Source organism: Antennarius striatus, chromosome 12 (assembly GCF_040054535.1).
Source record: "Antennarius striatus isolate MH-2024 chromosome 12, ASM4005453v1, whole genome shotgun sequence".
NCBI classification, from domain to species: domain Eukaryota; kingdom Metazoa; phylum Chordata; class Actinopteri; order Lophiiformes; family Antennariidae; genus Antennarius; species Antennarius striatus.
This window is the reverse complement of record NC_090787.1, coordinates 13,820,770-13,892,858: the sequence shown is the minus strand read 5'-3', so window position 1 is coordinate 13,892,858 and position 72,089 is coordinate 13,820,770. Positions and strand designations below refer to the sequence as shown.

The 72,089-nt window shown below is 39.6% G+C and overlaps 2 protein-coding genes across 2 annotated transcripts; both read left to right on the top strand.

The window, feature by feature from the left end:
• The first annotated feature begins 52,941 nt into the window (after window positions 1–52,941).
• atp5mc3a (ATP synthase membrane subunit c locus 3a) lies at window positions 52,942–55,330 on the top strand. Its single transcript, XM_068329159.1, has 5 exons — window positions 52,942–52,978; window positions 53,175–53,270; window positions 54,031–54,105; window positions 54,482–54,672; window positions 54,786–55,330. The coding sequence occupies exons 2-5, from the start codon at window positions 53,232–53,234 to the stop codon at window positions 54,898–54,900; spliced, it is 420 nt and encodes a 139-aa protein (XP_068185260.1). The 5' UTR covers window positions 52,942–52,978; window positions 53,175–53,231; the 3' UTR covers window positions 54,901–55,330.
• A 531-nt stretch (window positions 55,331–55,861) lies between these two features.
• Window positions 55,862–71,538, top strand: atf2 (activating transcription factor 2). The gene is made up of 12 exons (XM_068328967.1): window positions 55,862–55,893; window positions 56,381–56,459; window positions 57,601–57,697; window positions 57,775–57,893; window positions 58,075–58,200; window positions 58,552–58,730; window positions 60,062–60,176; window positions 61,604–61,696; window positions 64,338–64,604; window positions 65,281–65,487; window positions 67,391–67,496; window positions 70,475–71,538. Exons 2-12 carry the CDS (start codon window positions 56,412–56,414, stop codon window positions 70,705–70,707), a joined length of 1,590 nt encoding a protein of 529 aa, XP_068185068.1. The 5' UTR covers window positions 55,862–55,893; window positions 56,381–56,411; the 3' UTR covers window positions 70,708–71,538.
• Window positions 71,539–72,089: the final 551 nt, after the last annotated feature.

The window sequence follows — 72,089 nt, the reverse complement described above, 5'->3', positions numbered from 1 at the left end:
AAGGTAATGGCTTTTTATTATCGTGAAGGGCAGCCCAGCGTGGGGTAGTCTTAAGGTTGCTCGTCCATCTCAGGTCTGAAGACACAAAGACAGACAGAGAGGGAAAGGAAGAGAGAAAGAGAGAGAGGGGGAGAGGAGTAGCTGGCTTAAAGTTTAAATGGACTGGGATGCTATTATGTGAAGCCTGAGGATGAGTGTGGATGTGTTATGTGTTTGACAGTGAACAGCAGGCAGCTTTTGTGTAGTGCTCCAGAGGAAGTGGTGATTTTCACGGACACATTATTGGATTAAATTAACCTTATTAACCAGCTGTGATGAATTCTATTGAGCTTGCTGCTTCACAGAGACCTCCAAAGAAATTGCGGGTGTGTGTGAAAGCACTGTATTTGTGAGTTAGTGTTTGATTGTGGAGCTCATCTCTCTGTGTCTGTGCGTGTCTGTGTTAGCTGATGGTTAGCTCTAACTGCCTCGGTTCATAGATGACAGGGCTTGAAATGCCATGATTGTGTACTGAAAGCTCAGGCAGCCGTACATGCTGCATGATGTCTTCAGAATACAGGTTTTTAGACAAAACAATATAAGAACAGAAGAGCATTTTGTCTAAAGTTCATTCATCAAAAAAGCTGCATATTTTGAAAAGGGTAAAAGCTCCACACAACCCTGTCAGGGAAGCGCAAAGGCTAGATAGTATAGATTACTTTAATCCCCTGCCAGATATAAAAAGGATAATTACATATTTGTGGTGGAGGCTGTGTGGTGCAAAAATCAATACAGCCTTTTTTTGTATGACACTTCATTAGTGTGAAAAAATCTTGGAGCTGAGAAGAACTGCACAGCAATTAAATGGTTCTGCTACCTTAGACTTTGTAATGGCTCTATATTATTATCCAGTTTATTTGAAATAGTGGTTGCACTCGTGGAGTAATTGGAAACCATTGATTATGTACTTTTATGTCTACACTCTTGCACATCATTATGGAGAGAAGCAATAGTTAGTTAGCCTCTCTAATGAAGCACTAATTGCACTAAGTATGTTAAGATGTTAGTCAAACTGCACTCAACTGAAATGACAACACAGAGACTTTCAATTAATCTGCATACACTGACTAACAGATGTTATGTGGACTGTGTATATTACTGATTTTACTTGCTTTGTGTCTATTAATAGGAGTTGTGTTTGTATCAGTCCATTGACAGCAGGTGAAATTGATTGTTAAGAAGGGAAATAAGGGACGGCAGGGAGGGGGGAAAAAAATCTAAGTTGATGGGATATAAAGTGGCTGCTTTTACTGCAGTTTTCAAAAGGAGGACTATTTGTAATGTGGCTTCCCTGCTGATAATGTCAGCGGTGTAACGCTGGCTGGTAATTGTACAGGAATGTCTGTTAACTCATACCACTGTGTTAACATTTATTCCAAGAGGTAAGGACCTTGCACTAAGTTTAGCCCCTGACATAACCCCGATGTAATGAATATAACACAGTAAAGAACACTAAGATTATGTGATTTATGTCATTTTATCTGTGGGAATAACAGAGTCACAAAACGGGGAGGTTAGACAGAGAGAAAGGAAGGATGAAGCACAACACAGGCCACAAGCCAGACCGGTAACCACAACATCTAAAAGCACATATTATGCCCCTAAAAGTCCACTGAACCATGCAAATAGTTTTTTCTTCACTATTAACCTCCAATGTTTGTTATAACCTATGTGGTGACTATTGTAGCCGTAGCCATTTGTGAATCATTCACACAATTACAACTTGCCTTTCCAATAAACTGCTTGTTAATTTATGTACAAATTAATTTTTCCCATTTATAATAATTTATATTAGATTTTGTACCTACCTTCAACTGAAGCGATTCAATTCAGGAGATGAATTAGTATGGCGTCTTGCTAAATTTCATTTATAGAAATTACAACATATTCCTATTGATTCCTTTTTGAAAATGCCCAATTATTCAGGAATGAGCTGAAAACTAAATAAGGTATCCATTCAGCTTGGTGCAGAAGTCATTGTCTGCAAAAATGTGATGGATTGTCCATTTGAGCTAATGAATTACCCTGTCTAGATATTAGTGTAGCACATTACCCAGAGAGGTCATTATGGGAGATGCAGGCTGCCACTGTCTCTGCAGAGCTGATGGTTCTAGTGAGGGGGGTGTGAGGTAGTGGGGGGGCGTTTGCGTACACTGGTCGAACACTGTCCCCCCTCATGGTCCTGGAAAGAGTGATGCTGACAGTACACTCCTGGCAATCAGTCAGCTCGCCACCCACCACTATGCGCTACCCGAGATGTGGAGAGCAGTGTCTGTGCTGGTTACAGCTTAAACCCAGCAGCAGCAGGAGGACTAGCCGTCTTTGATCTTTTCTCTTTCAAAGGGCTCAAATGCTCACGCTTTTGTACGCTTGAGAGACACTTCAGCCTTCACTAACCAGAAAGAAAAAAATGTAAAAGTGCCATCCGCTTGTTAAAGACAAGGGCCAATTCAAATTAAAAGTAAATGTCTAAATGGAGTTTCACATAATTGTTGATTGGTGTAATGAGAGCCATCTGTTGAGCAGGTTGAGCTGGGTAAGTTGGTGTAAACTAGTGCATTAAATGTGAGGTGGCGACCTCTATCAGGGCCTCTTATTAACAGAAGCGTGTTCTTGGTGGGATCTTCAGAAATCTCCTGGCTTTATATGGCTGTCTGGGGAGAGGTTCAGGCCCTGTAACCTGTCATTGCACATGAAAGGATTAATGTCATCTTATAAGAAGGAGGGGAAAGCCGTCTTATAGTTATTTATTCTGTTTCATTCACATTCTGCTGGCTCTGTAAAGAAAAAGGCTAATGTCTGGTCTAATTTGTAGCCCTTTAAATTCCAGACAGAGATTCTTTACATATCTCTGGAGCTCATGGCTCCTCTCGGCATAGCCCCTCTCCTTCTCTCCGTCTGGGATTCCTCTTAAACCCAACCAATTTACTATCTGAAGCAAAGTGAAGATTTACATGAGTTTGTACTTGAATGGCTCCAACTCTAGCTTCATGCACTAAACACCCCCACTGTAATTACCATTCGTGGATCCTGCTCTCTGATACCTCCCTCTCTCCTCCCTACCTAGGCCAATTGAAGGGGAGAGAAAAGGAAAATACTTATTCCCCAATGCTGATTCTTAGTGCTCCTTGTTCAGGATTTGTAATTGGATCTGTGTTTTCGACTCCCTGCTAATAAGCAGCTTACTTTGGCTCCCTCCAGACTTGACCCACCACATTTTGTTTTATGAATTTTACAAGGGGATTTTTATAGATGCTTTAGGCTATGCAAAACCAAAAACATTGGCTGAAGGGGAGGCGTAATGTGCTAGCCTTGACACAGACTACGCCTGAGTGGCTTCTTATCATTGCAGACAGGTCTCGTAACTTTCATTAAGATTGATGCTGGACAAAAGGGAATGCTGGGGAAGAGGGACATGGGAGAACATTAACCTGTGCTCCTATAACTAACTATAATTGTTTTGCATCCGATCTCTCCTCAGGCAGCTGCCTTCATTATCTTTACCTCTACATGACAGTGTAGCTTATTTTTGTAGCTAGGCTTGTTAGAGGAGATTGGAGGTCAGGGCAATCTGTAATCTACCTTTGGTTATTTTCATGGTAGAACCCAAAAGAGCCAAGGGCTGAAGTGGTTTATCAGTGCATTTTACAAACTTACACATGGTTTCCAGTCATTTTTCATCTGTGTAATTGTTAGAGAAATTGGCTGCTTGGTGCAGCTAGAAACTGCACAAGATTAAAAACAGTTTTTTTTTCTTCTTGAGATTATTGAGATTGTGTTTTTTAAGCAATTATTTGCTCATTTGATCTTGATTAAATCAAATGAAAAAATACCAATTCTGTCTTGCATGCCGACTTTGAGCTGAGCTGACAAAGGGAATGTGGATGTCTGTGGTCTCCACCTCTCTTTGTCATCCTCTGTTAGTCCAGTTCTCATTTAAAAAAATGGCAGAATCCCAGTGTCACCTGGATGGGGTCACTGAAATGAGAGAGATGAAAAATCTAAAGACAAGTGCTGACCCGTAACTTACCCACAATTTTTTTCTATCATTAAAATATCTCAGGAAACTGTGGATGATTCCATAATTCATTATAGCTAATACTGTCTAAGTGATTTTCCTTATAATGCCTCACTACATCTCTACATCCAGCCGGCTCATTTGTCTTAAAAAAGAATAGGAATTAAAGAACAATTCCAACTTTTCTCCAGATGAATGAGACAGGTGCAGTCATAGAGGTGAATATCCAGTGAAGATGGAGCTTTACTCAAAGGTACTAACTAAGACACTATAGGAACACTAATGACCAACACAATCACCTATCTTGACATGAATACCAAAGATAACAAGGAGAGGTGGGAATAGGTGTAATACACTCTCTTTCATCCTCTCTCTTCGCCTCCTTCTCTCTCTATGGGAATCTACCAAGCACGCTTTACTTCATCACAAAGCTAACACAGCATAGAACTTTTAAAACCAGCCTCAGCTTTTGTGTCTTCCTCGGCCCCCTTTCTCCTTCTCTCTTCATCTCTCTCCTCTCTCTCTTCTGGTTGGTAATTCTCCCATCTGGAGGATGTTTCAGAGAAACAAAGAAACAATAAGAGGAAGTTGGGAGAGGGGGTGTCAGGCTGTCAGTAATCTGACAGCTATGGTAACTACCCTCTAATCCAGACGGCTCCAGCCACGCTCCGGCCTGACACCCGCGCCTCTGACTGACAGCTGAAGACCGGGCACATTCCACAGGCAGAAGTGACATCCAGTCTATTAAGGCAGACAAGCACAAAGCAGAGATTTGCCCTGACTGCCTGGTACTGAAGCCTACTATGGGGGGTGATTGGAGAGGTCCTGGAGAAGGTGTCAGACTCAAGCTCAGATGATAACCATATTGTAATGATGCTGCTGGACAATGAAGTGCCATGATTGCCCGTGCTGACAGCAGAAGTTTATGTCTGGATGCCCCCACCCCCTATCAACACACACATACACACACACACACACACACACACACATGGACTTGGTCTGCATTCACAGGCAGCTCACAACACACAGTCTCCAGGTCCCAACTGCCAGTCAAAAGCCTGGCCGCAAACGGGTGCACTTCTTATTCCAGCACAAGAGTGCACCAAACAGTGATCTCTAATGGACTGACCCGAGGCATGCTGTGCTGACAGGGAGAGCAGTATAATTGTTGTTTATCTTCTTCCTCTTTAGATATCTCTCTGAGCATAAAGAGACTTCTCAGTGTTCATTTGTTGGTACAGAATAACCCAGAATCCTCCACTTAGTTTCTTTATCAGCAAAACATTCCTGGAGAAAGCTATACATGATTGCTTTTGGAGGCGTTTGCAATGGTTCCACTTAAGGTTAATTATTTGCACTGGCAGGTTGAATTGTTGTAAGGCGTTCATTAGAATACTCATCCAACACATGGAGCAAATGAGATGAGCTGGTTGTGCTTTATTTTAGGTTTTGCTGTAAAAGAGCCCCAAACCCAAACCTTAATGATAATCTCCAAGTAGACCACAGATCTGCAGTAGCATCGGACAGGCTTGACTGTTTGTGTTTGAATACTCCAGCTAATTATAAGTGTTAAAAAGTGGACTCAATATATTCTCTGCTTTGAATTCAGTCCCTTTCACCCCAGCTTTCCTGCATTGAATGCATTGAATTGCTTTATTTCTGTATGAATCCTTACAGGGTTTAGAACACAGATGATTCGATTCCCTCTGCTTGTGGCTTAGTTTGCAATGCCAATGCATGGTAGGAGATTTAAAAAGCGAAAAGATGAGCAAGAATAGGGATTTTCCTGTGAATGCTTCAAGCGGAAAAGTAAATCCCCCCAAACAGTCATACCCTAACATTTCTACAGTAGATATTATATTTAGTGTGTAAAAGACACATGTTCTGTATCCTCTCAACCTTAGCACAACATTCAAATATGTCTTAGTGATTTTTGGTTCTAGGCCAGTTTGCCTAAGGTGGCATTTCCCGTCCCCTTTCCAGCCAAAGCCTGCTTGTCTTCCATCTTACTTAGCTCATCTTGATGGAGTCTCAGGGTGCATGCTTTGCTAAGTGACAGGGAGTTAAGTATACATTCACACCATCCTGGGCTGCTGGTTAAGTTGACAGAGGGGCTTTACAACCAGACGATCAACATGAAGCTCATTCAAGTTCCAAATCAGACCAATGATAGTGAAAAGGGCTGTTTCAGGACCTGGTTGGTAATTTTGTATTTTAGTATTCTATATAACGATTTCAGCTGGGTTTTTTTGTTTTTTTTCTTTTACACTTCAGATAAGGAATTAGCATTATTCTAAAAACCTTAGCCACATATTCACATGGCTAAAATACATTACACATTGATGTGTGTGATCTATATGCTTGTAAATATAAAGAAAGTCAACTTTAGTAAAAAAATGGTGACTTGTTTTTGTTGCTCGTCTTTTTTCCCCCTCTCGACTCTTTGTACATGCAGGCCAACATAACCATTATGTGATAGATAATTGAGGATATTTTTATTCAATGGCTAGTTAATTGGTTGCCACCAGTGTCCTGGGGAAAGGTTAAATTCATGGTTACGTGTCACCAATTACAAACCCAGCTGGCTTTGTTCATCTGGAAATATTTATGGCAAAAAGTCAATGTTTTGGGGGACAAATGACAGGTTGGATGTGAACACATTGCAGAACCGTGAGCCGCATGTTGCTTTCTCTCACAGCACCTCGCAGTCGGGGCTGTGCATAATCTTTCATTTTTGAGCATAGAATCAATGTGTGCATAATCAAATTCCAATTGACAGCACTCATATCCTTCTCCCTGTGGCAGAAAAGAAGATCTTGAAGTGGGGAAGGATGAATGCATTAACATCTTTTCAGTCAGTCTAGCAGATAACAAAGCTCCCTGTCTTAGTGTTAACACTGCAGATTAGGTCAAGTTTTTTACTCCTCTGAGCTTCTCTCCTGTAAATGACGAGTTTTGATGTGAAACAAGCAACATGTCAAGTCGAGTTGAAAGATGTAGGCATTTTCTGCCATGTCACAGTGACAGGCCGCTGAATATTTGGGCCATTAGGGGCTTATTAGTGAATAAATGACCAGATGGTTCAGTGATGCACAAAGATGGACAGAACTGGATGCTACTAATCAGCAGTGTCTGTAGCTCGGTGTCAAATCACACGACATGGTAACCCATGGCAACGGAATAAAAGTTAACATTAGCAAGTCAATTTGAGATCTGTGTGGTGTAAACAGGGTGTCGAATAGCCCTGCATTGCTCGCTTCAAAACAGAGAATGTCTGTTTCCATCCACCTGAAACATGCTCTGGTTTCTGCTGGGACTTTTTTAATTCATAATTTAAAAAAAAAAAATGTTTTGATCCCTTTGAATCAGTGTTTCATAGTCACTCAATTGAACTACCATTAAATTTAAAATACTTCATGTTAGCATTATAACAGTTTTGACAATTTTGAAAGAATACAATAACAATTTTAGAGAAATCTCTACTGTGCTGAATTTTTAAATCCTGAAGAAAACCTTACTGTTTTTGACCCATTTTCACTACCCACATTAAAAAGACAAAGACAGTTGGGTTTCTCACATCTCGCATTTGTTTATTTCAACAGCACCTCACTTTTGTGATTGTCGATATATATTCATTCAAATTCTACTTCTGAGGTGCTTTGATTAGCTTGATTCTGAGATGCCCTACCACGCTCTTTACAGGAGGTAACCAACAAATTTGAAAACCGCCGTGTTTCTGTTTCAGTATAATTGGTGATGGGTTGTTTTGTGACAGATGTGAAAAATAAAAAAGTACTGTGGGCTGCATTACACAAAACACAATACAAGATGCTCCAAGTTGGAGCTGCATATGAATGTGTCTGTAAGCATGCGGGCTCTCTTTAATTGTATGGTTTTCTTCCAGACCCACAGCTGACACAAACAGGCAGCCTGTTTAATGGATGAGAAGAGCCGTTTGAAGACGATCTGTCACTTCTGATTGCTTTGCCTCTGTTCTAACCATATCACTTGTCTGCTAATACTCCCACATTTAACTTGAGTTCTTGTTGTCATTGACTTTAATAGATTTATTTACAGACTTTACAAAGTAGGGATACATTTAAAAATGCAAACAAAAAAGGTAAAGAAATTCTCATTTTTGTCCATTTTTTTCAGTGAGTTGTCTACAAATTGTTGGACTTTAAACTTACGTACAGCATAACCATACAGTATACACGCACACAACACTCTCAAGTTTAAAATTTTTTTTCCAAGTGTGAGAAAGTGTGAAAATTAACATCCGTTGTCATTAAGTATGATTAAACTACACCCGGTTTTTGTGCAGATTAAGCACTTTGACTTACTGATGTATTGTAATTGTGATATTTCTCGATGAACATATTAATTTGAATAATTTATGCACACACACTACATCCCACTCCATTATACCTTTGAACAACAGAGTGGGCAATAAAACATAGATACTGTGAGCTTTATGTAGGGTTGAAACAGTGGGATTCCATGTTATTATCCTACCCCCCATCACATTGAATGGGTGTGCATTGTTATTATTTGTCATCATATGCTAATTACACATCATTAATGTTAGACCTTAATGGCCCCAAGAGTGGGTAATAGGCTGTAAGGCAGAGCTTGCTGCTTGCAGGGAATCTGAGTCTGGGGGAAAGAACACATGCTAATGAAGCTGAGACCTTTTATCTTTGCAGATTAAAAGGGAAAAGATCACAACCCTCAAAATAAGCGTTTTGACATATGTAATTGGAAGAGACAACACGCTTTTCTTCTATTATAGGGAGCAGAAGGCATCAGGCTGTGGGTATAAATCTCTCCAGCAAGCTTTACTCCCTCAGTGCCTTCAGTCAGCTAGCCAAATGAAATCTCACTTCTGCTTTCATGCTTTTAGCTGCAGTTAGAAAGAAGATGGAGTGCTGCTGCTTCCAAAGTCTGTGGTTGTGGTGCATGCCTGCTTTAGCATGGTAGCTTAGACTTTTGAAATTAATGGATGCCCTTGTATACGGGACGGGAACACAGAACAGTGATCCTGACAATTATTAGGCAGAACAAAGGCACTGTGTTCAGTTTTTGTGCTGTTCTTTCAATAACCAAAGTTAGATTCTTTTGTGTGACGGTACTGATATCACTCCTGCAATGATCTAATAATGCCAAAGCACTGAGGTCAGATAGCGCTGCAAGCTGGAAGAGTGACTGAGTGTGCGCATCTGGTCGTCTCCAGCAGGCCCGGCTCAGAGCTTGGGCAAACAGCAACGCGACAGCTGGTCCAGCATGGCTCCATGTTTGACCCTCAACACTATGTGTAGTCTTGGGCGGCCAGTGGCACTCCATACCCTGCAGACATGTATGCCGTCCTGAACACCCTGTGGGAGGGAGCCCTGCTCAGAGCCTAGGGTCTAGCTGTGCTCACGCTGGGTTAGGGATAGTGTTTAGGTGGGAGCGGCTAGATTTCTGGGTCCATGACCCCCTGAGCCCTTGACACCTCAGCGACATTAAAGGTTCACAATGCAGGGGTCCTGCTGACTGCCCATTTGCTCTGTCTCTGAGGTCCAAACCCTGAGGTCCTGTCATCACAAAGCAGCTCAGCTGGAGGCCATAGGTGTTATGACCTACAACTATCTATACAGAACAATATGTATGGCATCATCAGTTTGCTTATGTGGCTTGACTTCCACCAACTGGATCTGATTTTCCCCCGCATAGCTTTTTACTCAGCTATCATGAATTTCTGAAAGATTTACTCTGTGTATAAGAAGTCTAACTTACAGAGATAAACTCTGCAAGATGTGTGACACCACAGCTGGAGGGACGCTGTTGAGAAATTGTCTTGCTGTAATTTATGAATTCCTGACTTTGATAGTCGGCATGACTTCCCTCCTTGTATCTGTTGGTGATGAATGTTTCATGCATGACAGCAGAAAATGTTGATCAGGGAAATTATATGGAATTTGTCTCCATTATGCATGCTTACCATAATCACGGTAAGATTATGCAGCAACAAAGCAGCAATGGTACAACAATAAGTCTCCTTGATAATGTCAAACTAAGAGATGAAATGATGGTACACTTAAGCAGTATGAGATCTTTCAGATTTTTCACAATTCATATCTTTGCCTCAAAATAATTTCACACACAAAGCTATGGCTTCATTCTGCTGTGCAATGCCAGAAGAGAAATACTCGGGAAATTATGGTGCAAAAATGTCAGTTTGTTTAATTATTGCTAGTTATCACAATTACCTTCTCTTTGACTTTAGTATGTATGTAATAAGAATGTTCCGGGATACCTCTGAGAAATGTGAAAGGTCAGATGTCAGTTTTAATATGACTAGAGCACCTCTAATGAAACACTGTTGCAATATGTGTTGAATACGAATGCATTAATTTCTTAAATGTCTCTCATATTTGCAGGCGCCTCAGCCTTTATAACTGGGATAATTTGACAGCAGCCCCCTGCCTCTCTCTGACAGCTCTGAGGTGCTGGGGCTCAGCACCTGCGTCCACCCAAGCATTAAACCTCAGATCTTGAACTCTCCTCACAAATGAACTGTCAGATCATTACTGCGCTTGATGCAATATAATCTGTCTCAGAATTAACATTTGGCCAAGTCCGCACAGGGTTTTTTTTTCTCCCCCTCCCATCTCTCTTCCGTACATCCAGACTCCTCAGAAGGCACTGGTTTGAATATGCATCTCTTCACATTTCCATGAGGGACCCACCGGGAGTAAAGGCAGAGAGCAGCTTTCAGCATTAGCATGTCAGGAGGGAAGGGTCCTTTTCGTTCAGGGTCCCACTGCAGATGCTATGCCTCACTTGTTCATTACAAGTGCATTTCATCAGCTTGATGATGTCCACATGTCAAATGAGTGTGAGGAATTTGCACACAAAGGAGCCTCTGGGAAAAGGACTTCGCTGGCTAATCAGCTGATTATCATACCTCAAATGGGGCTGTAGTACTCTGTTAGAAACGGCAGGCAGAGAGAATGAGGTGCAAGAGACAGGCGCATGATCGTCGAGCCCAAATAACAAGGCAGAGCATAAAGCTGATTAAAACAAGCTCGCTTATGAACCAACATGCAGGAATGCAAAGTAAACAAACTCACACAAGCCCATGCAGTAGACAAGAAAGGACATTGGAATGTTTGTGGTTATAATGATCTTTTCCTCAACTAGCCTTAAGAGGAGAAGCATTATACGACCATTGAAAATACAGTATACAAAAATAGTATCAACACAATGTGAAGAGGGATGTTTATTGATAGTGTAATAAATATTAGATAAACAATGTAGTGTCTTCTGCGTTCAGTGGATGGTTGCTGAGCCGGGTTGTCGTGTGAGGTGGTGGTCCAGACACAATCCAGTTAGCTGTAAGCTCGAGCTCCTCAGCGAACTACACAGCTACAGTTTAAGTTAACAAAGTAAACAGTATAGCAAGCAGTTGTTAGTTACATGGGTATTATGTTGCCCCCAAGTTGAGGTAAGCACAAAGTGATGATGGATTATATTATAGAGCATTACTGGGTCACGTTTGACTAATTAAGGCCGTCATAATTCTAAGTGTAATGATGGTGAACAATTTATCAACTACTGACAACTAACCAGTACTACTATTATGAAGCATCAAATCCATCTGAGGGCTTTGACAAGTCTATTATTGACATTCAATAGATACAGTATATAAGCTCTATAATACTTAAGTAAGTCAAACAACACAGTTTATTCCCCCAAAATGTTGGACCAAATCTGAGCTTTATTGTGTTACTTTTTTTTTCTATCGAATATTTTGTTTCTTTATTGCTTTGTTTGTTTGTTTTTAGATCTATTAAAATTCAAATATGAAAAAAAAAAACATGATTTCAAAGGCACATATAATTCTTCTTATTACAAGTATCAAGTCTGATTACTTTACTGCCCTGGAAAATAAATTCTGTTTGTAGTCTGTATCTTTATCTAATGTTTAGATTGTTTTAATGTTTTTGGACATATTTTGATTGTAAATTTTGCAGTGTGGAGGTGAAGTCGCAAGTGAACTGCACGCCCAATTATAAAGTCTGCAATCTCCATTGTTCTTGGAGCGAGAAAGAATCAATGTGCTGAAGGCATATCCCCATCAGAAGACCTAATGATGTCTTTCTGGACCACAGCCTTGCACACTGCATAGTAATCTTCTGCTAATTAGGTTTATAATGCCTAGGCAGGCCTCCGCATCAGCACAATTCCAGGGAGGACAGTGAAGTTATTTATTTATCTCAGTGTGGCTCGTTGTTATAGTGGTTATAATTAAAGTGAAATTATTAAGGTTATTTGCGAAATGGTTCATTCGAATTAGTGTTGCACATTGTAAGAAAACATCTGCGTTTTCAATCATGAGGTCACATTAGTTCACTTATTTTATAAGAAAGAAAGTTAACAGAAACACGTCTTTTAAACATAAGCTGGCTGCTTGTTAAATTCTGCTGAGCCCTTCAGAATTATGGACTCCCTGCTGGAGTGATTTACAGATAATTCATTCTGGTCGTGTCAAAAGATCAACACACTCACTACCGCAATGCAGGGCCTACTCTACATACAACCTAAAGACAATGAAAAGTAATTCCAGTTTGGAATTATCAGTAGATTTATCTTGTCTTTAAAATGCCAAAAATAACAGTGATATATAATAATTTGTACTGAAAATTGAACAAATGCTTGAGCAAATTTCTGATCATAGTATGTAATAAATACGGTTGACTGAAAGCCGGAGGAGGCTGTTGAACTTACCTGACATGGTCAAATTTCTTTACAGATGAGGTCAGAGGCAGCATAATGTATTATTTGTGGATGTATAGTTTTTAATTCACCTTTCATCCCTTACTTCTTTCAGTTACATGTATTAAATTATATCTAGCTTTCAGGGCATTTCAATATTTTTTCACACTTAAAATGTATGTATGAACTTATCTTTAAGTCTTTTGGACAGCAATGGTTCAATACCCAGCAGAATATTTCTAGGGTCCAGCAATTATTTTATACCTCATACAGTTTATTATAACATGGATCCTCACCCATAAACCCATTAATTCCACTTTAAAGATGATTGCATGTGTTTTTGGCTTTCCATGTAAGGCTTAGTATATTACATAATCAGATAATGGTTAAATGTCTGTGTCCCCTGTCAAGTTTGTGTATTATTTTTTGCTCCTGCAAAAGGGGGCAGTTAGAATTAAACTTATTTTTACGTACATTTACTTTTCAAATATGGTTCATGGCCATACCTTCAAAAGCTGCTTAACATGATTAAATGAAATTTCACATTTGCTTTGTAAGAACTCATAACTAGTTGCTTCTATCTTATCATTTTTTGTCACAGTGGTCTTTAAAAAGATAATGAGGCTGAAAAGCCCTAAGTTGATTTCACCTTTCAGCATCAACTGTTGAAGTTGTATTAACAGTAATGGATTGAAAGATTCCATTTAGAGCAATCCACCATTATACTGTTTCAGTTAATCAAGTACGTAAAGAAAAGCCTAATTTGACTTATAAGAGAAACAGCAGGGTATGCATCTTCTATTTTCTAGTTTGCTGCACAAACTGCTGAGAAACAAATTTGAACATCGTCTTCTTCATAGATCTTTCTTAACCTAATTTTGTTCTTTGTGCGATGGCCTTGCAGTTCACTATGTAGTTGACTACAAATAGCATCTGTACCAATAATGAGCTGAAAAAAGAAAAATTGTTTATTGTAGCCAGACTGTTACTGCTTGTCATATCAGACTTAAATATTGTGACTATTTAAACCATTTGAAAAAAATAGATCAAATAAGACCACTTATCCAGCTAACAGAATTCAATGTTTGAAATAACAAATGATAATTAATTGCATTTAGTTAGAGATTAAGAATCACTTCGGTAGTTAACAAAATTGTCAAAAATAAACATACTAGTAGTCGTCAAATGTAACTTGATTAAATGAAGACTTAGCTGGTATCTCTCAAAGAAATTTTTTGTCTTTAAAAATCTTCAAAAAGACATGTTAACCTTATGTTAACAAGTCGCCTATTCTCCAACAGGATACTTAGCTCTCTATCATCTGAAGTATACGCTCACCACAATATTTGTACTGAATGGATTAAAATATGTTTCTTACCTTTACTCATGTGACAATACTGGAAACACTTGAACGCTCTAAACTTTCTTGCCTATGCACTTACTGTTGGTCTTTGTTTTTTCTTGAACGGGTCAGTAGCTGTCCACCCTTTTTCTGGCAGACTGTTAACTGACAAGCGTCGAGCATTTGGCAAGATGTTATCTAGCGGTAGAACTCATCTACAGGTCTGACAGCCCACAGCACCTGCCAAAGGATCTTCTTAGCCCTACTATCTGCTGTGAGTGAGCAACACTCAACAGAGGAGACTGTTTCAGTCTCCCTCATGCTGGAATTTTTCAGCTTGTTCCTGTGTTTCCTTTCTCTTTGATTAGACAGAGGAAGCCGTGGAGATACTTTCATGGATAATGAGACACTGGACAGAGGTTTTATTGGTTCCAAACGTAAGGTCTCCATTGGTCTGTTGGCAGATGTGCTCGTATGAGTCTACAGTGGCCAGTGTACAGTCATTATCTTGTTTTCTTAATCATTAAATGCAGATTGGTACAGCAGTTAACGATATTGCGACCCTGTTCTTATTGTGGAGAACAAGGAGAACTTAAAGACTTCATGGCTTGATACCAGCATAACCCTCAAGGGTTTTTTTGTGTGACTGATGCAATCTGGACACAACTAAGAAAGAAAGATGAAAAGAATTTAAGGAGATGAAAGAATTTAATTTGTCCCTCTTTTTACCTCAGTCGGCGCACACTTTAGTCTTATTTCTAAACCGGTCATGACCGTAATAGATAAGCCTTCATGAAAGTATCAAAGCTAGCCTCAATGCTTCAAAGCTTAGCACTTCTTCCCTATCTAGAACTTAGGCAGCTGCGGGGATGACCCTGGTCTTGGCAACAGGACAGCTAGACATGAAAGTCTTCAAGAACCTCAGCGATTCCTGAAAGGAGCACGTGCCATAATTAGAGCTATAATGGCATCTGAACGCAGCACAGGTTAATGAAACTCTGTCTCTGCGAGGGAACTGGGGGCTTTTGGGTAAAGAAAACAGCAGGGCTCTGCCAGGAGCCCGATGATAGCAATTTGCAGAGTGAGTTATGTCCTATAACCTTGAAGCAGCGAGCACTTTGAGCATGTTTTGTTCTTAAATGGGGTATAGTTTTCCATTTCCCATCCATTAATATGCATAGAACAGCTAATGAGCCTGAACCAACTAAGATAATAAGATTCTGAGGCTACAGAACCACTGACTGCATTAATGGAGTATGACGTTGTCGTGAAGCATTTGTCTCCAGATGCCTTTGGACATAAGCACAAAATGGATACGGAAAGAAACGGTGTTGCACATGTATACAGTGAGGTTTTGATCTGCATTTTGCAGTTATTGCACAGTTGAAATGCTCCTCACAAGAGGGCCTTTATCCATCGGGATTACATTTTAATGAGTATTAAAAGGCAGTTTTTTTTTAGATTTCTGTTTGTGGATTGCTCTTGATTTGTACAAACGACAATCATATAACTGCCTTCTCATACAGAACATCAAGTGAAACGTGGAATTTATAGTTCTGAAACCACAATTTTGCAGCTCTTAGCTGCATATGTTTTTTTTAAACTGAACAACGTGGTAACAAAGAGCTCTTATGTCAAACTTTGTTGTTGTACTATTGCACATGACAGTTTAAATAGGTTTCTTTTATCTCATAAGTTAATGACCTTATTACCATTAAAACACACTTACTGCAGAAAGTGGAAGTAGCACAATGCTATCTGCTCTGTTTACTAACTTGTACTTTAAACTGCAGCGAGAGCAGCTATGGAGGTTGTCTAGAAGTGTATTGGCAGATTGCGAGAAGTGATTAAGCATAAATATAAATATGTTTTAAAAAGTGTACCGTCCTCCAGGAGGGGAAACCTATGATTTCTGCCCTCTTCCTGTCAGCAGTTTTCTGCAGCGGCATATTAGCTGTTGTCTCTTCAGTAAATAATGCGTCCTCATTCAGTCACAGTGAAGAGAAAGAGCATATGACTACAATGGGCTATTATTGGCTATAATAGGGATGAAGCAGACTCTCAGGAGAGACTGGGAGACTTGTGAACTGGAAATGTCTGCTGTTCATCACAGCGTTTTACAGCCAACATTTTCTCTGCAAGAGCAGCATCACTGCCCCAGGATAACTTACACTGATGCCTCACTTCATTTACACTGTGCAGTTTTGCTTCGGCTTGAATAGAAACCGCTGTTAGGTGTTGCAAAAAAAAATATAAATAAAAATAGAGCACTAGACCACCCCCCGTATAGATCCATATACACCATTGAACAGAAATGTTTCACCTCAACTCAAAACACCAGCACGAATAGTTGTGAATGACGTTGATCATCACTCTTCTACATTGACTGGACCCCCCCTCCTCCTCTTTCCGCTTTTAGTATGATATACGTGGAACATTATTCCACATTTCCACGTCACTCTTTAATCCTTTTTTCAACTGTTTTTGTCTTCTTACATCCATCTTTCACAACTGAGGCCTGTCGGATTTCATTACAGACTGTTTCACTTAAAACCGCATCCTGACACGACTCAACACTGCGTCCTCTTTAGCCGTCTCTTATCCCATCCTATATTTGAAAGGCCCACCCCAACCTCCCTCCTCTCTCCTTTTCTCTGCTCCCTCCCCCAGATACTGACCCTCCTCTCTCCATCCCCCACCCCCCACCCCACACCACCCCCCTTCTGGCTGGACCCCTTTCTCTGGTGCGGGGCCTGGCTGTCAGGCCCTCTCCTGTGAGTGCGGCTGCTGTGATTTCCTCTGGGCCATCAGGTGGGCTGCTGCTAACTAGCCAAGCCTGAGACAGGGTGACCTCAAGCCTCAACATGATGGGTCTGAATCAACAATGTGTTTGCCTAAACACGGAGGGAGAGACCAAACAACTTAGAGGGCTGTCTGCCAGTGAGTAAACCAACACTGCTGCATCTTATAGTCACATACCTGCAGAAAATCTGTTTTCAAGTAAGCATTTAATTCCTTTTCCTATCTTCCTTTTTTTTAAAAATGCTAAACTTTTCTCTCGGGGTGTGTTTGCTGCAGTGTTTGTCGCAGTGGTGCCTCACAGTAGGCGTATTGTAAATCAACTGGGTGCAGCTTGAACTGTCATTATAGTGATCATTAACACTCGTGATATCATCAGCGCATGGCAGACACTTAATTATCAGATCCCTTCTTCTGTTTCAGAGGCCCTGGTGTATTTTTTTTTCTTTTTCAGAACAATTTCTGATGTCTGCAAAATCTGTATAAGCCTGTCTGATTAGAACAAGCTCAATTTCAATTTAATGAGTTTCTTCTGCGCCACAGTTTCAGGTGGATCTCATTAAGGGTAATCATACTGTAGTGTGAGTTCTAAGGAGGACTTTATACACAAGCCAAGACTATCTAAATTGATTTTCCTTCTTGGCATTGAGTATTTAACAGGTGAGACTTATTTGTCAGAAGAAAATGTCATTCTGCTAATCATGAAAAGGCTGATCACGTCAGTGTTTCTGTCTAACTGTCCTCTGCAGAGCATTTACAAACATTTAGGCAATAATCAAAATTTAATGATGGTATTACTTGAGTAGCTGAGGTTTACTGTGGTAGTTCTTTTCTCTCCCGGGTCCTTCTTCTGCTTCTGAAAATGTTTCAAACTTTTTCTCTTCCACAATTCCCATGAGCTAGCCTCCCATCATATCTGAAATGCGCTTACAGCAGTGACCGTCTTTTGCTTGAGAGCTCTTTGCCTTATGCTTCCATCAGAGGAGACTGAGTCTCACAGATGCACTGCTTAACAATGCCATCCCCTGCTCCCATCAGAGGGGGGGAAGGTTGCGGAGCTGCGCCCCGCAGAATAAGGGGGGCAGGTCCCCTGTGATTGGCGAGAGCTGAACATCGATGCCAGCTTCCATCTGTCATGATAGCCTATCTCTGAACCTTCAATCTGTCAAAAGCTTGCTTCCTAGCTGAAGGCTCCAGGAGATTTAGCGTGCTAAACATATTTGACAACAGGCATTATCACTGTGAGGGGCCCGGCGAAAAACGGCATCAACGTGTTAATTGTGGCTGGAGATGTAAACTGTCACTCCTCATCTCATTTAACACTTGCTTTGCCAGTTTTTCTCACCTCATTTTCATTGCGTTTGAACATATGGGAATGTTTTGGCTGGAAGTCCTTGGATGACAATATCTGCTTTGTGACTTTCCCCCTTAAGTTTTTCCTAGGAGAACATCTTGAAAACGAAAGCTCACTTTTGTCCTTGAGTTCATCAAAAAGTGAACACAATGCTATAGTTTTTATTTATTTATTTATTTATTTTATCAAAGTTTCAATCACAAATTTTGAATGTGAGTTGATGTTACATTTAAAACCCAGTGTCTTGGTCTCATCTCAGCAAAAAGCGATACATCCTCTTTAACAGCTGGACAGCAATGTGGAAATGTCAGGGCAAATGTTTTATAAATCATTACAATGTGAGCACACTGGCAAAAATGTGGAGTTTAAAACTCATTCTGTATTTATCATAGCCCTATCATCACAATCTGTCACTTTAGTAATAAATGTCCTATAATTTAACAAAATTCTTTACATAATACGTATATCGTCTGTGAGTAGGTTAAAAGTCTAAATTCTATCATTTCTCTTGTTGTTCCCTTTAGGCATCTCCATAATGCACCTCATCCTATTATCACTAATTGATTATCCTCTATCAAAGCACCTTATTATTTGTGAGTTGTAGCGATCAGCCCTATTATTTGAGAGCTTTCCTCTGACAGGCTTTTAAGTTGATGGTTGGTTTAACCCCCAGGCCTTACTAATAGGATTTAGCAGCAGGTGACTGGTAACACAGACACACACACCCCTCTAACCCTTTCACCCCATGAGCATTAGGCCCTCCCACTGCCTGCTGACTGCATGGCATCCAAACGTTAACAGCCTCGTCACTCCCTCTGAGCTGAATGCATCTGCTTATGCTGTGGTGGGCTATATAGTGTCGCTCCTGGGTCTTCCCATTTATTTTGAATCTGTGGCATCAAGATTCAGCAAGATATGCAGACATCAATGCCAATAAAGATAAACCAGACGTGGCACCATCTTGAAGATGACAAACGCCGACCAGACGAAAAGGCCACTGTCCTCTGGTCGATTATAAGTTTGTAGTCTTTTGATGAACATTTTGTTATTTACTTTGCTTAATATTTGGAATCTGGAAGCTAAACATTGAAATTACAGTGTGCCCTCATTACTCGCGGTTAATGTGTTCCAGGAACCACACGCGAATAATGGAATTCCGCGATATAGCAACAAACTATCTTATTATATACGGCAATTTAAATGTGCAGCGCACTTCCGTGCGCTGCGCTCCGAGACTCATGGAACGTGACGCACTTTTCCGAATGCGCGCACGGAATCACTTGACTACCTACTAAAAATCCGTTGATACGCAAATTCATGAGGGATTACAGCACAGTTGAATTTAACAACCAAACAATTTGAGGGCTAATAGTTAATTTTTGTGGAAGAGTAATCAACATATATCACCTGAAAATACTCCATTTTCTGGAGCCCATCAGTGGCAGTGAGCTCATCTAAAGGGTTTGGCCTGTGTATACGTCTAACTGGGCTGTCAGAACTGCTTGCTAACCTGGGTGAGGCTTCTGTGTCATTATAGCACCCTTGTCCATCAAGATCAGAGCTGCAAACTGAGGCAGGGCCATTCTCTCAGCTTTTATCACTTTATTTGGTGTCCATCCTTCCAATGTCTGCAGACCAAAGTAGAGGTCATCCATTTCTACTCCGTTACTGATGAGAAGCGGGAGCACAAGGTAGGCTGGGTGGTGGCCGCGTCGGCTGCGGGGGAAAGTAACATGATACAAACGGCACGGTGAGGAGCCAGGAGGGGATGGGGTTGTTATCCTGGTAATTAAGGAGAGAGTGGCTTCCATGCCGGGTGTGCGGACAGGATGTGGCAAATTACTGTAGTCTTTGTGAGGAAAAGCTGCTCCCTCTCTGCTCCGTCCGTTCTCAGGGGACCTCATCATCTTCTCTAACAGTCAGGATGGGATTTTGTACCCTCTATTCCCTCACCTTCTCCTTCCTTCATTCTGTCTTCGTTCATTTTCTTTCACCTCTCTCTGTCACCTTGCTCCTGAAATGTGTCTCAAACTCTAAGGCAACACTGCAGCTATGGAATTGTAGATGAGCATGGCTATCTGGACTAAAATGTATGTAGTTTGCATCTTTTAAATTCTTGAAACGTGTTCTTATTTTATATATATGATCACATATTGATACACAGAAAGATTACAATTAGTCATTTCTTAAATACAATTTGGCAGATTTTGATTATTTTATTCTTCATATTTCACTTGATTCCCCTGATATGGTGTTTGGCTCTGGTATCCTTTGGCTATGGAGCTCAGGTGGGGCTTGAGAAAACGGTGGCCCTCAACACGACACGCGGTAGCGATCGCAGCCGCATGAAAAGACAGCAAGAGAACACTCTGGGGTTTAAAAGTACCCAAAGCATCCTGGGTAATTAGCCATTACGGTGCTGTCACAGAGGGTTCTGCAGTCAATACAGAGATAATTTGGGCAATGGTGAATGACAGTGCTGTCCAGGCTTTTGGGATGATCAAGGACAGATACAGCTGCACCAGGCATCTGTCAGGCCCATGAATCACTTCTCCAGCCAGCAGCTGGGTGAGCGGAGCAGAGAGAATCGCTGGAGAGGCATGTGCAGACACACAAATAAACATGTTCCCCCTCTCTCCCCTCACCACACCGGGAAATGGCTATTAAAGGTCTGCCATTACAGAGCACCGAGTGGAAAAGGCTTGTTACCTTCAGTGGCAAATGAATGACATTGGGAATAAGGTGAGAAATAAAAGTCAGACCAAGGGGACATTTCTCACAGTTATTTTGGCCCCATAGCTTAAACCAAGGGATGCAGTTGCATGCAAAATAGGATCATCTACTCTTTATACACACCTGCCAAAGGGGCATATAGAATTACCCTTGCCTCCCATCCATATATATGTAATGGGATGTCTTCTTCTCAAAACCAAAGCACACAATTAAGTAACTCCTACCTTACTTTTTTCTTCTGTTTTGTTTGTGTTTTATTTAACTTTTTAGGCATTGAGGCAATCATGTCAGTTTGCTCACCTTTAATGACCTCTTGTGTTGATACACGTCTGTAAAATGTTCACTACCTGGATTCCAGCAGGTGTTCAGATCTGAGATTTTATTCAAGACGACATTCATGATGCTGTTTTGTGATTGGAAAAAAACAGAATTAGTACCCAGACTTAGCACTTTTGAACCAACACCGGTACCTATAGTGCAGAGTTGGTAGAAACAGCAACAACAAGAACTATGCTTTAAAGGATTAAGGAATTTAATCTGAATTTACAATTTAACCTGGATAACTGGACAAAGATGGAGAAACTAGAACTGCTAAAACATTGTTGTCAACATTACTGTGATTAAATTCAAATATTTTTGTGTTGATAGTTTGTAATTCACGTATGAGTGGGTTCGCCAACATTCATACATATTGTTTTGGGGTATGCCATGGATTTCTGATGGGTCTGTGACAGTGTGTGTTTCTAGCTGGCTGATGCCAGAGACTGAGCCTTCAGGCATGCAAAGAGAATACAGTCTTCAGACTTCAGATATATTTGTGTCTGACCTGGTGTTGTAAAAGGTTGGGATCACCACAATTATCGAACAGAGAACATGAACTGTAAAACGACCTTGTTTGTGTTGATGTCATTATTATATTTATTTTAGAATATGAACATTTAGGAATGAAAATATAGTTGATGTAGTTTAAAATATTGTCCTGCTCTTTTTAACTTTTTTAGACTGTAAAAAATCTATTTATATTACATTTTTCAATTCTCGGGGTTAATAGATATATAGTAAACTATTTGTGGTTCTCTTGCGCCAGTCTTAGTGTTGTTTTTGGTCCCCTCACTGCAGGAGTAACTTCAAGAGCATGGCTGAAAACATCATTGATCACAATCCTGTCCAAGTCATTATGAAGCAGAGATCGAGTAACGGACACATTTTAAGAACTTACCAAACAGTCCAGGTAACATGCTTCTTTATTCATCCAATCTTGGTGGGTACACAACCTTGTGTTGTACAGTTTCATGTTCACACAGAGCTATGATAAGGTTGACCTTCATTTCCACACCAGCATCCAACTGGTGTCCATGGAGTGTTACATTTGGAGAAATTCCATGCTGGTCGTCATTAGTGACACAACGTCACATACATATTTCAGCTTTACGTGTAATATAAGTATAGATACTCATAGGTAAGAGGTAATCAAAGTGCCACAAAATTCGATTTGGTGTGAATAGATGATTACAATCCAGTAGTTAAATAAAAATCACCCTAACACCCTAGAGGCATGATCAACATCACATAATAAACAGTCTGACATTCACTACTTTTGGATTGTTTCCTGACAAATTAAGGAAAATGTCTGTGCTGTCAACATAACTAAAACTACACCATTAAATAATGGACTTTTGTAATCCATGTTCCATCCTTCCACTAAGTTTTGTCAAAATTGATTGAATAATTTGTGTGTGATTAAGAAAAATGTCAAAAAGATTCCCTGCAATATAAAAAGACCTATTATTCTTAAAATTCCTGATCTTAACCTTTGACCTGGATCTGCAACAAAAATGAATATCTTATTTTTTGGGGCTTTGTCCACCCTTCCTCTGCATTTTCTGGAAATGTGTTCTGCGAACTGCCAAAACAACAATTCAGCACAGGTGGATAAAACCTACTTGGCCAACATAATGATATAATTATATAAAAATGAACATACTAACATTTTCCCTAATAATAACCTTAACTAGTCTTATTAATATGCTTTTTACGATTTTCTATCAATTTAAGAGTTACTGTATGTCTTAATGTAATGTGCATCTTTAATCTGTTGACCAAGAAAGAAAAATATATAGAAAATTTTCAAAAATGTTTGAAAAGTTTGGAACGATTACCCTCGAGGATATCAGGTGCAGCGATGGTCTTTATTTTTAATATTTAAGGGCTATCATGAATACTTGAAGGTTTTATTTATTTATTTATTTCCATTTAAGCAGGAGAGATCATTTGTATATAGATGCACAATTTTCCTTTTGGGATATAGGTCGTACCTCAGTGCAGAGTATTTAATCATAGCTGTAAAGGCTCTGCCCTGGGACTAGAGCGTCTTCTTATCATGCTTTAATCAATATCTTTCTCACTATGTTACACAAAGCAGTCCTGTCCACACTATAGACGAGTCTGCCTGGTCCGGATGATGAGTCTCTCGAAACATTTGTGTGGAAATTAAGTAGGCTTTTATGACATGAAAAAATTCTATTGTTTAATTTGTGTATATACAGTACGTTTCAGATGAAGACGAGCTTCTTTTCAGTATGCATCTCAACAATCAGCCTTTATGTGTTCATCTTGTATGTATAAATATCTGATATCCACAGTATAGTGAGACTGTATAAAAAAAAACACAAACCTATTATAGAAAAGGGAAGCAGATTTAGAGTAAGTCACCTTCCTTCAACGTAATAACTACCATTCATCTAAGAATGTTATTAACTTCATGATAGGCAGTGAAAGTACCTATCCATCTCAGATACAATGAATTCAGAGATGCATAACACTGACAGTCAATTAAAAATGAAAGATAATCCTCTCCTTGCTTTTTAGTGAAATGCTTATATTCCATTCCACATATATGCTGTAAATACCAGCTATAATTTAACATCAGTTATGCTGTTTATCTGTCTCTTTTATTTTTTCTAAAGTGGAAACCCATAACATCAGAATATTTACCTGCACTTTAGTAGGGCTGGTAGCTTCTTGGTGACTGTTGTATGGCCATGTTTTAGTATTCCCCTGGGATCCATTCAGTATATGCGTCTATAAAGGGAATTTGCAGAGAGCAAAGTGAACATGTTATGTCGGTCATTTGCTGTGCAAGGATATTTTCCTCCAAACTACATTTTAAATGCTATGTTTCTCCTCATTACTCTGCACAGAGAAACATTTAAATGCCCCTTAATTACTGTGTCCTTCCTCTCTATCGATAGGCCACTGGTAATCACTCAGAGGACTAATGACTCCTAATTGAATTGCTTTAAAGTGAAACACAAGAGGTCTCGTCCTCAGTAAAAGAACAGCAACATTTGGGAGAGAATCCAAAATGCAGCGTTTCTCCAATCGAACATACATATTTTCACAGGAGCAGAGAAAAGCTGGACGCTACTGCAGTAATGTCAGATCATGCTCTCTCAATAGAACCTGGGGAGTGGGGAACTGTATGGGGGTGGCTTGTGGATCATCAAAATCTCAGTAGATATTGATTTGATCTTTTCATATTGTCAAGGAGAAATCTAATCATAATTGAGCAGCATAGCATGATATCTCCCTCAAACTCCTTTTAACAGCTATTGTGGCTCATTATCCAGTTTGCCTGTGATACAGTGTGAAATACTCCTGAGCACTAACAGATCTGTTAGGGTGCCACACACTCCCTAACAATCAAACAATATGACTTCCATCCACCCACTGTTTCAAAATATGACTTTTAGATTTGCAGAATTTTAAGTAAGCAGTCCTGCAGTTGGACAGGAAGATGCATGTATTTCTCACGCGGGTCAAAGCAGTAATTACACATGAAATATTTCACAGGTAGTGAAAAAGATAGTTAAAGTAGCTGCGTTGTGACATTTCTCCAAAACAGAGGTAAGGGCTGCACCTTAAATTAAACACAACTTAGTTTTAATGACATGAAAAGTTTTAATAAAAAAAAAGAACGGACAATTTTATATAGATACGCTGTACATAGAGAGATTTCATATAGAATTTAACGATCCAGTTCCTGCGGAGTGTCATCGAATCGCAGATACTCTCTGTCCTAATTATCCATTTCAGCCTGTCTGTTTCACACGTCTGCAGCCTCTCATTATAAAGCCACCATAGTCTGTTCAGTGTTACATTAGTAAAATATAGCCTTTGATTTGTCCTCAACATCACAGGCATTTGAAAAACAGAGCAGCGTATGAGAAAAAGAAAGTAAAACAAAGAAAGGGAAAAGAAGGGATGAAAAGTCCTCTATATTAGCTGAGACGTGGCCTCGTGAGTTGAATATATTGACCATGTCACCCTCTGATTTTTTGGGGGGAATCTAAATCAAGGCCACTCCAGGGATTTGATGCATCACAAACATAATAAGGGATATTTTCGTTCACTCGTTGAAGTATGGGAACCCACCCCCACCCCCCGATGCAATGAGTGCCAGAGGGCATTTGTAAAACAAAATACTTTACTTGACCGTAGAACAAATAAGTGCCGACACCCCCCCCCCGCACTTGTAATGACAAAGTGAGAACCACCAGTTTTATTCTTTAAATAAAACTGCCCGATCCAGAATGCCTCACTATTGCATGTTTGAATGTAATGTCACAAGTGTAAATGTGAAACCTACCAAAGACACGCTGTACGGAAATATATCTGGGCTGCGTTCACACTGCTTTAGCATGCTGTGACACTATGTCGGTCTTATTAAAACACTCCCTGTACATTCCTGGCAATACTTCAGCACAGAAATGACAGCAATAAGAACCTGATCATGTTGGGTCACTCTGTTTGAAAGCAGCTCCTGCCTCCGCTTCCCTTAATTAAACCCACACAGCGCTCTTTCATCTTTGCATATTGCACGGTTGGGACATTGATACTCATTATTTCTTAAGTCTAAACACCAAGACTGTGTCAAGAATGCATCCATCACAGGCAGGAATCTTGTAGTCAGCAGAAATTTTTGTACTCTGTCAGCAAATTTGGCAATTTGCAATTTTCTTACTGGGGTTCTGACATGTTTTTATTGCTGAAGATGACTTTCAAATGCAGAGATCATGAGGATGGTGGCTTGTTAGTCCCCTTTCCTATTCCCTCATTCCAATAAGAGTAATTAACAAGGCCATTTTAGAGAGCCACCTTAGGAAGCGTCTGACTGTTCATTTGCATGGTGTGAAGATTGCCCTGCATTGAAAGGCTCACCATGAGTGCAGCAGTGTAACTCTGCCTGTTTGGCAAGCCCTCCTGTTCTTAACAGCACCAGGGCCAATTCTTCCATTCATTATGTGCCTAAAGCTTGAGTTATCCTCTCCTTGGTGCAGGGATGAATGTTATTAAAGGCATAGCTGTCTGACACTACTCTAATGAAAAATAGGATGTATCTGAAGGTTATTTTGCCAGCTAGCTCAGAAACGCCTGCTTCATTTTTCCCACCCCAGCACAGGGCAATGTAATTCCCACCTCTTGATAGATCTTTTTTCTTAAGTTTTTTGTGGCTCTGTGTGCAGGAGCCTCATCATAAAGAGACCTTTATTATCCATGTTTCTTCCTCTGTAGATGCTCAACAAAGGGCAAGACTGGACTTTCTGGCAGATCATACAATTGTGAAAAACTGCATCTGGTGTCCTGACGTGGTGGTTACTGCTGTGTGGGTTTAATTGAGAGGTAGCGCTGCTTTTGTCATAATTTTGTGCTATTTTCATGCATTTTTTAAATCGAATGTTGTACTTCTAGTTTGATTTTTAATTGTGGTCTTGTGAATTCATTAACATTATGAGCTAGAATCTCACCATGGATGGTATGTGGAGGAATATTACTCGATATTACTGTTTGTGGTCTTCATTCAGATGAGTCAGGTTTGTGACAGAGAGGGACGGATGCTCAGCATTTTGGGTCAGTTGCACTTTTCTCTGTCAGAGGTGGCAGGTCACACTGAGGGTGACCCACACTGACGGGTCTCAGCTTGGTGTAAATCCATCCCTCTCCCCATCCTAGCGCCCTGCTTGTCCCTAACAGCCCCATCAGAACCACGTGGGAGGCCACTGACGGACAAGTAACATGCAGCCTGCTCCAATTTAACCCTACAGTCACACAGAAGACTTCTCTGCAAAGTAATCATGCTAACATCATGCTAACATATTTTTAGTTTATGATTGTTACTATGGAAATGATCTAAAACTGATATCATAAAATTCATTAACTTCAAATCTAAGCTCTGATATTTATTTTATTAATGATGAACCTTGAGGATATATCAGTGGAGCAGATGCTCTGGATCTTTAGGTCTTCTGATAAACTAGAAACTTGTAGTGTCACACATACCTTAAAATGAAAAAATAATACTTTGTTTTATATAATTAAAACAGAAAATACCACTTCTATTTAACTTTGCATTCAGTCACTTCTATATTTGGTATACAGAAATATTGGCCCTGACAAAAATCGACTGTCACCAGCTAACAATAGAATTAAACTGTGGTCTCTACCAGATACACTTCATGGTGCGACAATTGTTATTTATGAGAAATAAATTGTTTAGTATTTCTCCAGGAAAATGAATAAATGTAACAATTATTTTATAATGTATCTGATTTTTAGTGATGAAGAAGAATCTATATACTGCACAACATAAAACAAAAAACATAAAGTAAAAACTACCATCCTCTGAAATGTAAATAGATTTATATGTTTTCACTATTCACTGATAAAATTAATAAGTCAACATTTATAATATCATTAGAATAATCTTACTGAAAATTTTCTCAAAGCAAAGTATTATGGATAAATCTGAATACTTTAAATTCATAACATCCTTTTTTGTCTCTTATTTATCTTTACTCTTAAAACTTCTATTCATGACAACTGGAATAAAATGTCACAAAATTCTGTTTTAAGGCTATTTTCCTCTTAAATAAATAAAGTAACTGAAGTTTAATAATTGATACATTTGTTTTTTGCATCAAAAAGTGTCAAGATTAAAAGATTATCTATTATGCATGAAGAATTATTGACAAAGACTCATTTTAAACATTTTTTTGACGAGATGCACAAGAGTATAACTAACTCTCGGCAGTCTTTCAAAAGCATTTTTGAATAACTTCTTTTGAATTACTGAAACACATTATCAGATTTTACTGCCATTCAAGTTGGATCTTTTCGGGCTGGAACATTGCCGGGATTACATCGTCGTCTTAGCTGCTATGTCTGCTGTATAATCAGCAACAGACCCTAAACACAGACGTTTCAGGGTCAGCCAGCAAGACCTCTGACAATTGGTTGCCACATTTCACTGTGAGTAAATCACAGCCAACGACAATGTCCGCTAAATCTCTGGGAATGTGGGCGTTCACCTTGCCAAAGAAACATGAGTTACAAGCTGATACCGGTGCCTTTTAAATGCTTAATTGTTAGAACGTGAAATGTTGATGCAGTGACCCACGTTAACCTTTTATTTTTTGTGTAAATACTATCTCCACTAGAGTGGAAACGGAAAACTGCCTCTCATATAAATATACAGCATTCTGCGGGTCTCTTCATTAGGGCTTTAAGTCTGAAGGAGAAATGACAATCTCATGTTAAATATCTGACTTATTTAACTTGTCAACTAGGTGATCTTATTACCTGTGGAGCATTTAAAAACATGCAACTATTGTCCCTGTTGTCTGGCATCGTGGTTTGTTAGTGATGTTTTTGAAGCAGGGACTTGCCATGTCAGATTATGCCACATATCCATTTGACTTTCATAAGCTGTTTACGCTTCAGAAATTGTGGCAATGGCTTCTCTCTTGTGCAAAGGCTTTTACATATGTTGTGTGCCTCAGAAATGCTGCCCCAGTTATAGTTATCATTCTAAAAAAAATAATAACCCCACAAGGTTACATGCAGCTTGTCATTTTCAGTTTTCCTGTCTTATTTGCATCTTGTTTGTTCAATGAATAACACATGCAGAGATCATTTAAGTTCAAAAACAAGATAAAAATAAAAGCTGCAAAATATTTTACCATTATATTTGAATTCCTCACAATAAACCTAATGACAGTCCTGTTATTCCTTCATTCATCTGCAAAGATGAGCGTTTACCATTTACAGTTTCTATAAATACACGTTTGGCTTATGGTACTAATGTGTTTAATGTGGACAATACTGCTTACACATGGGCTCTTATTAGTGAGTGGTGAGACTGGTTTGAGGATCAGTGCCAGTATCCTTAAGGGATGGCCTCTCATATGGAGGGATGAAACAAGTGCACATGGAAAAAACCCAGCGTGAGTCCTGTTCAAAGGCACAGACGAGTTCTGACTGGATTAACATTTATTGACCGTTCAAGCTTTTATTTTTTCACACCCCCTTTTTATTTTCTCTTCCTTTTTTTTTTTTTGCTCCAGGACAAAGATTCAAACTTAATTGCAGTGGCTGTTCCACCAACTGATCACCAATGTGCCAACAAAAGCCTCACTAATAGGCGCTTCATTAAGGATTAGAAAGTCTCTATTACAAAACAAATTAAGCATGCTCTGATCTTAACCTATAGGTCGAACGGCATTACAGCAAAGTTTAAGCTGTTAGATGGCTGAAAAACTTATTACGGGTTAGCGCTGAGGTAGCAGTTTGGTATTGATTTTACGATAGCTAGGTATGATGATTTATGGAGTGCTTGTGTCAGTATAACAAGCTGAAGGACACACAATATCATCTCCAACATCATTAAAATTCAGAGGTCTCCAGAGCTAGCTCATCAAGTACTGTTCACCACCTTGGAATTTCACTCAAACACACACACACACACACACACACACACACACACACACACACACGCACACACACACATGCACGCACGCACGCACACACACGCACATAAAGGTTCAGCTTTTTGCACTACTTTGATGCAATATTTCCGTCATATTGAAAACACAGAACTGTTTTCCTTTTGTGCATTTTTTAAAATTGGTTTTGTTTTTCATTTGCACAATTACAGCATTTATGTATTCAGATTTGTGTGTAAGCTTGGTTAATGTTTATATCAATCGTGCAGTACAGCAGTTCAAAAGGTCTACCTTCATCACAATCAGTACCTCGGTCTCTTAGCAGCAGCCAACAGGAGTCTGAGCGCCTGAATGTGTGGTACACTAGAGCCCCCTGTGGGCACATGAGGGTACTGCTGGCTGGTTGGAACCAACCTCAGTTACCTGGTTTTGAATGTTAAGAACTAGTCCCAGTGTTCATGAAGAATACTGTCCAGCTGCTGTTTCTGTTGTTTCTGAGCAGCTTTTAGTAATATTTTTGATAAGTTCCTGACACATCGCACTTGTGACATGTGACCTATGGCTACAATTACAATAAATGTGTGTATGCACACAGACACGATTCATTTCTGCCTTTTCACTAATCTTCCCTGTCATCAGAATTAGGTCCACATACTTTAGTGGCTTTGTAAAAAAATTCAATTAATAATAATAATAATAATAATAATAATAATAATAATAATAATAATAATAATAATAATAATAATAATAATAATTTCTGTTAATTTAGGGCTTTTAAACAACAATGCTTCTGTGATAACCTGAATGCATCATCCAAATAAGATTCAGCGAAATGCCATTGAAAGAGGTCTGTACAATTCATAGTGCAGCAATAAGGGGAGGTGGTCACAAAAGCAAACAAAACACTTAGCTGTCATCTCACAGACAAATCCCCCCCTCCCTGCAATCCCCCCAACCCACCCCACCCCAGCCCCCAAAGAACCCCAACAAGGAAACTTCAGACTACCATATCAGGACGGGCTGTCCACGGTTCGGCCTGTGGGATGGATGTGAGCTTCTGGGCTTCTGTCTCTCAGATTCCTCTGGATCCACCCCCCTCCTGGATCCCAGATTCTCTCCATCATCTCTTCCAACCGTGAGGTCTAACTGGCAGGGCAGGGGTGTGTGGGCGGACATGCTGGGTGCTTGGCAGCGTGGTCTGTCTGCTAGTGAGTAATGCAAGTACTGACACAACGCCGCCCTCCTCCCCCCAAAATACATGCACATCTCAAAGTCCTAGAAAGAGATGGCCCATAGATGGAGAGGCAGGCACTCCTGCTGTGACTTGGCGCACCCCACTGGACAGCTGGAGACTTAGGGAAAGGAGACGCTGCCAAACATGCCTGACAGAGGGGGGGGGGTGTGCGGGAGGTGCGAGGCTGGGCCAGGCCTGAGGTGGCTCCCATACCTGCAGCTGATCACCAGCCCATCATCTGTAATTATCTACACTATATACCAGTGAGAACACACAACAACACACACACACACACACACACACACACACACACACACACACACACACACACACACACACACACACACACACACACACACACACACACACACACACACACACACACACACACACTGCACATTTCTAATTAAATTTAAAGACTATGAAATCAGAGTCATTGACCAACTAGTGGAAACCTATGAGTTTGGAATGAATATGTACACCTAATTTTGTTACTGATGAAAAAGTTGTTCCTGCTATAATTATTTTGATTGATATAGCTGTACAGCAGTAATGTGCTTAATGTGATTTTGCATTCTCCATATAATAGCAATTATACTGTACAACAACTGCAACAAACTGTTAACAATAGTTAATACGCCACGGCAACAATCAGATCAGGTTCTGTTTTCAATGAGTCACATTTATGTTAAGTCAATAAAAGCAATATTGTATCATGACTGCAGCCAAAAATGCTTTCAGTTCTGATAAATCTGCAAACTCTTTATTTTTTTATTAGTATTTTGATTGGTCAGAATGTTTTCAATAATTTCATTTTGATGCATGTGATTTCTTGAATTTGTGTTTTCAATCTAAATTAAAAAAAACAACACAAAAATGTCAATTACGTACTTTTACTTTTCTAACAGTTTACGGTCATATCTTACAAAGAAACACTGCAAATCCTCACCTATGAAAATATAAACCCAGAGAATGTTTTGCATTTATTGATTCATGTCAGATTTGTTGTTAACCATCTGGGGATTGGCCGACTGATTAATGGAATATGTTGATGTGTGCAAGCTTTTTTCACATCATATTACCATATATTTTAAAAGCTCTGAAGATTTCTAAGGAAAATATTCACGGATGGCGTATAAAATGTTTTACCAAGCTAACAATTAACAAATTCTCCCTGGTAGGGTGAAACATGGTGGACACAGCACATGCAGATTAGAGCAATATGTTGCAATCTACATCCGGACTCTTCATCATGATGCTGCCGGGCTATTTTACATCTATAACTTGTGTGACATGATAAATCCCTCTCTGTAAGGAATAACACTGCTTTAATGTTATTAATATCCAGCTAAGCCTTTTGCATTATAGCTGTGCCCCATTTTCCCCTCCTTCATTCTCAATCTATCTGCTTAATCTTGATTCATCAGTTACTGCAGCTTATTATGGAGCCCTGACAGCATGTTCAGGTTCTTGATAAATGACACCGCTCAGGCCAGATTCGAAATGTGAGGCTCAAGTGCCAATTATCTATGCAGACCTGGTTAATAAGGGGATCTCTTGTTAACTATCTGATCTCAGCATGAGCATCATTTGTCATGAAGTGCCGTGTTTACCTCAGAGACAGGAGTTCCTGAGACCTCCCCTGCCGAACACATGTAAAACCTGGATCTTTGCACCTTTAATAACCTTTTATTAACAGCCTGACATGATGATTAAGTTCAGCCCAAACATGTGCACAATGAGGTACACAATTACTCTCTCCCACTCATAGAACAGCAGCAGATCACAGTCGGAGAGAATAATGAATATTGAGCCAGTGTTTGAGTCATTCCACATTGAAAGACCAATTTGCTCGAGCACCTGGAGCTCTGCCACTGCATGCAGTTTTTTGAGGTGATGATGGATACTCGTGGGAGCTTATTTTCATGAACACATCTTCTCCTGATTTGTAAAGATGATAAGTGCTTTGACCTTAACTCATCATTACAGCTCATTAAAGCTTTCGCTGGTTCCACCTTGGAAAAACAGGCCAGTTTTAAATCAGCTTGTTGGAAAGAATCATGGCCTTTGACTGTTAAGAAGTTGGAGATGCCACATGTTAGCGATTTAGCTTTCATTTAGCAATTTCTTTGAGGTCTCAAGGTCTCAGATTAATAAACACTCGCTGTGGTCAGGAATGCGGAACAGCCGAGGGAGGTGAGATGCCCCCTGTCCTGTTGAAACCCAGCGTTGCCATCCTGTCATCCATATCTTGATGTCTGGCTCGCTGCTTGCTCTTAGTGCACATTTTGTTCCTGGCAAAGTGGCAAATAATACATTGCAGGTCTGCATAGCTAAGGGACTTTGTCTTCCATCAAGAAACACCTCTAGCTCGTAAGTGCAAAACTCGTAAAATACTTCCAGACGGCAGTCGGAACATTCCTTTTAACCTTAGTTGTCCAGCTTGAGATATAAAAAAAAGAATTTGTTGAAATAAATAATAAATCAGTATGTTTTCTATTATTGCTTGGATATGGAGTCAGTAGGAAGCCAGGTGGAGCGATCAGATCTTCACAGCATCCCCACTTCCTGTCCCCCTGCAAAACTGCAGACTGTCTAGGTAGCATCTGCTGAGGAAAATAAAGCCCCTTTCCCTTCTCATGTAGAGAAGATCATTTGCATAATATCCCCCTCTGTAAGGTGAAAACAGAATAATAATTGGTTTGCCCTTTTCTCTCTGTGTGTTGTAAAACAGTTAGGAATTAATTTGAGGATAACTGTGCAATTAATTCTAAATGCTAAAGATGGTGTGGGGCTTTGATTTAAGGGAGGGGAAAGGATATACAGACTGAGGTCATGAAACAAAGACTTCATGTTTGTGATGCTGAAAGAACTCGCCACATCCAAAGTGTGCATGCAGGTTTTTTTGGGGTATTTGCTTGATAAACAGGGACAACTTGCACACTCATTTACGTCTTTGCATTTATTATTACCCTGCCAGTTTAGTCCAGACTTACTGCACACACTCAGCTGTGTTTGGATATTCTCGTCTTAATGATGAATAATAGCGCTACAGGAAAGAAAAGGTTGCGTGAATACTAGGATTTATGAGTGTGTTTTTAACCTTGTTACACAATGTTGTAAATTCCACATGCATCCCCATTATAGCTAATGAGCAGTAGTGTAATCAGTTCCTGATTGGGTGTTATGTTATTCTGGTTTTTGGTTTGTTTGTTTTTTTTAATGCACAACTTCTGTGTTCAGATTGAAGGAACGTGCGCCGCCTTCCTCAGACAGGTGCCAATAACAGCCACTGTGCTGCACAGCCGTGAAGGTCAACATCAGAAGGTGTAGTTTTACATGACAGTGGAGAAGTCAGGAGGTTTGACTCGAGCATGAATCCGTTGAGCTCCCACTTAGGCCGGTGCTATGATATCGGGACATACTCTGAGTGTTGTAGCAGTGGCCTGGACAAGTCTCCCTTCTGTAGCTTGTCCTATTAGGAGTTGCAGCTTCATTCTCTGATACTTTCACAGCAGAAAAAAAGGAACACGCCTCGCCATGAGTCCCAATTACACCTAATGATGGCAAAAGGATGGAGCTCATGCAGATTGTGCCGCAGTTCCATTGTCACGCCAAGCAGAAGGCATGATCATTTATCACACCAGTCATATCCTGCTCTCCTGCCTGAGCACAGACAATGGATCCCAGCGCATCATCCATAGTGTTATTTGTGTTTAACTGCCGGGGAAAAAGAAAATAAAAACCCAGCTACAAGACAGTGCACAAGCATGGCTGTGTCCTGTCTGCAAAATATGAGTCTTCACCATCAGGGAGGAAATGCTGCCATCCTACAGTCCTCAGAACAGATCTGACAAAGCCAATACACACACACACACACACACACAACCAGCATCCTTTAGCCTTTGTGTTTAGAAAATTTTCGTTGCAATCAATTCTGGCTTTGAAATCCAAATGAGCCGCCTGTAAGGTCTTGTGTGTTACATGTTGAGAGGCGGGGGTAGCTTAGTGTGAGATTTGGGAGGTGCTGTGTGAGAACACGTGCCGCCGCTGCGGAGAGACAGCTCGACGCTTGTCAGTGGCTTTCTCCTAATCCTGGCCTGATCTTTGTGTTTGATCCACAGCATGGTCCTGAGACAGCATGAGCAGCAGCTATTGCTGTAATTTAAAGTCAATATTGTACTCATGATCCCTCTCCCTGGGTTAACTGAACAGCCTCTCACTGCCATAGAGAAAGTCATCTCTGCTTCTTAAAGAGAATCCTCAGCTTTAGTAGTTCCTGTCTCTCTCTGATTCTCTAAAGACACCTGGCCTGTGGCTTGTGTTTGTTCCTGGAAACAGAAAGATTTGGGATTATGTTTGCAGTTTTCCTCTACGCTGGTATAGTATTGTATCTCTTTCCTGATTGCTGATACACAATCAAAACCTTGTGCTATAAGATATTTAATCCTTATTTTTTAAAAAACACAAAAATACGTTAAAAAATGTCCAGATTTCTTTTGTTTCTCTTGTGTGATTTCAAAATGAAACATGCATGCATCCTCTGCATATACTGTACACAGTATATTTAAAATGACAATATTACAGTTGTTTATAAAAGCTCCAGTATGTGACCCTTCCTACTAACCCCATCAAAAATTGTTATTGACTCCAGGATACAGCTAACAAGCCCATAGTGACATCAATAGCTCTGATGATTCATTCAGAACCGCTTTAATAGATCTAAGATTAGAAATGGGGTCTCTCCCACAAATCTCCTCCTGTGTTATTACTCTTAAAGCCAAGATATCTACCCTGTGTGAACAGCATGCGATATATAAGGGTGGCTCAAGGGCCTGTTAAATCCATACGTGTCATGATCTGCAGTGTGTTACACTAAAACTTTCGATAAAATGCGTTTCTGACAAACACTTTGATTGAGGCTGTACGGAGCTGTAAATTTAAAAGCTGGGGTCAGTGAACTCTCCATAGATGGAGGTGAAATGTCAAAAATTGATTCCTTCAGCGGCAACAATTTGTTTTGATATACTGTGAACCTTTTATTGTGGTGCTTTCTGGTCTTTATTTCAGCCAAAAGCCTGCTGACAGCACGGTTTTCCTTATATAACTGAATGAAAGAACCAGTTATTTAGATTTTTGTGTCAGTTTATATTTATTTTATGAAGACTGCAGAGCCTCATTACTCCATGACTTTAACATGCACCGCGGAAGGTGACACTGACATCACCTAAAAGAGTTCCCACAAAAAAGTGCTCATGTCAAAGAGATTAAAAAAAGTACTATTTTTTGTCAGTCTCAATAGCAAGTAATACTTTATATCAGTTTGTCTTGAAATAATTGTGATAATTATAATCAAATCAATTGAATTGAAAAAACACCTGTGAATAAAAGTACCAGCGGGGTATACAGGTTTGGATACACAAAGTAACATTTTTATGCAAGTTTTGCAACAAGAAATAAAATTATTTTTTTTGTTTTGTTCCACATGTTCAGCCAGTCTACCTGTACAGGAGATTCTAAATAGCTAAACGTCACCGAACCCACTCTATTAAATGCAAGCATTAGCATTATTGACTTCATTATGCTTATAAAATCTATGAAGGTTCTGGAAATGTAATTCATTCAATGGTGGCATCTCTTCAAAAGCTGAACTCCTCTATTCAGGAAGAGTTGACCAATGCAGCCACACAAGAGAAGGCAGTGTGCCTCAGGAGAAGATGGAGCTAATACTGGGCAACACCTGTAGAAGACTGGAATCAGCCAATCGCTATTATGACTTTCACAGTTTTTCTACAGAATTTTGTGTAACCGTGGCATTGCTTTCTGTCATGATGCACACTCCCAGTAGACTTGAACACAACTCATCTGTGTGGCCGTATAACTAAACCGTCCTGTCAGTCCCAAAGCACTGAAGCCCCCCACAGACAAACCACCAGTGTCTACCACTACTGCCACATATAAACCTATTTGAAAATTGTACTTAAAAAGCAACCAATACAAGGACAAATTTTGCAGTATTGCATTGCACAATCTAAAAATCACTATCTGCATATGTCACACAAACCAAGTAACTAAAAACTTAAGAACAACTCTTACTTACCAGGAAAGGACAATATAAACAATAAACAGATAATCCATTTCATAATTAACAGTTGTCTTCAATGTGAGCTGTGCACTGGGCTTCTGTATTCCTCATTCTATTCTGAAATCATTTTAAAATGTGTTTATTCTTATTGTTTTGATTTCATGTAACTGCATCCTAAGTGAACAGCATCGACACCCCAGGGTGCATCTATTTGTACAAATTATCATCATATTCGCTATCTAAGAATAAAGCCAACTATCAATGCTGAAATTCATGACAGATCCAGCCACACGTTTACATCTTTTCAAGCATTTGCTTTTCTTCCTTATTATTGCTGTTGATAAACAAGTAAATCTTCAATACTTCTTTATTCGAGCCCTTACTTCCAGATGCTTTTCCAGATCCTGTTGCATGAATGTTTCATCATGAACAGCTTCTGAATGGCTCTCCTGTCATGCATGCTTACCTTTAAGAAGCTACAACACTGGTACTATAAGTATTGTTGCAATGTGTTGTGATTTCTGAAACTGCAACGTTGCGGAATTAAAGAAGCATTCTAAAGTAGTTTATATACATCCTTCTAAGTGTCATCTATGTGGTGTAGTATTGTGGTAGTATTTGTTGCAGCAGTAATATCGATTATTTAGTCTTACTGTGGGATGGACAATTCTTATCTGTGGGATGGACAATTCTTTTTCGGCTTTCTTTCACACGATCAATCTTTGACTCTGAAATGTCAGTTTCTCTTAATTCCCTATTTAGCCCCTGAGAAAACCTCACCAGATTATTTAAATGAAGGCCAGACTAAATCCAGGACTGTGTGTGTGAAAGCCAGCTGGAGGTATACTGCAGGTAGGCTTGTCTGATGCAGGCGAACACCAGTGGCCCACTTATAACTTAAATGACTAGTTTAGTTAACCTTCCTGTTTAAGTCTAACATACTGTTATGACAGTAATAGTGCACTGCATATTTTCCATGACATTAGCATCAGTCATCTGCCTTCTATAAATACACCAGACTGCAGAACTGTTTCGGAAGTGCTTTTCGCAGGAAAGCGCACAGGACTCCAGAGGTGAGGTGCTTTGATAGCACAGCTCATGAAATATTTGCTGACTTCTATCACCTATGGGACTGCTGTTCTGATGGAGCCAATGATATGTGCCCCTATTAGTCTCTGAGGAGTTTTCCTAGCCCACTTTCACCCAATCCGTGCCAATTAAGTAGCAGAATTATGTATATTAGTTGGAGTAACTTGTACTCCCACACAAAGGAATGTATATAGGGAAGGATGACAGAGGGATACCGTTGAATAATTAGAGTGAGTTTTCAGAGCCCTGGAAACTCAATCATATTCTGCCATATGCTAACTATTTTTAACCTGTCCTTTCCTCCTCTTCTCCCTTCTCTCCCTCTCTTTTCATCACATATCCCGCAGCACAATCGAAGAAGAAAAACTCCGTCTGTGAAGCTGTTACCTCGCCCAAAGAAAGCGACTGAAAGAAGTTGATGTGACAATTTAGCAGAGGCAGGTGGGAAAGAAACAGCGTCTTTCCCCATTAAGTTCCTTTTTTTGAACATTTAAAAGTTCACTTTCTTGAACTTGTTTTTAATCAATTGAGTGTGAAAACAACTTTCATTCTCATGTCTAATTTCACATCTTAGCTCCGTCAGTGATGAACAATTAAATTGATCCCAAATGCTACGCATGAAAAAACATTAATTGAGCTCCTCAGACTTTCTGTAAACTCATTATGTCATGCTTGGTTTATCATCCATACAACACTCACAGCAGTGGCTCTTTAGTCTTCTTTATGGAGCCGGGTGGTTTGTGGAAATATGGAGTGTCAGAAGCGGACCTCTAATCCTCACAGACACTTCCCACAGTCATCAGTATTCTAATGACTCACCACCGCCATCCCAGGGTGTTTATTTTTAGAGATAGAGAGATTGATGAGATGCTCATATGAGTCTTAACCACCAACTAATTATCTAATTAGAATATTCAAGTGAAGACTTGCTCCGAATAATGCAGGCATGGCTTTGGCATGGGCGAAACAACTCTTGATTCTGACTGCTTGACTCAGCGTCAGGGAGGGTGGGCATCGCGGGCTCCTGCTCATGGTTTATGTTTGCATGATTGGTGCCAAAGAATTCTGTTACATATTTAATTAATGAGGGCCGATATAGCTATCAGACAAAATGATTGCCGCGTTGGATGACCGCAGCAAGCGCCCATGACACCGATGGTATCATCGTCCTCTTTCGTATTCATGGATTCATTTATTAATCAGAGGCTGTGGTCCTCCGTTTAGGTTTTCACACACGTTTCCGAATAGGTCTTGTGTAATCTGAAGTTTTTGTATGGAAACACATGGAAGCTCATTCCAATGTGACTTTCAAACATGTCACACATTGGCTGACTTTATATTATAATCCAGTGTGCCTTACAATTGAAAAAAGCTTTAAAATAGGCCATTCATTGAATGTGCGCCTTGTAGTCTAGTGCACTTATAGTGCGGAATATACTGTAAATATAAATAACATTGACTTGTTCACCCTTCAGCCTTGCACCCATCAAGTTTGGATTCTCTCTGGTCAGAACTGGATAATTATCCATCTCATTGTACTGATTGTTGGCCCACTGGTTGTAATGTGTCAGCATTCTGTAGCGCTTAATCGGAAGACGATGCGGATGATGGCCATCACGTGCAGATATGAGCCATCTGACCAGCCCACAGTCTCCTAATTATGATTGAGATGATACACCTTATTCTTAGCTTGTTTAGAAAAAAACCCAAAACATGCTTTTGACTCTATCATTCGAGGGTTTAATCCCACATGGCTCTATTTTAAAGGTTAATAATCCTTTTAATTAAAGGATAAACCTGGTATTGAACACAAAATTTAATCATGAAAGTATTACCATGGAGATGAGTATAGCCATAGCAATTAGTCCAATAATTATGGTTTTATTGCTGGACAGAGATGAGAGAGCTCTGGTGATGTGTCATAAAATTCATGGAGTTGTTAGGACGCTGTGAATAGGTTGCAGCTTTACAGCAGAGCGTCTGCCTGCGCGCTCAGGGTGGTGGTGAAACATGGCATCCCAGTGGATGGAACCACGCATCTGTTCTTGCCTCAGTCTGGTGTTCTGCACATTATGATCGCTCCATCAGCAGGACCGCTTTCCACGCAGCCCACATCTGCATTCATCAACCACGCTTATCAATAAACAAATAAATGATCTCTGAGAGCGAACATTAAGGCGAGCCTGAAAAAAAAAAAGCCAGGCGTACACTTTAATCACCGATGTTGTTAATCAATAAAACAGCTTCATATCTTTTCATTAAAGTTTTACCTGCTGCAAATGTTTGTTGTGTCTGTCTGTGTCGCTGTGTTTCTAATTCCACTGATGGAAACCAGTTGGGGCTTTGGAATGGATGTGGAGGCTGCTGACGACCAGTCACAAAGGGGCATTTGTGTCTGTAGTTCACTCTGTCACCTACAGAGGGTGTTGAGAATCCTTGTTAAAACCTGGGGATAATCTCATGGTAGCAATTATTGCAGAGGAAATTACCAGGTAGGCAATATCTAAACTGTCAGGACAGGTTAGGAGAAATTATAGGAAAAGATGGACTATTCAGACATTCATCATGGCTATAGTTGCCATTTCCAAATTGAAAATTGGAAGCAATGCATCGTTCACTTTCTCCGAATTTGAATCAGTTAGTTCTGATCACCGTAGTGATTGACAGAAAGGCCCAGATAAATAACTAGAAGAGTAATTAACTCACGTGCATTCCCACGTCTCACTTCTCACTATTTTGACATTAACAATAAATGATGAATGAGATGTGGCCACGTTAATATCAAGATATGACTACCAGCATGAACATGTATGTGAGCAGACACATGAACATGTATTCGATGTAATCTGGCCCTGGGATGGCATTGGGAGGATTTCTTCATTGGCACTGGTTGCAGTGGCGCCATTGCGCAGCGTTGCCACATGAGACTTTCATTCCACCATCTGTCTCTTTTAACTCTGTATATTACATTTATGACACACGCTTGGAAAAGTAGCCTCCAGATTTTAATGGGAATGTGAGGCAACCGTAAAATAAATATTTTCCTTTTCCTCTGGCAAATGCAGCGTTGCTGGAGACAAAAGTGTTGTGTGTGTTCATTTGTAACAGCATTGTCGTTTGAAATCCATTTATGGTAGCTATAAATTGAATTATTGAAAAGCTATTGTTTGCTGCATTAAATCAGTGAAGCAGCAAAGGGGTTAAAGTCAAAGAGTCATAAAAACAATAAGCAAGGATGTGAAAAAAATCTACTCCAATCAGGATTGGGTCAATTTTTAGCCCCTCACCATAAGACAGGATTTAATAGGACATGCTCCATGTGTATTTATAGATTGCAAACATGTGCTGAAAATGGGAAAAGGTTTACACAATATTGATTCTGGACTTTAAAAGTTTTACTCACTAACACACAGGTAAATAGAAGTTTTTTGACAGTAGTTTTTGGGACATGATCTAGTTTGGAAGAAGTAGGCCTGAGTCTGAGAAAAACCTCTGCTAGTCCTGTGGGTACAGACGACTATTAATGTCAGCTTGAAGTTTAAGAAATTAGAGCCTTTTCTTATTTAGTCTAAAACATTTTGACATCACACTGTTTAAACGCTCTACTATTTATCCAGTACAATTTAGAGCTGAAAAAAAAACAACCCCAGTCCATCAAAAGCAACTGTTTTCATTACTAATTTTGCACTTACTTCAGGTTTTTTCTCTTTGATACAGAAATAAAAAATGTTTTAGTTTTGTGTTCGACACTAAAATTAAACCTTTCAAATTGTCAGCTTGGGTTTTCAGAAATCGTTATGGATATTTTGTTTGGCACTTTTTCTGAAATTTTATGGCTGCAATGATGAATTGATTATTAAAATAATGGTAAGCAGCAGCCCTGCTGCGGTATGTTCCCTGAAGCTGCTAAGGAATATCTCACATAACCCCCCTCTCAAACACCCTACACACACCCCCTAATCACCGTGTCTCTATTTAGCCATTTGTAAGATGTGACCATTGTTGATTCAAGGTGAGACCTGATATTATTGCCATGTAGGCTCGTGCTTTTATTGTTGTTTTCAAGAATGGGCCCATTTTGTCATTTAATTGAAGCTCATGGGCTTGGCTGTGAAACGGCACACAGGGGAATAAGATGTCAAGTGACTGAATTTCCACCGCCATTAAGTGTTCCACACTCAATTAGAATGCATAGGATCCTGACATTTCACAACTTATGGGTCTCTCGGCTGATATAACTCCCACTATAAAAGAATCCACGTTCAGAAGACACAAACCCTGATATCAGAACGTTCTCAGTGAACATTAAAGTGAATTTTTGCAGTGTGTTAAAATCACGCATGATGCGTAAATAGAGGCTATATATATTTCTGTCTTAGTGTGTCATTAACATATTGTGCTTTTGTGAACAGAGGATACTACAGATTACAGCTATGACTTCCCAAGCTATCAATTAAATTCTGTTTCATGGTGGCAGTCTCATATTGCCATCTCTACTAAATCATGATGCGTCCCAGAAAAACAAGAATGCAGGACACATGAATGACTCTGTTGTCATGCAACATAAACATAAAATATGAATACCAGCAAATTGAGTCGCTTAATAAAAAATAGGATTTGTGATGCTGCTTTGAGCTGCTGAGGAAAGGTGGTCCTGACAATCAGAATTACGATGACAGGGATATACTCTGATTGCTGCTTAATTTTCTTTGGTGATCTCTCGCCACCACTATAACGCGTTCTGAAAACAGGCAGGTCCTATTTTCTAGGTAATTAATAACAGGCTGCAGAGGCAAGATTTAGCTATTATTTCTAATATGTTGTGTGATTGTAAAAAGCACCTTTTCCAACGGTACGATTGGACTCATTTATATCTTGTTATTTTGTAAATGGTTTTCCAGAGCTTTAATTTATACAAAGTGAACGCAAATTTTCAGCACAGCCATCAGTAATATAATTTAAAAAGAGTGTGCTGCTATCGGAAGAGCTACCAATTAATTCAAATTGATTGTCTGCATGATTTGGTAAATTACAAAGAGTTACTGGCACTTTGAAATAAGAAACCTCGTCTAATCCTTTATCACTTAAATACAAAAAGCAGTGTACAATGAAGAGTATATCTACTAATCATAAAGACTCTAATATGGATTAGGAGTTGAGCAAAGAGATTTCAGCGAGTAGCTGGACAATATATTACACTTTCTTTAGGTTCTCCCTTGGTGGCAAAGCAATAAACTTAAAATAGGTGAGGCCCTCTGGCTTGAGAAACGAAGTGTCACCGGCCATGCCTCCAAGGTGGCGTCTTAGATAGGTCACTGCTGCTGGGACTCTACAATATGACAGATTAACGACAACAGGTTGAGCCCTGCACTTTCGGCTGCCCACAATCTCAATTATGTCTGTCTTAATGTACACTGAACAGCCACGATCGCAGGGCCATGGACAGGGTAAACACACTTCCAGGAAGCAGACTAGTGACAGGATAATAAAGTGCCATGATTGATTCAGCTTGCTGTGTGGCAGATCGGATTACCGTGTGGGTGGAGTGGTACCAGATTGAGAATGTTCCTGTGGTTAGCTCTCTGCTCTCCTGGTTCAGACTGAGGCAGGTGGAGTTATTATATGTAAATGTTTCCTCTAACTGTTGAGTTGTTTCCTTCACTGCCTCTTTAACTTGAGCACAGTGGCACGCAGATGACACACTTAAAAATAACCCATCACAAGTAAAAATGTACTGTTAGTATCCAAAATTAGACTTTTGTGAGTGTACCAGTATTAGTTTGATTATCATCACTGATTGATAGATTAGTAATTTAATCTTTAACAATGAACACATATAAATTTCAATATCTTGTTTTTCTGGAAACATTGACTATCAATCAAATAAAGTTGCACATAACTTTAATACATGGATTAAATGTTTGTTCCAATTATCAAAAAAATTGCAAAATGCGAAGAGCACATTATTCCAAACCTTCAAAAAACCTACTCTGTTGTGTTTTTAATATGGCCAAACCTTTTAAATTTAAAGTAAACTAACATCAAATAGTAGTTGTTGTTTTTTTGCTGGAATTTACAAATGTTTTCAGGTTTTCAGGAAAAAAGATAAAATAGACATTCTCTGATGAATTAATCACTTAAATATATCAGGTTTTCTCTGAAATACAGTGAAATAAAGTTACAGAAACTCTCAAGTAAAGTAAAAGTACATTAAAGTTGTGTCAGTACATTACACTTTGTACTAGCCTCAACTCATTCTTCAGTAATGTTCCCTTTTCTTCCCTGCAATAATTTTAATGACACCAACATCCACTATTTTAGAGAGAGGAAAGAAAAAGTCTGGTACCTGACCAATATGCTGCCAGCAGCGGCTATTTGTCTGAGCCCGTGTATTGGTAAGAGAGTTAATGCATATTAATGGCGCCTATGAAAGCAACTAATTGAGCATTCCGGATCTTGCTGAGTTGGGGATCTGTGAGTGACATTGTGCAGCACCAGGACCTACACCAGAGAGCCTTTTATTAGCTCTCTGAACTGGGATGTAGGTCAGGCCATTAAAAGCAGGAAGGGCTCTTTCACTAAATACTGTTGTGACAGCCTCATATTTGACACCCCAGTCTGTGAGCAGTGTTAAGGAGACATTTGCAGCAGCCATACGGAGAACAGCATGAAATAAGGAGACATTATATAATGGACTGCTGCTCCAAAAAGTTAATCCTAGTTTAGAGCAATTTAATTGAGCACAATAAACTGCAGCCATATGTGCTCTATAAAAAATCAAGAGCGTTTCAAATGAACACTAAGTAAACACACCTTGAATATCAGCTTAGGTATAACAGTTGTCATGTGATTTGTTAGAATTTGATAATTAATGAAACATTTATATACATTATTTTATTCCTCTGTGGTAATTTTAGTGGTTTATTTTGGGTGGTGATGAGAAGTTGTAAAGTGGCAGCTGATGGAAAATAAACTTAAGAGTTGAAAATAATGACCTCTTCATTATTTAAAGGGAAACATTTGTTCTATGTCACAACAGAACTAAGCTCCGAAAGCATAAAATTCTGGGTTCACGACTAGAATAAACCAAAGCAGCGAGAGAGAACAGCACACCTAATTACTGCACTTCTTTCCCAAAGCAAATCTGTGTTAAAGTGTGCAGGCATGATACACTTTCACCACCAACAAAACTACATCATATTTGTGAGACAACTCAAGCTATTCAAACTGAAACGGAAGCTAGTAGCAAATGTGTTCATGGCACTTTACTCAAGAGGAAAGCAAACACTTTGTCAGACACTCGTGAACAGATGGTGAACAGCTCACAGTCCCCACTTTGGTTTTAATCTCTCCTCTCTGCTTATTTCAATTTGCCGCTTTACCGGCGCTTTCTGATGACGACAGACCAGCACTGAACCACAATCTGACTCTTTGTTATGTCACATGTTGCATTGGATATGTATCCGATCTAGGAGAGCATATGGTAGTGATGCAAATGTGATTCGATTTCCATATTGAAATACAACTAAAAAGGAATTTTATTTTTTGCCCTAGGTCAACAGTATTTCAACAGGGGGCAGCACACTGCTATTACACTGCTATTATAATCAGATCATTGCTCATACTGGTCTGTCACTGGAGTTCACCTGGAGTTTGAATGCATCATTCTCTACATGTGTCTAGCATAGAGTGCCTGTCTATCAGAGCCATATGCTATCCTTAATAAGCTTCTGTTTGATAATGTGCACATCTTTCTTAGGTGTTAATAATAGAAACAGACAGCAGTACATTCTCATAATGGATCACAGTTTGAGGTCAGGCTGATCCTTCTAAACTGGGCGAATGGTTTAAATTCCTGTCATCAGCATTGTGTGGCTTCAGGCTAATGTGTTATAAGTTGTTTTATTGTAAACTTTAGTGACCTCGAAGCATCAATAAAAGGTGAAGAGCTATAAACTAATCATCTGCCCCCCCATCAGCACCACTCTTTTTCCCACAGTCACTTCCTGAATTCCATCATATTAAACAGGATGGAAAGAAGAATGACCCTCAGTTCACACTTGGTGTTTTGTGAAAACCGGTATTAGAGTTCTGGTTTGGCAATTCAGGAAACTGCTCTGTTGAATTGAAAATTAACGGTACAAAAATGAACACGGAGTTGCTTTATTCTTAGCCAAAAAGTCAGGATATAGAGTAATAATACTGCAAGCCTCAGCATTCCTTAGACTACATCCAACTGCTCCTTTCACCAGCAGCACAAAGATCAGTGTTATTATGGATTTGCTGAAAAATCAATTTTGCAAATGCTAATGTCCTTTACATCTTTCAGAGATAAAGAGTGCTCTGTGCATTTCTGTGGGATAATTTTCAGCAGTATCAGAGATCTGCCTGTCTACTCCTGGTGTGGATTATAACACTGTCTACATTCTCAGGGAGAAGCTAGCACGATCCACGAAGGTTAAAGAATCCTGTTTTCCCCTAAAAGATTTGAAAGGCCAAGTCTTTACAGACTTGTCTTTTTTTTTTCATGCAGGTCTTTCAAAGGCTGGAATTTGGTTTCCATCCCATTTTTCATATCTTCTCCAGTTTGCTTAAGGATTAAACCCACATGTTATCGAGATGTATGTTAATAGCTGTTGTAATTAAAACAACCCTGGAGACACGGTGCTGTCATATTTTTTAAAAATATTTTTCAGTGACTGTTTGGAAAAGCTTTCTTGTGAACTTTAATTATTATAGAAACTGAGTCTGCCACATGTTGCCCTTAGGGTGCAGAAAATCTTGCTCTGATAGTAAAAACCATAAAAATTCAATAATTAACATTTGAGTCAATCGTATGACTAATTATAAATTATAACCTACTACCATACAAGCTAGACTTATGCCTTTCTCAAAAGGGATACAAAGTCCTAGACCTGCCATGTATTTCTCCAAACTTCATGTAAAAACAAGGAGCTCAGCATATCAAACAACTGTTGATGCATCCAAGCATCAAACCTTCAGGCTATCATCAAATCAACTCTGACTTTAGTTAGTTGGGTCAATACATTGATTGATATTTTAATTCCAAGGTTTATTTTTAATAAAGCTGCTTCTCCTAAATGCTATGGTGGGGTGGTTTTAGCATGTTAGTCGCTTATCAGCTAATCAAGTATCCAGAGTATCACAATTGTACTGTATTGGTATTTGAAACCTCACTATAGGTCAGTCTCTGGTGTTAATCATTCATGAATCAAAATGTCTGTGGAAACATTAGAGATGCTGAACAAATTATCTGACAATTCAAAGTATGTGCTCCAAACAGAAAATCCTGTTTTCTGTAAGGTTAGAGCAAATGTGTATATATCAGTTTGTTTGTTGCTCTCTCTCTCTCTCTCTCTCTCTCTCTCTCTCTCTCTCTCTCTCTCTCTCTCTCTCTCTCTCTCTCTCTCTCTCTCTCTCTCTCTCTCTCTCTCTCTCTCTCTCTCTGTGTGTGTGTGTGTGTGTGTGTGTGTGTGTGTGTGTGTGTGTGTGTGTGTGTGTGTGTGTGTGTGTGTGTGTGTGTGTGTGTGTAAGAGAGAGGGAGAGAGAGAGAAACCTTATTAGTATGATGTATATACTGTATATGCCAATTATTATTATTATAACATACAGTACATGCCAAAAATGGATAAAAAAAAGTCATTCATTTTCAACCGTTTGTTCCGTTTATTGCGGGTCACGGGGGTTGCTAGAACCTATCCCAGCTGACTTGCGAGCAAGGGGCGGGGGACACTCCGAGCACAGTGCCAGTGCACTGCGGATGGAGGGTAAACAACCACTCACACACAAACAGACCTACAGACAATTTGGAGGTTGGAGCAATCGAGAGAACCCGGAGAGAACCAAAGGCAGACACGGGGAGAAGATACAAACTCCGCACAGAGCGGGGCTCGAATGCAAAATGTAGCTTTTAAAATACCATTTCATTGAATGAAGGTAAAAAGTTATTTAAAACCTAAGTGAATAAATAATTGGCAACTGAATAAGCGGTTGTGCCATCCTTGACAGCAAACACTGCAATCTATCGTATGTCATAACTGGTCATGAGTCTTTTAACTTCACTAAAGATTTTTCAGGTCATGACACATCATCTTAATCCGATGGAAGTCCAACCTTTGACTGGACAACTCCAAAACTTTAATTTGTGTTCTTTTTTTCAGCCATTCAGAGGAAGGCTTACTGTTGTGCTCTAGATCGTAGTCCTGCTGAATAAGTACGCTTGAGCTTGAGGTCGTGGACTGATAGTGAGATATTCTCCCTCAGGATTTTTTGGTGGAGAGAAAAATTTGTGGTGCCATCAATTACAGCAAGTCGTCCAGGTCCTGAAGCAGCAAAGCAACTCCAGATCGTCACACTACCACCGTGTTTCACTGTTGATACGGTTTTTATGGAATGCTGTGTCAGTTTTACACCAGATCTAATGGACCATCCACCTTCTAAAATGTTTCAGTTTTTAATCTCATCAGTCCAAAGAATCTTTTTCCAAAAGTCTTGGAATCATCAGATTTTTCTTGCCAAATGTGACATGAACCTTTGTGGTGGTTATTTTTTGTTGAACAGTCATTTTTGCCTTTGATCTCACCAATGGGTGCCATTTTTGCCAAATCTTTTTCCTATCATGGAGTCACGAACAATGACTTTAACTGAGGCAAGTGAGGCTGCACTTCTTTAAACGGTGTTGTGGGCTCTGTTGTGATTTTTTTGTCGAGTTGTTGACATGTGCTTGAAGTAATTTTGACAGGCTGACTACTCCTGGGAAGGCTCACTGCTGTTCTAAGTTTTCTTCAATTGTGGATAATGGCCCTGACTAATGTTCACTAGAATCCCTCCAAAAAATGCTTGTGTCACCTGTTCCAGAGTGAAATATGAGAATGGATTTGTTTCTTGAAGTTTTTTACATCGTACCATGATGTGTGGCATTTTTTGATTTTTCAGCCTACTTCACTTTTGACAGACAGCTTCCATTCCAGATTCAACATGTCTGTTAGTATTCAGGCCTAGATGTGGCTTGTAAAATATTATACTTCCTCAGGTTATCATTGTCAGTATTAAACTTTGATGATCTTAAACATGTCCGTTTGACAAATGTGCAAAAATAAACAATGTTTGAAGGAAGCACATTTTTTTTCACATAATAATTTACACTAAGGTCTCTTTTGCAAAAGAGATTTTGATCTCAATAAGACTTATAAGGCTCGCCCAGTGAACCTCTGACATGTACATAATAGAGACTGTAGGTCAAGGCTGTAACAATATCAATTGAAAAACAAACGGGAATTTGCTAAATGTATGTTTTTTGTTTATATTACAAAAAAATCCACTAGTGTGTCACCTGTTCCAAAATTGTTTTGTTTCCTGCAATCATATTTAATACAGAGACAGCAAAAAAGGTTCTGGCAAATTTTTTTTGAAATGTTTTGAATGATCTGTCTATTAAAAGTCTCAGTTAATGATTTTAAGAAAGGTGACAGATGTATGACAGAAATATCAGAGGTAGAATGCAGATCAACAGTAGCCTTGCAGATTGTATACCTTTGCTTTTGACAAAGAAAGAAGTCTCTGTAGCTTCCTGCAGCATCCAGAAATGGAGATTAGCATGGAGCCGTAAGCAACGCTGCAGTCCCTCCCTACCCCGTTTGTGCTGTCAGACCACCTCCTCCCTACTTGTCAGGAGCTTCGACGAGGAGCTGTAAAAACCTTTTCCCCTCTCCTTAACAACTGCAAAACAACACGCACACACCCTGGCTGAGGTGCCTGCTTCTCTGAGGCCTCTGACAGGACGTGGTGCAGGCACAAATTGTAATTCATAAAGGTTAAGGGGGTCAATGCCTTTTATTACCAGTCTGAGTGCATCCAGGTTGATGGGGCGGGCATGCAAATGGAATGTCTCAGTGTTCTATGCAACTCAGACAGCGAGTGTATGCCTGCCGCTGAATGGGAGGAAGTAAAAGGTGGGTAAAGGGTGTGGGTGTGTGTGTGGGATCGGCTGCTCTCCCCTCCTTCCACTGCCATGTAGGACCACATAGGCGCTGCTTGGTTAATTAGACAGTATGACATTGACCTCAAGCAGTTAACGGCCACTTTGATATGTACTGGCCTGCAACGAATGCATTGTAAATGTCCATGTTTTAGACATGCAAACAGCAGTGCAGAATTAAAGATCTGTCATATGATGGTTTTGCTGTCCATAGTCTTTCTAAATCAACACATTGAGAGACTAAAAGGTAGGTAGAGGTAGTGTCACAGCAGTATGACAAATGCATTACCCAGGATACCTTGGGGTTGTTAATTAGTTGTACGGAAATAGTCTGTTCAAATTAATCTGGTAGTCAATTGTAGAGAAATGTTGGTGTATCAATGTTTCTCCTCTTTTTTTTTTTGCAGGTACCGTGACCCCAGAAACAATGGCTATGATCACATTAGACCTTACTGCACCCTCTGCTGGAGATTTATGGAAATTACATAATTATTGCCTGGTGAAAAAGCAAATGTCAAGCTATTCAGACATTTTCTCTTCCCATTTAATGATGCAATAACAGCTTTATGATACAATATTCACTAGAAATTAGTAAATAGTTTCACCAGGTTATGTTGTTTTTGGTATTATTGTAGAAATACTTGGATTGAACATTGCAATATATTATGGATAACACCTAATCATGTGGAATAGAGCTTTGAAAATGAACTACTTGGCATACTGCATCTCACAGCAAAGTGCACAAGCTGAAAATAAACAAAAAGAACGGAGCCAAATAAAACACCAAAAACATTGGGAGAAAACGAATAAAACAGACTGTAATTGACTATCGCACAACATGATTATAGAATAGAATTGACTAGAATTAGACAAGAAATGAGAATAAATTTGACAGAATAGTATAAAATACAACACAACAACGTGGATGCAAAAGAAAACAATTCACTGCCAAAGATTAAAAAAAAACAAAAAACTGTAGAGCTTAATACAATGCACCAAAGCAAAATAGAATCAAACCTTATAAAGTAAGGGAATAAGTGAATGTAATATCACATGATCTATCAAAATAAAAGAATTCAAAAGGATAGAGGAGAACTTTTGTTTTGTTCTTTCTAATACTTAAGATCTTTCGATGTCTTCAAGAGTGCTTTTAAATACAAGCTACTGACTGTTTCTACTGAGTGAGGTCAAGATTCTGTGACTTCATGCTCGCTATAAAACTAAGGAGATCATATCTGAGGTGTCACCTGTACATTCCCCCTTTAAATCCAGCATGAAGCAAAGACTAACTCCCTGTGCTCATTACCTTCCCATCACAGAGCAGCTGCTGCGGAGTCATTCATCACGATTAAAAATCTGCCCAGTGCTGGTAGCCTACAGCTCCACCATCAGACTGTGAGATGCACAGACAAGGCCCCGTGCCATCAATCCCTATGAGTTAGTGCTAAATTCACACCACAACAGGTGACAGTAGTGGACAGTGGCAGACAGATGCATTTAAAGGGGAAAAAAAGAACTGAAGTACTCATTTAAATTATTTTACTCCTGTTAAGGCAGGATGTAGGTTATTTGATTTCAGATGTTGTAACCTCTGTATTTGTTTCTTTCTTTCACAACATAATGTGTAATATATTTTAAAATGTAAAGCCAATGAAAAAGTGGTCCTTATAGGAACAACAAACACATGTTTGTTTGTTTTTTTTGTAAACTGGTAACTCTGGTACTCATCTCATCTAAACTGTCACTGTTTCATTATAGTTTCTATATGATAGATAGATAGATAGATAGATAGATAGATAGATAGATAGATAGATAGATAGATAGATAGATAGATAGATAGATAGATAGATAGATAGATAGATAGATAGATAGATAGATAGATAGATAGATAGATAGATAGATACTTTAATAATCCCGGAGGAAATTGCACATATCCACTGCTCAGCCAAACACCAGGAAAAAACAAAACAAGACATACCACAACACATACGCTACACTAACAGACACATGTAGCATTAACAGGACATATACTAAACTATAACTAAAATATAAACAGTATAAAATTAAAATATAAACAGTATAAAATTAAATTAAATCCATTTAACCATTTAACTATTTTTTTGATAGAGCACTATATCATTTTTACTAATCTAAATTTTAAAAAAATTGCTTTAAACTAGAAACCAACTAAAGAGTATGTACCACTGTCACTGCCACTCACAATTCAACACAATTCAGCCCTGCTTCATGCCAAATTAACTAATACTGTACTACCTAACTCCTTGGCCCTTGTAAGCTACTCCTGTCATTTATAATGCTCTGTTTATCATTATGATAGTCAAGAAAAAAATCAGTTTTCCCTCATCTTTCATCTGGTTCTAACTCTGCCATAAAATTTTCATATCTTCCCTGAACAAAGATTGATCCCCTTCACTGAATTTAATCAAAGTTTGCAAGATAATTGTATGACTAGCCAAACAAACAAAAAAAACAAACATGGCTCAGCTCATGATCTCCGCCCTCTCTCACTGGTAACAATTATAAGTTGTAAGTTTCCATCAATTTAATTTTGAATATTGTTTTTAAAATAACATTTTAATCATAATTAGACATTGATTGTCTACCATTACTGATTTTGCAGTTTTAAATAAAGTTTCAGTGAAACGACCTCTCATCGCCATCCGGGCCTCTATATACGTCATATTACGCATGCGCACTCTTCCACTGTGGTTCATCCTCTACAGTCGGTAAGTGTGAAATGGCTGTTTGAATGGACGGTGTTTCGTATAAAATCTCTTATCATCCTCGCTTTTAGCTCCACTTTGAATTATAAAAGTGAGGTTGACATGCAAAATAGACATGAATGCGTGTGCGAATACCTTTATTTCCCTTTTAAAGCACATTTAGAGTCGTTTGACCTTCTCTGTGGTTTTCCCTCCTCAGAGAGACCCGGGCTTCGACCAGATTTGACCGACCGGATCAAACGACCTAAATTAGAAAATGTACGCTTGTGCAAAGTTTGTCTCCACGCCGGCTCTGGTGAGTGTGATCCATTTGATATATCCATTTTTTGTAATTTAGATTCTGCTTCCTTTTTATATGTTCAGTAAAGTCGCTGGGCCTGTGGTTGAACTTGAGTAGAGCTAGCTGGCAAGGGTATCTGCAGTCTAAGCTAGCAAGCTAATGCTAAAGCACATAATGTTAAATAACTGTCTGTTGTCAGCGTGTCTGCATAAGGTTAGCCAACAAGGTGCATTCAGATTCTTTAATATATTGCTTTCGTTCAAGCTCATATTAAACAGTTAATTCTCTATCAGCCTCTAGCTAAGGTCATTACTGCCGTCTCTAAGCCACTTTTTTGCAAAATCACCTCTAACCCTTCAGAGCCTTGAAACATAAATGACCAGTCATTATAATTGGACATTGTAAGCTATTTCTTAAACTTTGAATTTAGTGTCAGTCACTAATGCCCCTTTTTTTACTTCAAGTGGTTCCTGCAGGCTGAAATCGTGCATACATTCACTTTACAAAGGCCTATCAGAAACATCATATGCCAATTACACTTTCCATCACCACAGATAAATAACTTAACTGAGTAGTTTGCACATCACAAGTTTTGTATATCACGAAATGCCACAGGTGCACAAGTGTGCACGTTGCAGAGAATGACCTATTGTCAAAGTGACATTCAAGGTGTCTCCCACCTGCTCACTCTTACTAAGTAGAAATAGCTTCCAACAATATCCCTCATGTCCCATTCAGCTCGTATGCAAGTTGTGTAACTGAAATGTTTCTCCAGGTCCGTGCTGGTTCCCGGGCTCTTTACAGACCCCTCTCTGCCTCTGTGCTGTCCAGGCCTGACCTTAAAACAGAGGTAAGATAAAATGCAATGATTATGGCAGCTAAGAAATTTTATTTTCTAATTACTCTGAATTCATATATACTTAATGGTTTTGATGATTTCCCAGAAAAATGTTAAATTGTAACTTGTAAATTACCCCAGCGTGCTGTTAGCTAATTCAAAATTAAGACATTGTTCCAATTCAAAGGTCATTATGAAAATCGGAAGACATTTATTGTGATTTTTATCAAATCACAATAAATGTACAAATTTTTTTTATAATTGCTATCATTCTGGCAATTTGTTTGGGTAGTTTTTTGCATTTCCAACTGTTTTTTTTTGTGTTGTTTTTTAATAATATAGCATTGGTGTTCAGTGTTGGGGCTTAGTTTTGTCTTTCCTCCTCCAGAGCAGTGTTGCTGTGATGCCACAGAGCCCTCTTGCCCAGGCCACACTGAGGGGCTTCCAGACCAGTGCTATTAGCAGGGACATTGACACCGCCGCCAAGTTTATTGGCGCTGGGGCCGCCACAGTCGGAGTCGCTGGATCCGGAGCTGGAATTGGGACAGTGTTTGGTAGTCTCATCATTGGTTATGCAAGGTTTGTTTTCATACATGTTCATACATGAAAATGTTAAGGTGTTTGCAATTAGATTTCTGATGCCTGGCTTGCTTTCAGTGGTGTGTTTACAGTTTTTCTTTTTGTTTTTGCAGGAACCCATCTCTGAAGCAGCAGTTGTTCTCATATGCCATCCTGGGATTTGCCCTGTCTGAAGCTATGGGACTGTTTTGTTTGATGGTTGCTTTCCTTATCCTATTTGCCATGTAAAACTGCAGTCATACAATTTCCAAACAAATGTGACTACATATTTTATTGTGGCTACTAAAACTGTTGTGTTGGTGTCATGCAAATGTACATTTCCAAGTCCTTCAGACACTGTCAAAAATACGAAACATGTATTGTACAAATGTAAGAAATTACGTGATTAAAATACATGTATTTCACTATTTAACAATGGCAGTAACTTTTGTCTGGATTAAGCTAGTAGGGAAGCAGTCAGCTTTGGTGAATGTGATCTTTCCTGTGAAGCAGCAGCTTATATTTTCCTTCATCAATCTTGTTTTCTCAGTAATAACCTGGACAGGTTTTGGGAACCACCTTTTGCATTTTTGTTAGGTTGCAGTTCAGATAGCACTATAAAGCAGCAAGTCAGTGCTCGGTTTTGTAAATGACAAATAAAACGAGATAATTTACTTGAGATATATGATGAATTTTGATTTCTTTACATTATCATGAAGTTCGTCCCCTTTCAAGAGCTGCCAGTATTCATCCAACCTGTCTGTAGCTTAGGTTGGACTATTAAATCTGAAGCGATAAATTGTAGCCAGTTGTTGGTCAACTACCCCTACAGTAGTTATCTATGTGACAAGAATCACTTCTGGGTGCTCTGAATAATAGCTTGCGATGAAATTCATTTGGCTTGCTGTCACATGTAATTGTGACATGAACCTGTATTTCAAAACATTAATGTTGACCATACTGGTCGAAACAAATAATTTTTTAAAAAACTTCAGCACATCAGACTTAATTCTGTTGCACACATACAGTACATTAATGTAATGGTCTTCAGTAATCAAATGTTTTTAATGAGGTAAACTATAGTGTTTTCGTTAGGTTTACAGCATATGAGTACTGTTGTACATTTTTTGCCATGAAAAGTACTGCACTTGTCCTGGTTGTGACGTATACGGAAGAGTCCACCGTCGATCTCGCGATATCTTGGAACAGACGGGATTTGGAAACAAGGGTTGTGGCTAAGGGGTAAGTGACCATTCTAAGTCAGCTAACGAATACAAAGCGGATTTAAAATACGTCATGTCTGGGATAGCAAGATATTTATGTTCCAGTACGACTAAACGGCCACGAAATAATCCAGGATATATCCTCTGTTTATAGTGATACTTAGGTCCAAACATGGCGACGGTTGTATGTCAACGCAGAGCTCAGGCTATTCCATGGAATCGACTGGAACAGATTGTAGCACACCGATCCTCGTATGTTGGATCGGGAAATGAGCATGTCTTATGATGACACCGAGGTGTAAACAACCACAGCAGCCGCCCATCGATGTGCTTTGTCAGTATTTGTAGCTGTCCTTTCCCGGGACGTTCACCTTTACTGTTAGCAACCCGTCAGCTGTTACCTTTGAGCTCCTCAAGACACCCGTGGTCTCATTTACCAACACTTTAATGCTCTTGGTTGTGAATGACAGTTAAATCCCACTTATGTTTTCTCTCTTTTATTTCAGGGTGACATAAAAAAAGAAAAACTTCCTTAATATGAGTGATGATAAACCTTTTCAATGTACTGCTCCTGGGTGTGGACAGGTAATGTCACTTTCTGCTCTTACTTCAGATAACCCTATTTATAGACCTCATGCTGCTGTTACAGTGGATATAAAACATTATAAATTAAGAGAAGTTCAACTTCCTTATTTTTTGTCCAGAAACCAGTCAGTATTTGTATACCTGAAAACTAACTGGGCTGGAAATGTTTTTGTCTATTGGAATGAAACGTATTCAACTTATCTTGAACTATAAATTAGAAAGGTATTTAAGTTTTAAAACGAGGAAAAACCTGAAAATACTGTAGATCTAAATGAATATGATCCACATCCTACTGATTTTAGTCTTTTAGTGGCTCTGATCCCAAATAAATTTGCATGTCTTCAAATTGCCAATAAGTGGCTGACGTACAGGTCATGTCAGTAGGTCAGCAGTCTAAACACCTTAACGTTCAGCTCTCTAATGTTTAGAAGATCCTCAGTTAACCATTGAATAAAGTCAACTGGACTTGAAGATGGTTTGAAGAGGTCTCTTCAGTTTTGAACGCCTTATGGGGAGTTCCAGATATTTACTATAAATGTAGGTTAAATTTCTGGAACTCCCCAGAATGCGCAAACAGGATTTACAGAAAGAGGGATTTTTTTGAATTATTGAGTATTGATTTGCAAGATTTACCTTGTTACATCCCGCTTCAAAGCGGCGATGTATTGTAATTGTCAGCGTTTGTGTGTTCGTCCGTTACTCTGTTAGTCCGTCCGTCCATCTGTCCATCCGTTAGCCCACCAAATATCTTCACAACCATTGCAGATAGAAAGATGAAACAAAAAGCACATTACTCAGGCAGCAAAGGGGATGAAAATGAGATGATGACCTTGACCTTGAGAAAACTAGGTCAAGGTCAAATTTTAACTTTTGTACACTCAGGAACCGGATAACATAGAAAGACGAGGGAGATGGCCAGTGTGAGTAAGACCATAGATCAGTCTTAATTCAGGGGTGTCGCAGGATATGCAGTCACTGGCTGCATTGGTTCTTGTTATATGTTTTATTGATTTTTCCAGTGATATAATGTTTGTCTGCTTAGTACTTAGGCACCTATTTAAAGTTTTGTTAAAACTTCAAATAGGTGCTTACAGAAAACAATCATATTTCTTATTCCTTGTCTCATTTTGTTACATCACAGAGATTTACAAATGAGGATCACTTGGCTGTCCACAAACACAAACATGAGATGACCCTCAAGTTTGGCCCAGCACGGAATGAAAGCGTCATCATTGCTGGTGAGTGGCTTTGAATTTTACATGATTGGATGTTATTTTCCCTGAAAAGCTTTAACTGAAGGTTTTATTCGCTCCAGACCAAACACCAACACCTACCCGTTTTTTAAAGAACTGTGAGGAGGTTGGACTCTTCAATGAACTCGCAAGTCCATTTGACCATGACTTCAAAAAAGCAGCTGAAGATGACATTAAAAAGGTTATTCTTGTTATCAAATGTCTAGTCATTATATTATATCATGTAAGATTTATTTGTCCTATAATAAAAAAATAAAAAACCTTTATTTATTTATCCCATGTTTAGCACCAAGCGGTAGATGATGGATGGATGGATGTTTAGCATGTCTCTGATCTCTGGTCTGTTTTACTGGTTCTTATAGTTACCACTGGATTTGTCCCCTCTTGCAACACCTATCATACGTAACAAAACTGAGCAGCCTACATCTTTGGATGCACATCGAGACAGCCCTCTGCCTCATCCAGAATCTACCACAAGCGATGACAAGGTAAAACTGTCAATGAGTAGTTTCTGATATTTGTGAAAATACAAGGAATTAAAGAGGATGTTATGAAATGTGAATGAAATGCTTCTTTTTGTGATATTTTACAGGTCCACTCCTGTGAATATTTTTATTAAAAGTGATCACATTACTTTCTTATTATTATCCAGAGAAACTCAGGAGAAATACTAGATGACTTATACTAATATTTACATTTGTTTAATTATTTTTTTTTCATTATAAGGAGGAAAATAAAATGAAATTCGGATCATTCTGTTATATTTTGGAGAAATTCATTAAAGAATGTGGTGTTCCATAAGCACGTCCTGCAGCTAAGGTGTTGTATGATGTTTTCAGGACTTAACCTTGCAGCCAGCCTCACTGCCAACATCCACTATAGTCCATCCTGCATCCCTCCAAGTCCCCAATGTACTACTAGCAACCTCAGAGGCTAATGTTGTAATGCAGCCAGCTCTCCCATCACCAACATCTAGCTCTGTTATTACCCAAGTCCCATCCACTAATAGGCCTATAGTGTAAGTAACTAAAAACATCCATTTTTAAATATCATAGTTTTATGTAGTCATCATTCTTTATTTTTTATTTATATTGGTGCACTTTTGTCTTGATGAGCTCATATTTCATGTGGCATGTATTCACTTTGTTTGTGATCTACTCTGCTGGAGTTTTGTATTTTTGACCATGGACCCCATAAGTTCCCAAGAACAATATCAGCACTGCTCAAATGAAAGTATTCATTGTGTAATAATCCCGATATCTGAACATTCAGCTTAGTCTCTTGAAACCTCAGTATTTGGTCTTTATGCAGTATTGTGTAACGCACAACGCACGAGATATGAGTATTGTTATATTCTTAAAATCTGTGTCGTCCATTAGAGGTGTAAAATTGAATCTGCTAATGACCAAATACTGTAGTGGTTCATATTTATTTTAAAAATGGAGGTACCGTAATGCCACTGGCAGTCTGAAGGCTGTGTAAAACGGAAATAAAAACAGAAAGCAAAGGCGTGCAGATTCTTTTTGGCCTATATTCAATTGCGTAAGATGCTCAGAAATTATTTTTGATTTTAAAAGACATGGATTTTATATTTTGTGTACATATAGGCATTTAGAATAGGTTACCTTCAACACATTTTGTATTTAGGTGAAACCAGATAAGTCATAAAGGTTTTATACATCATTTTATTCTGTTGTTGTCTTTCTGTCAAATATGGCATCACAATCCTCACTTGTTTCTTTGTTCAAGGTTGAGGTAAATTGGCCATGTGGACGGCTACAGTTGGCAGATGGATGATATTTACATTCTCAATCAGGGTCTAGTAGGGGCCCCTGAGGCCATATCTAAGTAATTACATTCTTTAAGTGTCGTTTTTTTCAATAATGAACAATATGATGAGAAAAAGACAGTTTGAAGAAACAATAAATCTTTTTATTTAAGATTTTTGCTAATAAACCATTGGTTTAATTTAAAGTAATGAAATGATGCTATCCTTCATGTTCAACTTTACATTCACCCTTTATAATATAAAAAATTAATTAAAAATTAATGTTTAATAAAAAGTCCCCATCTGAGCAAGACTGATGTCACTTATGGGGTCAGATTTGACAACAAAATATTTGTGCTACTGTATAGATATTGCTTGAACCTGTTTGACAACATGTGTGTTTTGAGTTGGATTTTGTTTTATTTCAACTTTATTTTCATAAGTTGTTTCCTAATTCTGACATGATATTGATCACTAGCCATAGCTGTCTTTATTCTGTGACTTAAACGTTTGTTTGAATGTGAGTCACTGTGTTGTGTGTTATTTTGCTTACTGGTTTTTGTTTTCTCTCCCTCTCTCAGCCCAGTGTCGGGCACCTTCCCTCTTCTCTTACAGCTGCCTAACGGCCAGACTATGCCCGTTGCTTTACCAGCGTCCATCACAAGCTCAAGTGTACATATTCCAACTACAATCCCTGTGAGTGTCCTGCTGTTTACATTGATTTCATGTAATTTTTATAACCTTTCACTCTTCAGGATCTTCCAGAGCAGGTTTTTATGGAACTGTTATCATTTGAATTTATTTTTTGGTAACATTTCAAGGATTCAGAATTCATCCTGGCATCAAAGATGAGCTCCAGAGTTCATATATTAATGTCTAAACTCCAGCATCAATACCAATGGAGCCTTGAGGTGAAGAGGTCTTGTTTTTTACCAAGGAAAGTACTGAACCAACTAATGAGAACCTGGAGAGAACAAACACAGACACATGGATCACACACAAATTCCACACAGAAAGGAATCAAACTCAGAACCTTCTTTCTGTGACTTGACAGCGCTACCCACTGCATATGTTTTCATATGTTGAGTAATTTACTATTCGTGCAGCAAGTAAAATACCAAACTACCCAGACTGCATCCAGTGCATTTATTTACTCTTTGGGACTCTCTTTTCTAATTTTAAACATTGCACCAACATTCATTTGCATCTGTCCAAAATGTGAGTGGTTCTTTCGCTGCTCAGACAGAGGGACTATTCAAAGCTTTGGCACTGCAGATTTGGCAGTGTGGAATTTTAGAGGTTGAATAAAATAATGGAGTTTACAGTATAAGTGTGTGTCATTGAGGCAAAGATGTGGGATTTGGCTGAGACACAGCAGGCTCCAGTCCAGGATGCCTCACTGCTGTTTGTCCTCATGCAATTAGAACGAACACTCTTGATTTCTGGCAGAGCAGATAGCTGATACTACTAATGTGTTTTGTAAACCAATTAAAATTGCAACTCATGAGTGTCTCATATAGGAAATATGTTGTAAATTAAGGTCTTGTTGGTATATTTTTGAACTCCCCCATGTGGTAGCTTGTTTTGTTGTTCGCTGCAGTCCAGATTGTCTATGTGGAACACTGAGCAGCAGATGATTATCTCCTGATAGCAGCTCAGCAGGGGAAAAACTTGTATCTTCTCAGTCTGCAGGGACTGGGAAATCCGCTGACAAGCAAAGGAAAGCAAAAATAGACGGGGAACCTGAGCCATCATGTGGCCTTACTCCACCATAATTTCTTCCTCCCCCTCCCGCCCATTGTCTCATTGTCAGCCGCTGCGAGAGGAGTCCTGGCTCTGGCCTTCTGACTCGTGTCTCTCCATCGTCTCTTCAACTTCCCCGTCCATATGCTCACACACAGGCAGGCAGAGGTTCATTAGTGTGCACACTGTATCTCCATGTGGTGCTGCCTCCACAAAATAACAGGCCATCCAACCTAATGAGGCTGAGATATGAGAAAACACTGACTGTGTGTGTGTGTTTGTTTGTGTGTGTGTGTTATGGGGGAGCACCGCCTGCCTTTTTGCTGCCGAAGACTAATTTTCTCTGTGCTTATCTGTCTCTTTGTGTCTTTTGCCGTCAGCTTGTCAGACCTGTCACCGTTGTGCCTAATGTCCCAGGGATCCCAGGACCTCCCTCGCCGCAGCCGCAGCCCGTCCAATCACAAGCAAAGCTGGTATTAATGATCTTTTTGTTTACGTCAAATGTTATTGCCATGTAGAGCCTGTTATTTCCTTTTTGAAGGGAATCATACCAGCCCAAGCAATGGGTGATCCTAGTGTTTTAAGGTAGCAGTTGCTTGTCTTCACCTGATGGGGGCGATAGTGAAAGACTGGGCAGCTAGTACTGTGTTCCAAAAACTGCGTTGATGAACTAGTAATTAATATTTAATTACCATTCTCCTTCATCGATATAATTATTAATTTCCCAGTTGCAACTTAATTGCATGATCATTTTCAGCTTCCTATAAAAACTACATATTTGTTATTTTGTTCTTTTAAATGAAATAGAATACTGTACAATAAAAGACCAAAGTTCTTCAGAAAATTACATTTGATCATAAGGAGCTATGAACAGAAGTGAACCGTAACCTTTGTGATGAATAAAAATGATTGATTAGAATGTAAGTAAAATAAATATATCACCACTGTTGCTTTTCTTTCTAACACATGATTGTATTTTTAATTATTCAGGGTTTTGAATGGGTGGCCTGAGAAACAAGCTAAAGAATCACCTTAAACTTGCAAGTTTAAGGTGATTAATATTTCAATCATAGACAAGAGGATGAATAAAGAACATGATTTGCAGATTATTCAGTAATTAAAATAAATATTAAAAGCCGCTCTACTCCTGCAGAAAACAGTATATTTCCGCACTATAATACGCAGCTAAAAGCTTTTAATTTTCTCAAAAACCAACAATGCGCCTTATAATCCAGTGTGCCTTATATATGAAAAAAGCTTTAAAAAAGCCCGTTCATCGAAGATGCGCCTTATAGTCCGATGCGCCTTGTAGTGCGGAAAATACTGTAATTGAGCTATATTCTTATGATTACTTTGTGTGGAAAAGATGATCTTGGCAGCCTTGTTACACAGTTCTTCTATTGAAGCAGTGATCGTTGAAGGCCAGGCGTAATAGGTGTTGTGTTTGAGATCAGTGGCAATGTGATGAAACACTGATCACAGAACCTGTAAGTGTTCACAGCATGCACTGCTCATGGAAATGAGCAGATAAACTGTAGGTGTGCGTGTGTGTGTGTGCGTGTGTGGGCATGCACGTGTGTGTGTGTGTGTGTGTGTGTGTGTGTGTGTGTGTGTACGTACATGCATGCATGTTGGAAGGGGAGGATTGATTCTGACTGGTGCGTAAGGCGAGGGGCGTTTGTTGGGGATCACGGTGCATGGAGATGACAAACGTGTAGACAGTGTTGTGCTCAGCACGCCGTCACTGATGCCAACCGCAGGGGGGGGGCAGCCGGGGGGGCATCCTGGCACACGCTCACCGAGGCACATTAAGTCGGCCTCACCCTGCATGGAACCTTTTATTCAGCAGAATCCTTCCTGACCTGCACCCCCCCCCCCACCGCCTCACTCTCGGCACGCACCTCCCTCTGCACTCTGCTCATCAGCAAACACCTAATGAGCCTGCGTCAAGAAAACAGACCCCCACTCAACCTGTCTGCTCCACGCCCCCACCCAGCTCTCAGGGGGCGCAGGGAAGGCACTTTACAAGGACTGATGATGCTGCAAAGACCACAATAATGATAATTAACTTGCTGAATTTAGAAGATAATGCTGTTAATTAGTTGCAAAATAAAGATAAGTAATATAGTAGCAGATGGTTGAATAACACCCATGAGATGGAGGGTTATTACACTGATGAGGTTTCCATGGCAGAGATGAAATATGAATCTAACTGGCTTTTCCCTTTTTCTATGGGCCATTCCAAGAGAATAATATCATGTTTCTGCCAGAAGAGCTTCTGGAAGGGTATTACACGATAAACTAATTTGGTAGATAGATTGGTCTGGCAAAGGTAGTTGTTAGAATAATGTGGCCCTCTGTTTTCTCATGTAAATGAATTCCCTCTCACTTTGTTAGTGCTTCGAAAGCCTCATTCACTTTCACCTTGTTTGTTCGGTGTTTGATACTAGAGGAATTGGCCTGTGAATCATGCACACCAATCTGCAGAGAATTTGTTTTCTGTGAGCGGGTGTGTGTTGTGTGTCATATGCAGCTCCAGTAAATGTTATAAAAAACCAGTTTTACTTCCTGTATAGTGGATATCAAAATAAGACCACAACCTAAAGCTATGAAAAATAATGTGAAGAGTTTTATCTGCTTACATGTCTTTTTTTGTGTTTTATAACATTGTGTTCTGCAGATGGAAAGTGTGAAAGGGGAGTCTAATTAAACCTGCACTCTGATTATTCGTTCCTGGATGCATTTAAAAAAAGAAATCCTGGACAAAATCTTACTTGATTTAAAGTGCATTTTTGTTTAAGTTGAATGAATCGATTTGAATCCAGTTTGAAATTCCTTTTTTTTAAAAGCTGTAATATAAAGTTCATTAACTGGACATGGTACCTAATAAGAGTTGAATGTTTTTAGATTTGAAATCTGTCTTAGTTACATTGCCTTGTTTGGCTGTCACAACTAGTTTAATTGATAAACAGAAAGCATTTACAAGTGAAAATCATTGTTAAATATGGTAAACATTATTACTTTGATTAACGAATACAGTATTCATTTTTTACCAAGCACGTCATTACATGAATAATTCTTGACTTTTTTCCCGTTGCTGATTTTTCTCTCTAGAAGCTGAAAACCACGCTAAGCCAGCCGCTTCCTCAGGTAACCAATGGCGACGGTGGTGAAATCCAGAGCAGTGCTGTGACCCACACATCTGCTCCAGCATCTCCTGCCCTGCCTCCAACCCCAGCTCCAGCCCCTACGGTGCTCCTGCCTCCTGCTCCGGCTCCTACGGCGCTCCTGCCTCCTGCTCCATCCACTCACCTGTCCACAAATGAGGAAACGTCTCCCCATCCCCTTCAGCAGCCGGCCACGTCCAGCACAGAAACACCTGTGAGTAGCCACCACTCTTGAGCGTCCACAGACATTTACTGACTGAACAAAGGGTTTTCCTGATACATCCAGAGAAGGAACCGCTTTACATATAATCTGGTCATGTGCACCTAATATAGAATAATAATCCAGTCAAACTTTCTGGTTCAATTAATACATTAGCTGGCGTGTTATTCAATTAAAATGTATGTCAGAATGGCAACAAGTACTGTATGTACTGAGGAGGGTATGCTAAATCTTTGTAATAACAGCCCTGAACAAAATGTACAAAAACTAACATCTGATGTTGGTTTTTGGTTCAACTTTTCATGATTTATCTTATTTTTTAGGCCAACGTCTTGAATGGCAGCTCATGTTCAAGTGATGCTTGTTGTTTTTGATGAAAGAAAATTAAACTTCAAATTTTGTGACTCAGTCACAGTACAGTAATGACCATGGTTAACTTTTCATTCTGTAGGAAAATTAGGTATGGCGAAAAATATGGTTTTGCTGTTGGTACCAAACAGCAGAAATATTCAAAAAAGTAACTGAGCCCAGTCTATGAAACCTTAATTTGTGCTTTTTGTTAGTTGATTGAACATGATGAAAAGGTTCCCTGAAGTTGCATTTGATGATGCTGGACATTGTCCTGTTAATGGTTCATAGTTAATGGTTTCCCGTTATCACAATTGTTCAGGCTTCCCCAGTCCCCCCTGTGCAAAACCCTCCAAGCACAGGGGGCCGGCGACGCAGGACTACAAGCGAAGACCCCGATGAGAAGCGGCGCAAGTTCCTGGAGCGTAACCGGGCTGCAGCCTCTCGCTGTAGGCAAAAAAGGAAAGTCTGGGTCCAGTCGCTGGAGAAGAAGGCCGAGGACATGAGCTCAGTGAACGGACAACTCCAGGTGCTTCTTCCTTCTTCCCTCCCCCCCACAGCTTCTGCATGCAACAAAACCTACGCCATCCCTCTGTTCGCTTGCTTTTTTTCATCATGTGTCAGTTTGTGTGTGTGTGTGTGTATACTGTATGCATCCCTGTACCTACTTATCATTTTGCGCCGTTGATATAAGCGTGTCTACACAGACTTTTCCCTTCTGTGGTGATGAAGTCTTTAAAGCCGATTAAGGAGCAGCCTAGTGACAGCAGCGGTGTGTGAGCCCTTTACATCGATGCATCCCTGTCAATAAAGATGTATCCTCCAGATGTCAGCCGCGCGCAAGCGTGTCTTTGCTTCTGTCTCAGCAGTTTGCTGAATGGCCTCAAAAATCTCCTAGGGAAAGGTGTCTTTTTGAACCTTCATTTTGCAGGAAGCAATTAGGATCTGATGCTGACAAGTTCGAAACAGTTCATGTATCTGCTGTCTCTGTTGATAAGTGTGAGTCGGGGGTGCGGCACATCCGTGTTCCAGACAATTAAATGAGATGCGGTGTTTATTTGCTCTCTGTCTTATTTTTCTAAGAAAGCAGCAGAGTAAGATGTGAAGGAGAGGACAGACACCCACGGAAAAGGAGCAGGTTCAGATCCTTAATGCTCAGTTCAAACACGACTTATCACAGTTTTCATGCACTTGCTGAGGTTCTGTTTAAATGTAGGAAGATGAAGGCGATAGGTGTATGAATGGGGTTACAAACAGATCACACCGCTGTTAACTACGAAGAAGAAAACAACATGTGGCAGAGAGTAAAAGGGTGCTTTATTTGAAGACATTAATCAGCAGTGCGGTTTTTGTTAAAACCTCCCATGCTGGCACGGCTTAGCTGATCAGTGAAACTGCCTCTAATGATGCACAATTATTTTAACATCATCCTTAACTGGCTTTTTAATGAGGTGTCAGACCAGGAAGCTTACAGGGCTCCCAGCATCACCCAAGGCCCGTTTGCTTGATTTCGATTAATTCACAAAGTTAAAAGCAAGTCTAACTCTCCAAAGTCCAGCTCGGGGTGGTTTGATATTTGAGGTATGGTGCAGTGGAGGGTGAGCTTTAAAGGAACGTTGATGTTCGTATTGGCTGGATGGAAGCGCAGTGAATCTGGCATAGGCTATATATGACACATGTGTCCCTTTCCACATGTGTTTAAATCAGCCTCACAATAGATCAGCCCTGCCAGCAGCAGCAATGCTAAACAGATGGAATCAAATAAATTGGCTGCTTTTAGACTAATAGATTGAGCCGCCCACAGTAATTTAAAATAGAAGAGAAAGAGCTTAAATCTGCCATTGGGTGTTCTGTGGGACCCAAGCCGCTCTAAATCCAGTTAAAGTCACCTTCAGCGAAATGTGGCTCCCTTTTACGACATGCAGAAATTGTCAGCTCCTGTGGGGGCCGTAACGACTTGAGTGTAAATCTATGCAGCGTCTTACTAAGTTGCAGTGAGAATCCGAACGCTTCTCCTCCGAAAAGATTCCTTGTGAATATTTTCCAGGAAAAACATAAATGAGTAAAACACATCATTGTTGATTCGGAATTCACTATGTCATTAACCATTAGTGTTGTTTGCTGTTTCCAGAGGCAAATGTATAATAGTCAGGCTGCAGCTTGGTAGAAACGTGGTACAAAAATGTGTGGGATATGTTTGAGATAAGGAGAAAAGGTTTAATTATTTATCTACTTGTCTACTGATATTTCATTTAACAATCTAACCTCTGTCTGTTTTGGAAATATGTTGGGTTTTTTGTGTGTTTTTTTTTTTTTTTTTTACAGATTTGAGCTCTGCATCCTCAGTTTTGTCTTCATGTTATAACCTGACATACCGTTTGCTCCAGAGTGACAATTAAATTGAGCGCTGTTGTGTCTCATCTCTCCCAAAGAGTGAAGTCACCCTGCTGCGAAACGAAGTGGCTCAGCTGAAGCAACTTCTTCTGGCTCATAAAGATTGCCCTGTAACCGCCATGCAGAAGAAATCTGGCTATCACAGTGAGTAATGATCCATTATTCTCAGTCCAACGCTTCCAGTGAAACAAATCTAAATCGTGCTCTGGCTCAGGAAGTGTCTGACTTTAGATGAAACAGGAAGAGCTATTAATGGATCAGATTCCTTTAAAAAAAAAAAAAAAAAACTTTGAAAAAGTTAAGATGTTTATGGACGCTGTCGTTTCACCAGCTTTCAGGAGACCACAGGTGGCATCCACTAGAGAACTGTCTCCTCACCTGACACCAAACTAAACCTTCATCTGAGGATAATTTAAATTAACCATCTGCTTGAATGATACTCATAAACCAAAAGTTTGGGTTATCAAGCAGTGGATGAGAAAGGATGATCTCTTTTTATACCACCAACATCATAATTAAAAGTGTTTTTTATTGTTTTGGTCTTACACAATGATCGTATTTTTGAATATTTAACCATATCGTGACAATTCTAGCAATGGTTGTAGAGTTGCTCCACTTAAAGCTCCTGAGCCTGTACGGAATTTTATTTTTGGTCTCATTCATGCCAGTATTTCTTAGTTTCCCAGCGCGAGTTCACCACCATCCTGACTCTCTGATCAGAAATCACCTTCTCACATTTCGCAACTAGAATGAGAGTTCCCCAGCCGTTGGGATCTAAATGCTTCTGCTGAATGCTATTGACAATGATTGCCTGTGAATGAGTCCATTAAAGCAGTGAGCTTGACAAGACTGCAGAGCGTTCTTGTTGTGGGCTGTTCTTTATGCGTTCCTTACCGCTAACCGTCCCACCGACACGCGTCGTGGGCATTACAGGACTGATGGCTGCTAGGCGAGGATGGGCTGTCAGAGCCGGGTCTCATTTGGTATCAGCTGGATTGTTTGAGAAAAAGCTGCTGATTAATTTTGTCATCTTCCTCGTGTTTGTAGACTCATCCAAAGAATTACATTTGCAACACTTTGTACCCTGTTTGGGAAAGTGTAACTTCATCCAAATACTCCAGTTCATCAGTTTGTCTCCTGATGACAGGTAGGGTAGAGGAGGAGCCAAGAAGGAATCCAACTAATGTCAGGGTGAAAATAAATGCCTGTCAGATTGGCAGAATGAAACAAAGAAAGAAAGCAAGAACGCACATTTCCGCTGACGTTGTCACTAAAATCTGAATAATTAGAGGTAAAAAAGTTTCCAGGTTGTGTCAAAACAAAATCAGGTAATTATTGATCATCAGCGAGCTGAAAGGAGAACTGGGGGGGGGGGGTGCTGATGAGCAGATCATCAGCTGTTGTATGAATGCACCCAGAGACTATCACACACTATACAGATGACATCACTTTTTAGGGATCTGTAGTATTTTATATACAATAGAACTGTTGATGTTGAAGATTATTTATTGTTTATTTATTATTTTATTATTATTTATAAGTTTGCTGCTACTCCTACTGCGGGTGGTAGAAGCTGAGCCTCTCAGTCTTTCAGCTTTTTCCCCTTTAGCCAATACTTACAACTAATCTTTATTTTATAAATTACATCTAGGTACACATTTCAAGTTTTATCCCCTGCCTTGTAAGTATTTCACTGACTGAAATATGAAGCTAAAACAATAAAAAGAGTGTTTTCTAAGCTGTGTCTGTTTACTTCCTGGTTAGGTTCCGTGCAGTTAGAAGTTCAAGATATTTATTTGTTTCTTCACAAAATCGTTATTTCAGATTTAATGACATGAGCTCCTTCAAAGTCTTTCCTCATACCCCCTGGCAACGGCATCAGCTTCAAGCACCCCTGGTTGGGAATCACTGAAATAATCGATGTTCCCTAATTAAAGAACATTTTTAATTATGACTGATATTTGGCCCTCGATCATGTAAAGGCCTCATCAAGACATTTTGTTGGGTAGCACACCTCCCGAAAGACTCTGCCATCCTCTACCCTTCATTGCCCTGCCCAAGTGTCGCCATGGCGGGTGGGGGGTGAAATTACCCACACTGCCTGACAAGACAAGCCAGGACATGCTTTCACTTGGCATATCCAGCTGTCCATCTGCTTGTGGTGAACAACCCCCCCCCCTTCCTGAACCCTAGAGAGCTAAGAGCAGCCTTTCTTCCCAGAGTCTCTCAGCATTGTGATGCGTCAGCGAGGCTAGGCTACCTTTTTAATGTCATTAGGAGTAATAATCTTCACTTGGATATAAAACAAGAAAACCAAGGTAATTTATTTTAAGGTTGACCTTCTGTATAGTAAAATAGCAAAGGGACTTTATAGCACTTTGACATTCACTGGCACTAAATCATGAGCTCAAAGTCCAGTCAGGAAGGCCAGGAAGCCTCTCGTGTGAAGACATCGGTATCAGACATTAATTGCTTTCCTCTTGCTATGGAATCTGTAGTGTACAGTCTCAAATACAAAAACCCAGTCATTAACTACAAAGTGCCATAACAAGTGACTTCATATCATTAACAATATTAATTATCACTATGCTCCTTATTCCTTTACGAAACAGAGCATGAGAGTAGAGTCTCTTTTTTTTTTTTTTTCCATCAGGATCCAATTAATTCAATGCAACTGCTTTAACAGCTGGTGGCATTTCGACTCCAAGTCTTCGCTACTCTCCAGTGTGAGCATCATTAAAATCAGGTGCTGTAATCATCTGTCGCTGCAGTAGTTGGCAAGGTAACAAAAAAACAAATGAGAATGTAGTTAGGGGTGGGAAACACTGCCACATGCCCCAGAATGTAATGTACCGTTATGATGTGGGTTTAAATTGACATTGGAGCTTTAATTAAAGGAAGAGGTGCAGAAGTAGCATTATGGGGATTAATGAAACAGTTTGCATACGCCACATGCAAATAACTGTTTTACATCTGATTAGGCCTACGTGACAGAGCTTTCACCAGCCTTTCTGGATCATATCGGGTGAATGTTGAAACTTAAAACAGCAGCGTAAGAGGTTCTCCAACATCAGAGTGGTTCGAGCCTCTTCACCGATTTTTTTTCTGGTCTTTTCCAACAGTTTCTGACAAAGGCGAGAGCTGTGAGGAAATGTCCGTTCCCAGCAGCCCCCAAAGCGAAGCCATCCAGCACAGTTCTGTCAGCACCTCCAATGGGGTCAGCTCCTCCTCCTCCTCCACCACCACCCTGGCGGCCCCCGCCCCATCCAGAAGCGCCGCCACCGCATCGACCCAGAGCACAGAGGAGAGCCAGCCGCAGAGGAGCACCCCCACGTCTTTGCCTTCAGGGAGTTGATCGTCCTGAACTGTTGCCGAGTGTCAATGCTGGAGCGTCATCGCCCCCTCAGTCTCAGACAGAGGGAGGGGGGGCGGATTCTGTCTCAGCTTCAGTTTGGACCACACTGTTTTTTAATTTATTCTTGATTGGGTTGTTTCTGTTTGGGCCGTTTTTGTCCTCTGTAGGCGATGCTTTTAAAAATGCAATGTTTTCTCTCCAATTGTTGAAGACAAAATAACAGGCACTTTAGGTGTAAAATGTAAAAAAAAAAGTGGTTTTAAAATGTTTTTGTATTTGTGTGAATTATTTATTACTCTTGTATATTTTTTTATTTAAGAGAGATCATCCTGAGGGTCGATCAGTGAATTATTAGAGACCATACCAAAGTGTGTTGTGGCTCATTTCCAGTTTGTTTTTTGTTGTTGTATTTATTAGCACCATCTTTATGATGAATTTAGATGAGAGCAGTCACTTTTTAAAATCTAATTTAATTCCTTTTTGCACATTTTGTGTGATGAAAGGTTTAACTCTTTCGAGTTTTGACTTTCCACTTTAGCACTGGCAGCTTAGACGTAGATTTTAATACTGTCACAATGTAAATGGCTGACTCAGAATATGAATTTGACAACTTTTCTGTAACTTTTCTGACCAGCTGTAGTCATATTTTGCAGTTTGAATGTTGGTTTTCTAAAAGGAGACAAGGTTTGAACATGTGTATTATTTCATTAACATTCCATCTGTCGTCTGATTGTTCCTGAAGCAGTGATTGTATGATTGCAGTACCATTACTCAATCATGGTGACTATGACTCAGTGCCATTAATGTTTTAGTAAAAATGAATTGTGTACATTTCAGTATATCTTATTTTGTGTTGGTTGCTATTCTCTCAGATTAAGGGTCTCATAAACATGGGTGTCCTGCTTTGTTTACTGTCTTGATGGCTTCAGCGTCTAATCCAACACTCATGTTTTCATGGCTGCAGTTCTAGAAGGCGTTTTTAGAACACATTGTAAATGACATCAATGATACATTGTATGTAACCTTTCTTAAGTGTTAGGTACTTTTCTATAGAATAGTCTGATTTCAGTAGCTGAGCCCAGTTGAACACATTAACTGTGTTAGCAGGTGGAGACTGATCTCAATGTTTTAATCATTGCAGTAGGCCTCCCTCATCATGTAAAGTTAAAGCATTCAGAGGTGAACTGGAATCACGTTACTTATATTAGAGTACCGTTACAACTGCTGGTGAGGATTGTGAACATTTCATCATTGAAATAATAGTAGGAAGCAAGTCATGCTTTGAAGCCTTTCCCCTTAGTCTTACTGGCTTACTACTATGTAGTTCAACAAGAAGCTAACACACTTTTCTTATGATTTTTTTAAAAATTTGACTTTTGTGC

Excerpts from the sequence above, each read along its gene's own strand:
- atf2 (XM_068328967.1), top strand. The coding sequence starts at position 56,412 with ATGAGTGATGATAAACCTTTTCAATGTACTGCTCCTGGGTGTGGACAG. Across the intron at positions 57,894-58,074 it reads CTGAAGATGACATTAAAAAG|TTACCACTGGATTTGTCCCC; the intron begins GTTATTCTTGTT and ends TGGTTCTTATAG. Across the intron at positions 58,201-58,551 it reads CTACCACAAGCGATGACAAG|GACTTAACCTTGCAGCCAGC; the intron begins GTAAAACTGTCA and ends TGATGTTTTCAG.
- atp5mc3a (XM_068329159.1), top strand. The coding sequence starts at position 53,232 with ATGTACGCTTGTGCAAAGTTTGTCTCCACGCCGGCTCTG. Across the intron at positions 53,271-54,030 it reads TTGTCTCCACGCCGGCTCTG|GTCCGTGCTGGTTCCCGGGC; the intron begins GTGAGTGTGATC and ends ATGTTTCTCCAG. Across the intron at positions 54,673-54,785 it reads CTCATCATTGGTTATGCAAG|GAACCCATCTCTGAAGCAGC; the intron begins GTTTGTTTTCAT and ends TTGTTTTTGCAG.